The 72089-nt window shown below is 40.5% G+C and overlaps 1 long non-coding RNA gene across 1 annotated transcript; it reads right to left on the bottom strand.

Moving 5' to 3' along the window:
• Positions 1-20354: 20354 nt before the first annotated feature.
• On the bottom strand, positions 20355-57518 carry LOC107984402 (uncharacterized). The gene is made up of 3 exons (XR_007062925.1): positions 57373-57518; positions 45555-45623; positions 20355-20533 (listed from the first exon to the last, which is right to left on the bottom strand). It is a non-coding gene; the product is annotated as an uncharacterized LOC107984402 (long non-coding RNA).
• Between the last annotated feature and the right edge of the window lie 14571 nt (positions 57519-72089).

The following is a 72089-nucleotide window of genomic DNA, read 5'->3' as shown; positions in this document are numbered from 1 at the left end:
GAGGAAAGAATGCTACACAGAAAAACCAGGAAGAATCTGAACACACAGTCCTGGCGGCTGGCCTTCTCCACTCGGTCTCTTACCATTAGAACACAGTTTTTTGGTCACATTTCTACATGGCCGTTTGTTCTTCACTGAACCTAAGCATAAAAATAGTTTTCCCAGGTCTTGGGTCTTCATCCTAAAGGCTCCTGTGTCATGTACAACTTCAATTAAATAAAATTGTTATGCTTTTCTCTGGTTAACCTGTCTTTTGTTATAAAAATGTCAGTCGTGACCCTTATGATGGGTGAGGAAAGGCATCACATAGTTCTCCTCCTACAAAGCAATTCTTAGCACCCAGAGGCATAACCCAGTGGACATTTGAAGGGAAGACAGGACAAAGAATGGAGTCAGGAGCTTAGTCTGTTCAACACAAATGTTCAGCACACAGGAACTACCCCAGAGAAAAGAATGCTGTTGGGGGGTGAGACAAGCAGCTGAGCCCTGTTCCTGCTGGGCTTTGGGGGCAAAAGCCAGTCCTCAGGGAAAATGGAACTGCTGCTAGAATAGGTGTGTGGAAAGACTGAGGAACAGGCCCCAAACTGCAGCCCCGCCTTAGAAGCAGTCCTCATCTGCTTCCTCACCTTAGAAAAGACTCATAATAGTACTAACCCATAAGGCTATTGTAAGGACTGAAAGATTTGATAGCTAGATCTAGATGTGGATGGTGGCAGAGGGGTGGGGGCAATAGATCCTACCTGGAACGCTGGAAGCCACTGTGTAAGTTACTATTGTTTGGCACTATCAAGGCTCCCAGGGCCATCTCAGGTATACCAGATTCCAGATTCAGTGGCCAAGAAGAGCTTCTTTATCTTTTTTAAATTAAAGAATAAAGCAAACATTTATTAAGACTATCATGCATGATGCAAGACACTTCCATATGTTATTTACTTCATTCATTCTCACAACACTCATTGAATCATCACAGAACCCTGAGGTTGGGGGTGGAGGATTACCTCTCCTTTTTAAGTTGAGGAACTAGAAGATTAGGGAGGTTGTATAAATTCTTCCAGGAAAGACACCACCTAATAGTGGTAAAAATATTGAAATTCATGTTCCAAAGTTTAACTCTAAATGACTTACTCGTCATAAATAGTATGAGAGCTTGAAAAATCTATTCCCAGCAGTGGCCTTTTTAAAACTGAGTCTCAAAACATTCTGAATACAAATCTAATTAGAAAGAATCATCAACAGTATGCCACCATAGTCAACTCTAGCTATGAATTAATTCATTTGGAGAATAATAACTAATATTAATAACTAGCATCACTTGAACATGTATTAAGTGCCATACAGTATTCCAAGTAAATGCATGTATGAATACATTATCCTTATACCAATCCTATAAAATATGTTCTATTATTCTTCTCATTTTAAAGACAGGAAAACCTAGACACAAATATGTTAAGTCACTTCTCCAAACGAACATATTCAGTACATGGCAGGGTCAGGATTTGAACCCAGGCAAATCTAGACTTCAAATTACACCTTGTTTTGCCACCATGCTATGCTATCCTGGAGAAGAACACAGCACAATTTCTTATCATTATTCTAGTTTCATAAGGAGTTTTAAGGAAGGCAAATTGGAGCCCTTCAGCTAGCTATATTTGAGCCAGAAGACTCTCAATGCAAAAATTATAAATTTAATTATAAGGCCTCCTTTTGTGAGGTTTAGGCCACTAATATACTTCCTACCTCTGTTAGAACTTTCACAGAACTCAAGAAGAACTTGTCCTGTAAGCTTTGGGAAGGTGGGAAAAATAAGGAGAAATAAGGTGGCAGCAGGCCCTTCTATCAAATACCAACTGTGCAACTTTGGAGTAGAGGCGTTGTGCTGTTGGAGCACGGGACAAAAGAACAATTAATTCTTACTGTGGGGAGGAGTGGTAAAGATGAGAAAAGAAATGCTCTTGGGCTGGCTTTTAAGCTTTGGGAAGGATATCCACAGGCAGAAAGTAGGGTGAAGTACATGCAGAGAGGAAGGAGAAGCATGAACAAAAGCAGAGAAACAATGAACTAGAAGATGGCCTTCTCAAATGGCTTAGCTCATGGTACCTTCTTTAGTGCTTATGTATTCCTGGATCATAGTAGGTATGCAGTAAATGTTGAATGAATTGAATGGATAATGCTTTCAGCATGCATGGATGAGTGAAATCATAGTGCATGTATGTCTAAATCATAGCAAGCAATCCAATGCAACTGAAGGTAATCTCCCAATGCATATATATATATAGATCATGGAGAGTGGTTTAAACAATGAGCAAATCTGGTTCCTGGTGGTCTCTGTCTCCTGTCTCTCGCCATGCCATGGCATAGTTGCGATGTGTGAGAGATTTGTTTGGAGTGGGGGAAGCATATTTTTGTTTGCATTTGCTTAGCACATTGCTGTCGCACATTTTGCTATGAGATGTAAAGTCATCTGCATACACCGGTTGTGCAGTTAGAGAAAAGTCAAAACAAGCGTCAGGAGGGTTGTCAGCCACATGGCCTAGGCAGATTGTCATACTCCTTTGCCCATGAGTGGTGGCACCTTCTCCATCTTCCTCCCCCACTCTCCTCCTTGTCCCTGAATCCATACACCTACGTATGTAACCTTACATTCCAAGGGTCTAATTGTCAATTGCTGAATTATGTAGAAGACATCTATGCAGACCTCAGATCCAATCCTCTAGAATAGCAATGCCTAAACCACTCATACCTGTAATCTCATGGAACAAACTTTGCATCAGCTTCGACTACAAGTAGGTTTGTGTCAAAAACCCTCAGGAAGCCATCCCATCCTGCCTCATAGCATTTCCTGAAAAATGAATTTCACAGTGTGCACAGGCCAAATGACAATATTTTCTTTTTTTATCATCTAGAAATATTTCTCTTCTTTCAAATCCATCTCCATCCCAAGTTACAAAGGAGACAAGCATAATCAGAGCATCAACACCAAGATTATTAATGTCCCAAGGAACATAGGCACATGTTACCGGTAGAAACAGCTGTGATACAGAGAGGATACAGAGGGGGGAAAGCTAATAATCTGCAGTCAGAAAACTGTATTTTGAGTATCCAATCTGTAAACCTTTGGGAAAACCACTTAATTTTTCTGAACTTATCTGTAAAATATCAATAAGGTTGAAGAAAAGAGCATCAATACTCAGACGTTTATTCAACAAATCTTTAGGCAGTGCCTATTTTGTGCCAGAAACTGTATCAGGCTTCACAGCACAGCAGATAACAAAGCAGACTTAGTTCCAACCTTCTTGGAACTTAAAGCCTACAGGAAGAACAGATAAACAACAAGTGTAATGATTGCTATGCAAAAGAAGTATAGATGCTTGGAAGGGTGCATTAGCCAACAGGGAAAAGAACCCATAGGCTCTGTGGCTACCAAAAGCATGGACATTCATGGAAATGAAAACAGCCAAGGATGGCTTGGGTAACACAGATAATGCATGTGAGAGAATGTAGTAAACAGAAAAGAACTGAACAAATGCATTGCAATACAGGTAATATCTTTTGTAAGAGCTCATCTCTGATAGATGCTCCTAGAAGATTAGCAAAGGAGATATAGCATATGCCACATAACAAACTTTTGTTCAACAATGGTGAACAAAAGCCTATATGATGGTGATCCCATAAGACAACAATATCTTATTTCAATGTACCTTTTCTATATTTGGATCTGTTCAGATACACAAATACCACTGTGTTATGATTGCCTGCAATACTCAGTACAAAAACATGCTGCACATGTTTGTGGCTTAGGAGCACAACAGGCTATACTCCAGGTGTGTAGTAGGCTGTACCATCTAGGTTTGCATAAGTACACTCTGATGTTCACGCTGATAAAATCACCTAAAGATGCATTTTTCAGAATATATCCCCATTGTTACATAACATATGACTGTATTTAGAGGCAAGAGGAGCCATTTCTACTTTCCGAGTCTCATCCTATAGGCACTCATCTGTTTTACCAACATTTGAGGCTGGCTCCACAGAAGAATATAGAACAGGAGTGTCCAGCCAACCTACAGAAGTGATAAAGAAGAAAGCTTGCTCAAATGCCCAGTGCCTTCTGTATGCTCCTCGGCAATATTCAGCCCATCTACACCCAAGTTCATGGGTTGGAAGATTCCATTACACACAGATTTTAACCATTACCACATGAAGGTCACGCCATCAAGCACTCATACACGTCCATTTATTTTGCCTTTGTTTTGAAATACTAGACCTGATGAGAATAGCTTTGCTCAAATACTACACACAAGGATGCATCAAAAGCCACACACCAGTAAGTGGTTCAGAAGTTCCCCCTGCCCCAGCACTCTCACAGCCTGCGAAATATAGGCATTGTAGTATTTGACTATCTCTGGGTATTATTGGAAGGAATCATGCCTGGATAGTTATCTAAGTATTTAGCAGTGTTCTTTTCTACTTCCAGAGATTCACAGAAAAGACCTTCAAGGTCTCCTAGCCCATTCAGGAATCTCACCTGCATCAGCCCTAACAGTCAATTTCTACTTGAACACTTCTAATGACTGGGGAGCTTCCCACCTTGTCAAACCACCCACTACACAGTTGAGCTGTTCCACCTGTTAGCTCTTTACACTAATCACCCCACTCGTGAATCTTAGTTCTTCCTTCTGCTAACCCAGAGAATAAATCTGTTTCTTTATTCACCAAGTATTTATTAAGCATTTCTTATGTTCCTGACAAGATTTCATACAAAGACATGTAGGATGTGACTTCTTCAAAAAGTCTACCTTCTAATGGAAAGCACAAAAGCAAGGAGCAGCAAAGATGATGTCATAAAGACCCTAATGATACAAATACTTCCTGATGTGATGGTTCTGAGTAATACTTTGCTCAATTAACTACTAGATGTTGGTACCTGGCATTTGAATGGCCCTTTACATTTACGGTTCACACACTGCATTTACACCTGTTACTTTCAACAACTCTCTAAGCATCTTTAGATTGTCCCAATTTATAAATGAGGAAATAGAAGCTCAATGAAAATAAGTAATAAATCTAAAGTCTCATGGTATGTGGGATACAAAGGAAGTTAACTTTCCACTTCTTTAAACATCAATTCCATTGTTCTTTGAAATAAGGAAATTCCTGAGTGTATCAGTGAAATGCCAGAAAAGTAAACCTGTTTCATAATATTCCCAAAGGCAGATGATGAGATGGGGAATAGCCCAAGAGGACAGGCTGTAGATAGTCCGTAACTGGATAGTGAAGAAAGAACTGCATGCGCCCTTTTCTTTTAAAAACAATTTGAGGACAGACATATCCCAATAATAGTTCCAGAAGTAAGAAGTATCTCTGCCTTTATTTTACAGGTTAAAAAATTGAGGCATTAAAAGGAAAAATGAGTTGTCCAAAGATATTTTCCAGGTTGGAGACAAAGCTCTATCTGCTTCCTGTCAGATCGGAGTGCAACTCAAGTGCAACCTCTTCATTCAGGTGCCCCCAGCACCCACCTACTGGCTATGGCTCACTGGATGGATGTCCTCTCCCACCCAGAGCTGAGTACTCAGTGGAAGCAAAGACACTTATTTAAAATAAAATGAGGCAGTTATCCTTCACACCATGTCACTTTTGATAGCAAGGAAGAACCAGAATGAGTGTGCCTGTCCCTGGCATCCCAGTCACAATCAATTTTTTATATCTTATCTCTGAGATCCAAGACAGAGAACACACAATAGAGTGAGTTAATGCAATCCTTCTCAGACTCTGGCCTACCCCATCTGCCTCCTCCTCCCCTCCTCTGTGTTGCAGCCATGATTCTTTCTCAACAATTCTCGCAAGCACCTTCCTGCTCATTATTTTATTCCAAGTGCCTAGATAAATCCCCAGATGGCTCACTTGCTCTAAACCTATCTACTCCGACATGTCAGGGGATTCCTACCAGAAACAGTTAAGCATTTGCCTAAGAGACTTAGTGGACTATATTTCTTCTGCTCTGCAAAAATGAAGGAAGGAGCTTAATACATACCAGGTCCCTGAGAATCTCACTCAAAGACTATGAATCATAGAGCTTTCCAAAGACTCCTCTGGAGGATCTCTTCCATCCTACCGTATAGTTCTTTAATCAACCAACCGGTTGATAATACATAACTATCTCATGTATAATTGATCTGGGTTTATCCTTTCATTCAACCTCTTGAACACCGTCTATGAGACCGATTATTATCAAAATCCATGGCAACAAATACAGAGCCCCTTCCTTTCATTAAAGGACAAGAGGAAGTATATAGGAAGAGCTTGTACAATTGCTGTATTTTTCTTAGTACATAACATTTGTGGACAGTTGCTCAGAGAGGTCCATAGAAAATGTTGCTTGAGTGATATGGCCAGAACATCCTCCAAGGAAAAGTGAAACTGAAAGAGCATCTAGTTTTCTTCTTCTTAATTATGGTCAACTCTACTTTGGCCCCACAAGTTACTAAACTTAGAAAATCATGACTTTTGTGGACAGCTAGCCCTTGGAGAGCTAAATAGATTGGGTACAGTTGCCCCAGAAAAACACGTGTAATCCTATAAAGCAGTATTTCTTCAACTTGAATAGTATATAGATGTCTTTTTAGAGAAAAACAATTCTAATGAAGCCCCCTGTTGACTTCAATTTTTTTTAGTTTTAATGTTTCTTAAATATATGTAACCATCAAGATAGGTATAAACTCCTTATGCAGATAGCCCTTATGCAGTACAGTCAAAACTAATTTGCAATTTATACACAAACAAAACTAAAAACTTAATATTGTAATTATCACCATTAAAAAATGACCTGTGAGGCCGGGCGCGGTGGCGGGCGCCTGTAGTCCCAGCAACTTGGGAGCTGAGGCAGGAGAATGGTGTGAACCCGGGAGGTGGAGCTTACAGTGAGCCGAGATCATGCCACTGCACTCCAGCCTGGGTGACAGAGTGAGACTCCGTCTCAAAAAAAAACCAAACACACACAAAAAAACAACAAAAAAAAATGAACTGTGAAAGTTCGATAAAAAAGTTATCTCGGCTGGGCGTGGTGGCTCATGCCTGTAATCCCAGCACTTTGGGAGGCTGAGGTGGGCAGATCACGAGGTCAGGAGTTCAAGACCAGCGTGACTAATATGGTGAAACCCTGTCTCCACTAAAAATACAAAAATTAGCCGGGTACAGTGGCGCTTGCCTGTAATCCCAGCTACTCAGGCAGCTGAGGCAGGAGAATCACTTGAACTCGAGAGGCGGAGGTTGCAGTGAGCCGAGATCACGCCACTGCACTCCAGCCTGGGCGACAGAGTGAGATTCCATCTCAAAAAAAAAAAAAAAAAAAAAAAAAAAAAAAAAATGGTAATCTCTTCAATACTCCAAATGCACATATTATTCCCAGGGTTGTTATGCACTTACTTTTGTGTTGAGGTGGCCTCTGCTATCATTGCTGTGCCAATGACTCCCTCCCCTCAGTGCATCTCTTTATGGAAATTATGACAACCCACCATTTCTGCAGCACACTTTGATGTTCTTTGGTCTTCACTGAGGAGCAAATGAATTCTAATTCAGCCCTTTTGCATTAGTGAGACCATTAAAGTGGTACCAGTCGGCCCTAAAGCAAATGCATCTGGGGCATTGAAATCACATGGCAGTATTTTTATGAGAAGGTCTTCCAGTTGCTCCAGAATATTCTCATACATGTCTTAAAGATTATCAAAATGAAAATATAACTTTGCAAATTTCTCATAAAGAGCTTTTGACTTCCCAAGAATAAGTCTCCAGCACCAACCCTTCCCACTCCACTGTAAGATCCCACATAGTCCTGCTTGACAAACACTGCTCCAACATGACCAGGGAACCACCATGGCTTCCATCACCCTACAATAACAGGGTTCCTATACCACTGCCCAAGCAGAGCTGGCTGGCTATGCTGGCATCACAGAAGTATGGAAGATGAAGCAGAAGGCACGGCCGCTCAAACTGAGCAATGTCAAAAGTCTTCCAGATGGGAATCAAGCAGAAACTTACCTGATTTGGAATAGTTTGCACTTGCCACAAATGGCCAAGAGATTATTACAGTCCAACCCTGTGTAGGATGCTTTTATGGGATGTTATAAAAGAGAAAATACACATACACTGGTTAGCCAGAGAGCCTCGATGACATAACGACCTATTTCATCTGTAATTTCAGTGATTATATAAATGATGAATAAAATCCAACTGCAAGTGCTTTTTTATTATCTTCTCAATGGGGCAAGACCTGAAAGCTTGACCCCTGGAACATAATAGGCTTCTTTAGATGTATCCAGAGCTGGGAATCTGGACTTTGACCTGAAGCTCTTAAAGAGAATATTGCTTATCACTCCCCTGGGGATAGAAAGGTTTCCACAATAAGATCATCTTACACTGGAGGTGTCATATAGATAACTCTTAAAATAAAAGGAACCTACCCAATGTTTCTTCTACCAGGGGCAGTTAGGATATCTGATTGGCAGTACTCAGCTATTCACCAAAGGCCTCCTACCTTGAGTAGGATAGAGAAGGAGTGCAGAGGTCAAGCTGTTGATGTTCATGACAAGGTAGCAAGTGATCCTCTCTATATTGAGATCACTGGATGGGACCAGCCCTGAATCATTCTCCCCAAAAATGCTTGAACTCAGATCAAGTTCTTAAAAGCCAGCAAACCAACTTCTGGGCAAGCCACCTAACTATACATTGAATTAGATATCCTCCAGCCCAGATGGCCACAACCTGGGTTCTTCCAAATAGAGTAAGATCTCTGGGTTACACTCTTGATGGTCTAGCATCCTGGGAAAGTACTTTGTCATGCTTGGGTGAGGTGGCTTATGACTCTTGCCTGTTAGGCATTTGTACTTGAAATCAACCTCACTTCTAAAGTTATTTGATTGAACCAAGAAGCTTCTCCTCATTACTTCTGCCCATCTCAGGGCTTGATCTGGGTATAGTAACTCACCAGCCATCCAGATAATTTTGGAGACTATTTCCTATCATTAGATTCAGCTATTCACTGGAGGAGACAGGCAGATCTAAGCAACCCTGTTTGGTAAAAATACGCAGCTGAAAGGAGGAATTTACAGATCTTTAACACCTCTGATGGTAATATACAGTGTCCATTAGAGAGACACCTAATCATCTGCAGCTGTCAAATCCAAACTGCCCTCTTTTAAGAGCCAATTTGTTTTCTTGCCAGATCAATGCTCTTATCTGTAATTGTGTGCACACCAGCATCAGCCAATAACCAGTTAACATGCAATTCAATTTCAGAAGAAAAGAAATGTCTTAATTCAAACATTGTACAACTGTGAAAATGCCCTAAGTGAAATTAATTGAGGCTCAGAGGCTATAACTTATAAATCAGTTTGTCCAACTAGAGCAAAGTGATAGAAGAAAATAATATTGGTTTTGGAATAGAGAGTCAACTTTGCTTGGTCTTTCAATTTTTAACCCTGGTGGTGCTATCATTATTATACTACAATGATGATGGTTGTCAACATTACTGGATCTTAGCTGGCACAGCAACTGGAGCAAGGTTTCAAGTTTACAGTGCTCCTGCAGGTCTTCTGGGCGGAATGATGCTCCTCTTCTTACTCACTACATTCTCCTGTTCTTTTTAGCTGGGTAGCTTTAATCCCAGGATAGATATATCCAGATGCTGATTGTTACATCATTAGAGAATCTATCATTAGATTCTAGCCTTTTATTTGAATGGATGCAAAAAAGATTTCTACTTATTGAGATACTTTTGTGTTGTACAGAGCTTTTGTCCCGATTCACACTTTTCTAATTAGATGAATCTTGTTCCCTATCATACTCCAATGTATTTGCTCATAAAGCAAAATAACCTTGGAAAGTGCTAAGCAAGTGAAACTTTTAAGTTGAGACAACATAGAAAAAAAAAGTAGAAAGCACTTTCTACCACATTCTGACTATTGAACATGTGTGTGGTAGAGAATGACCAGCTGTTCGCCAAGCCTGATTCCTCTTTATCCTGGTCACATAGCTAGACTACACGTATCCCCACCTTCCTTTTTAGTTGGGCATGGCTGTGTGACTGAGCTCTAGCCAGTGGAATCTAAACATAAGTGATGGGCTTCACTCCAATGCTTGTACTTCCAATATCCCTCACGTACCATTCTTCATGTTCTTTCTTCTTCTGTTAGCTCAGTGTAGATGAATAATGACTGTTTGGGAAGCCAAGTGTTGATGATGAAAGAAATCTGGGCCCTGAATCACCCTGTGGAAGACAGCTTTCCATCAATCAGGAACACCTATTTTATGCTTTACCTAAGAAAAAAGTAAATTTCACATATGAGCCATTAATGTAATTTTGGGTTTGTCTGTTATAGCAGCAAGCATGAACAGAAATAATACAATGTGTTCAACTGAGTACAAACAGAATGGAAGATGATATCCTGAGATTCCCAACAGCTTTAGGATATCTTCTGGACAAAATGTATTTGAAAAAGAATATAGCATTTTCTTTTGCTTTGAGATTCAGGTTCCTTATCTGAAAAGAGAAAGAGAATTTTAGACTTTCATAAACCCATATAGTGCTACTATTTTTTTGCTCATGCAACTCAAAGTCATTCTTTTTTTTGAGAGAGAGAGAGAAAATTTAAAACATAGGACCATACAATAAAAAAATTCTTTTTTCTAAATATCATAGAGAAAAATCAGGAGACCAAGTCAATATAGAAAGTAAAATAAATAGGAAATCTATTAGCATAAAACCAACTAGTTACCCATGTGGCTTTAGCATTGCTTTTGAGTTTTTTATTTATGCTATATATACATATAGCATATATATGTATATATGTATATAGCATATATATGTATATATATACATATGCTATATATACATATAGCATAAATAAGCTTGAGTGTGTGTATGTGTATATATAAATAATATATATTATATAACAACACAGTAGATTATGAAGGGAGGAAGAAAGGGAGGGAGGAAGGGAGGAAAAGAGAGAAGAAGAAGGGCAGCTATGATGCTGAAACTCAAGTTGAAACCAAAGCACGGACTTAGTGTTCACTCCATAACTTTCTGTACCCAGTCAACTCTGATAGAATGTGACCCCACCTGTTAATGGGAAGAGCTATTACTGTTTGGTTTATGCTTGCCGCAACAACAAATGAATCTCACATGTACATAGACACATGTGCAGTCTCACACAAGCACACTTACAGACAACAGGTCATAATTCCCCTTCAGCATTAATTCCAAGAATTGCTACACTGTTAAATTCTGTCTTCCAAAGAAACTTAACTTTCATATGTAAATAATTCAGCATTACCTCTCTTCCTATGAGGGTGAAAAAAAATTTCTATAACACAGCTTCTAATTAATCCTCAGTATGAAATGTAACTTTACATTAAATGTTTAAAACATTCCTGGACATACCTTAATCCTTTCTCTAACCGAGAAAGGTCTTATAAAATTGACTGCCATTTATCAACCCGATAGAGCTGAAACCCACAATTTAACAAAATTGTTATCAGAAGCGGCTCCCCTGGTTGGCACGACACCACAAAGGTGCATGAAATTCCACACACCCAACACTTTGAGTTAAAAGCACAGTAATTCCATGAAGTTTTTTGTTCCGAGTTGAGAGAATGATTCTGTAATGACTAACACTTCTTCAGATTTATCAGTGTAACATTATGTTAAGTATTTCATAAATGGATCCTTTTTAAAAAAAATTCTCGTGAGAAAATTTTAAGGGAAGTTTAAGGTTGTTTTGTGGATCTCTTCTTGAAATTTTTATTACTAAAATTCAATTTTAATATATTAAAATTAAAAAGATTTAAAGAAAACTTTATGGAGAAATGACCTCCCTAAAGATGGCTCTGTAGCCAAAGGAGTTTCAGGGAATAAAAGGCTCTCCTACTTAGCCCATTAGACATTAAGCATATTCAGATTTCAAGCACGGTCTGGTCATGGAAGTGGAGAATGAAGATGTAGTAGGATTTGCCACACCTACTCTGACTCTCAAATGTCAGTTCTTTTCTCCTGGCACTCTTATATGGATGAGAATGGCTGTAGCTCCCAGGAGGTTGGCCAGTCACTGGCTCCCAGGCACTCTCTGTTGAGCAGTTTAATCAGACACATCAGAACAAGTCTAACCTCAGAGGGAAAGGGGCCAAGTCTGCATTCTGGACATGGTCTGGGCTCAAATCAAAGAGAACCGAGTGTGGATAACCTTTGTGACATTTCTTCCCATTTGTCTCTGTTTCATCTCTGCATATTTCAGAAAGTATTGAAACAAATCCTGTTGGGGGTGGAGAGGGTATCAGCTAAAAATTATAAAATAAGAATTGAAAAGCAGAATGAAAGGCCACACAAATAAGCTAGCCATAACATGGAGGCTATGACAGTCATGTTTGATCCTGGGAAAAATAAAACAATCACGAATATTGTTCTTTTCATTCATGCTTTTTGCCCAACTGAGGTTCTTGCAACTTTAGAAAATGAAGAAAAGTGTAAAGATAATTTCAAAATATTTTGTAATCTCATGACAGAGATTTACAACTGTTAATATTTCAGTGTGTTTCCTCCTAGCTTTTCTCTTTGTCTCACTGCAAATAGATTATATAATGAACATTCTCCCATGTCATTACTCTATGCAAACACTATTTGTCCTGTTCTTATGTGGAAATATCACAATTTTTTCATCCCACCTGCTTATTGTAGGACATTTTGTTTGCTTCTAATATTTTGCTATTATAAATAAATTAATGATGAATAGTTTATCCAAAATATTCTTAAGTGATTCTTATAATTTTCTGAGGACATGTTCTTACAAGTGGAATTATCAGGCCAAGTGGCAGAAACTTCTCTATTGTTCTTGATAACTATTGACAAATCTCTTTCTAGAAAGTCAGTACCTTTCCATTGTAACAAATAATGCATGAAAGTAATTTTCTAAAATTCTTTTCAAAATGAAGTGTGAGTATTTTGAACACTTTCACAGGTGTAAATAGTATTTCATTATTTGATTTTCTTTTAATTCTAATAAAATGGAATAAGCATTTGATTTCCTCTTTGGAGAACACCCTATTTACATGTTTTCCCAGTTTATGTTTAGATTTTCATATGTTTAATTTTTTTATATTTTATTGATTGGTTTTTCTGTTTGAACATAGGCTTTTCATGTTTTTTAAATATTTATTTGTTTGTTTGTTTGTTTGTTTATTTATTGAGACAGAGTTTCGCTCCTGTTGCCCAGGCTGGAGTGCAATGGTACGATCTCGGCTCACTGCCACCCCCGACTCCCAGGTTGAAGCGATTCTCCTGCCTCAGCCTCCCAAGTAGCTGGGATTACAGGTGCGGGCCACCATGCCCAGCTAAGTTTTGTATTTTTAGTAGAGGCGGAGTTTCTCCATGTTGGTCAGGCTGGTCTCAAACTCTCGACCTCAGGTGATCTGCCCACCTTGGCCTCCCAAAGTGCTCGGATTACAGGCATGAGCCACCACGCCTGGCCTATTTTCATTATATTCTTATGTTTATTATATTCTTATGTTCTTATAAATCTATTACATTTTTATCTATCTTAGTTTTATCCATTATATTTTCTAAATATTTACAGTAGAAAAGTAATTGAATATCATATATGTACTTTGTAATCCACCACTTGATTTAACACTAATTCATTCTGATATTTTTTTCAGTTCACTATTATTGTCTACTAGAGATTCTGAAAATAAAGTATCAAGCATTCTGAAAATTGTGAATATTTAGTTTATCCCTTGCAAATAATTTAACTTCTTGATTCCGTTTCATATGTAAGCATCTTTTCTCCCACCTCCACCAGTTTTATTAATGAGCTTGATAATTATAATTCATTTAAGATATAAACTTTTGTTCATATTAAGAAAGAATATTGCTTGTCCTACTTCACTGTAATTTACTTTTTCAATACTAGATACTAAATTCTATCACAACTATTGACATAATCATGTGGCCTTTCTTCATTTTGACTTACTGAGAGACACAGTACTTTAATAAATGTGAATTATTTTATTCAAGAATATATTCTTCTATGTCAAAAGGGGTTTGCTTTTGTTTTTCTTTTTACCATGCCTTTATGAGTGTCTTATTTTAACTTTTTGTATCCACATTCTTAAATAAGGCTATTCCACAGTATTGTTGTGTGCATTATAGAAAAGGTTTTCTTATCAGTCTTATATTATCTTAGTAAATGAGTTCAGACATGTTGAATATTTTTCTCTATTATGGAAATGTTTACATTTTACATTACTTTCAATGTTTAAAAAACTCATCAGTGAAACTGTCTAATTTTTTATCCGATAAAATAATTCTATAATGATTCTTTGAAAATGTTGGTCATATTATTTCTTTGGCTCAAAATTTCCAATTCTTTTTTTTTTTTTTTCCTTTTCAACTTTTATTTTAGGTTCAAGGGGTACATGTTCAGGTTTGTTACACAGGTAAATTCTGTGTCATGTAAGTTTGGTGTACAGATTATTTCATCACCCAAGTAATCAGCATAGCCCCAATAGGCAGTTTTTCAAGCCTTACACTCTCCCTACCCTTCACCCTCAAATATGCCCCAGTGTTTATTATTTCCTTCTTTGTGTCCATGTGTTCTCAATGTTTAGCTTCTACTTACAAGTGAGAACATGCAGTGTTTGTTTTCTGTTCCTGCATTCATTAATTAATTATCTTAAGATAATGGCCTCCAACTCCATCCATGTTGCTGCAAAGGCCAGGATCTCTTTTTTTTTTTTTGAGTCAGGATCTCATTTTTTTTTTTTTTTTTTTTTTTTTTTGAGTCGGAGTCTTGCTCTGTTGCCCAGGCTGGAGTGCAGTGGCATGATCTCGGCTCACTGCAAGCTCCGCCTCCCGGGTTCACGCCATTCTCCTGCCTCAGCCTCGCAAGTAGCTGGGACTACAGGCACCTGCCACCACGCCCAGCTAATTTTTTGTACTTTTAGTAGAGACGGGGTTTCACTGTGTGACCTCATTTTCTATAGCTGTGTGGTAGTCCATGGTGTATATGGACCACATTTTCTTTATCCACTCCACTGTTAATGAGTATCTAGGTTGATTTTGTCTTTGCTATTATCCAAATTGCTGCAATGAACATACGTGTGCATGTGTCTTTATGGTAGAATAATCTATATTCCTTTGGGTATATATCCAGTAATGGGATTACCAGGTCAAATGGTAATTCTATTTTAAGTTCTTTGAGAACTCTCCAGACTACTTTCCACAATGGCTGTATCCATTTCTTCTTGAATCAACTTTGGTAATTTGTAAATTCCCTAGAGATTTATCTTTTTATTATGTTTTACAAAGTAGCAGGAAGTTTCATATAACATTTTCATTAACATTATGTACATTAACACTTTGTTATTCATTTGTTTTAAATATGATGTGTTTTTTCTTTATTTTCTTGTTAAAATTTCTCTTAATTTTCTATGTTAGAGGATTTACATATTACTCCTACTGATTTTTTTTTTCTGTTTCAAATTCATTTATTTCTGTTGCTATCTTTACTATTTTCTTTGCTATTTTATTCCTCTGCCTTCCTTGGGTTAATTTCATTTTTCTAACTATTTGACATGAATAATTATCTATTCTTAACAACTAAATGATGTTAGGCTATCAATTTGTTTCTAATTAGAACTTTGGCTATATTCTACAAGTTTTGGTCAACAATTTTCATTGTGATCACATTATAAATATACTGTGACTATAATTTTGACTTTTTTCTTTGATATACTCATTCAAGAATGGTTTAGCATGCTTTTGTGAACCATCTTCCTCTAAGCACACATACCTTCTTCCTCTAAGCACACATACATTGCTCACACACCTTCTTCCTCTAAGCACACATACATTGCTCACACACCTTCTTCCTCTAAGCACACATACATTGCTCACACACCTTCTTCCTCTAAGCACACATACATTGCTCACACACCTTCTTCCTCTAAGCACACATACATTGCTCACACACCTTCTGCCTCTAAACACACATACATTGCTCACACTTCTTAGTTTTTGTTAATATGATCTAAAAGTTAAAAATGTTTTTCAAGGACTATTTAAAAAATAATTCTTACCATCTGTCTTCAATTTTATATCCAAATTTATCACAAATGACCATATTAAACTCTGTGTTTTACCAGCTAAACACTTAAACACAAACAACAGTGGTTTTAGTTTTTGAAACTATTCTAGATCCCATCACATTTTATAAATTAATCTTTTATAAATTAATTTTTAATAATTTTTAAAATTATTAAATTTTATCTCAGTGCTATTTGGTACTGTGAGCTAAACCATCAGATTTGATAGCATTAAATTAATGTGTCCAGGAGACAAACCTGAAGTGATATCCTCTAGAAATTCTCCCTATAAGCACAAAGGCTATTAAATTGGCATGGTGTTTGCAAATACAAGTTTACCATCCTCCACACAGTTTCTCCTTCCTCAAGTTAATGCCTACTTTTCCTTCAAAACTTAGCAAGACAATAGACTCCACTGGAGTTTATCCTCCATAAAGTCATCCTGAATTTCCAGTTGTCTTTAACTTTCCCTCAGGACTTCCAAGACCATCCTGTACATATCATAATTCCACTGTGTGTGCTGTTGACTTTATATGACTTCTCCTTTCCTAAACATTTTGAGGGCAGTGCCTAGCTTATTGCAGGACAATTTGTAAATGGTTAATGCACGTTTTGTTAAATGAGTGGAACTAATCAAAGGGTGACTTGTTCAATCAATCAATCATCTTGAATGGGCAGTAACTTCGATCTATTCATCCCTCTGCTTTGATTGGCTCTTCAGTCCTACAGCTGCAAAGAGGAAAAGTTGGAATGAGCTTCCCCTGTGAAGTGAAAATGAAACCTTCTTATGAAGTCAGGATGAGATCTCTTTATGAAGTTAGAGAAGAAAGCTGGGCTCCAAGGGAGTGGACCCATACTATATTAGCAGATGATTCACTCTTTCACTATAGGGACAACGGGCATAAGAATATTGTGGCTTTCTGGGAGCTTCCTCACTTGGCCCCATCTGTTATTGGTTTGCTCTTTCCCATTATTTCCCACAGTGGCAGTTTCCTGCAACATACTCAGATAGGAAGAGCCACCTCATCTTCAAGACTGGTCTCACGTTCCAGCTCCTCCTTATAGCCTGCCCTGGCTGCAGAGGGAGTGAATCCCTCCACCTCTGAACTTCTTTGCTACATGATGATCATAGCAGCCATTTGGCTTCTAACACTCACTGCTTTCTGCTAATTTTTTTGTCATTAATAGAGTTGGAGATCTTTGAGGGTGAATGGAAAACTACATTTGCACTTCCCGAAGTTTCTAGCAAAATACCTCGCACATTGCATGTACTGAATGAGCATGCTAATGCATATATGTGTATACAGTCACATGAGAGTGTGTGTGTAAAATTATACACTGCACAAATACCCATTTCAATACCTTCCTTCCAAAACAAAATCAGAAAAAGGGGAATGTGAGAAATTTGTGTAGGGAGGGTGAGGTGATCCCAACTCAAAACTTTCTCAGAATATCTTCAATCTCACTTTTTTTCCTCTTTGCTCTAATTTCCAGAAATAACTTTCTGAAAATTTTGCCCCTCCTCTTTCAGAAAAGATAAAATAGTTATTATTTACTATTCCTGTGTTTCTTCACATTAAGATGGAAATACTTCTGGATCCTCAAGAAATCTTAAAACATCCACCAGGTTCATTCCAAAATCATCACCAATAATCAAGAAATGCCCTCAGATATGAGCATGAATCCACACCCACATACACAATCTCCAAGTACGTATACACATATATATGCAAAGCTGTGCCTGGAACCAAGAGATAAATGCATAAAGCCAAGTACACACAGGTACCCACACACACAGATGCGCATTCTCCTCACTGGCTTGGGAGGACCCTCGCTGAGAGGGTGAGGATGGAACTTGGGGGCTCTTGGAGCACAGTCAGTTTCCAATGGCAGCTGTCATCAAGCACTGGTCCAGGCAGGCAGAGGGACCATGTGGCTGAATTTCAAGGTAATTAATAATGTAAAAGGGAACCCTGGGTGCCACTGGGCACTTAGCAGCATGTGCACAATTCTCCCAGCAGATATCCAAGTGGGCATGAGGCCAACCATCTTCCCACCCCTGCTTCCTTTGGCAAGTGAGGCTCAACCTGCTCTGGGGAACGGGAATGTAGGAGCAGTGGTGGCGAGGAAGACTCACATTAGGCGGCCAACACATTTTGCTCTCCATGCAGTAGTATCAGTTACATGCTGTTCCATCCCCTTAAACTGTCAGCTCTTCTTAACAGCCTATTGGGATAGTTCACTCCCTACCCAGCCAGATTGTCTGCATCAACAGTTGTAAGGGAGATATTACCAGCAGCAGTAGCCTCCTGACTTCTCACGTCATGGGGGAGTCAGCTTGCTCTTCCAATGAAGGCTTTTCCTCCTCATCTTCACCCATCTTCTATTATTTTGGCTCCTCAATTTTTGGTTGGGTTTCATTGTCACATGGCTATTCACCAGCGTCAGCGAACAGCAACATTTGGAAGTAAAGGATTTTACCTCCTCTTAATGTCCCCTGTTTCTCATCTTAACTCAATAATACCTTTAATAAGAATTAATAAATATATCACTGATGGTAGAATGTTAGGTCTTATGATAACAGGATAGGAAAAAAGTTGTTTAAAGAGGTCCTTTTGGAACTACTTGATTATTTATAGGGTTGACTGTAATGTGTTTATTTCTTCTTCCAGCACTGCCTCCTTAGCACCGCCTTGGTCCTGTTTTCCTCTGAATATGCACCAGTGGTTATAAGGTTATTTCAACATCAGTGCTTATACAGGTGAATCAATGGCAAAGATATTCCCCTCTTCTTGTTTTTCTTTGGAACGAATGTTCCAAGGCGGGCATGTGAAAGTTAAGATCCTTAGCTTAGCAAAAGAGACCTTTCAGTATTAGCTCCTGTCTACCTCTTTAGCTTCAATCTCAATCACTTACATTATACTTCAGCTATGCCAAGTTCCTTGCAATTCACTGAATGTGCCAGTCTCTGTCATGCCTCTATGGCTTTCTACTTGCCATTTCTATCACCCAGCATGGCCTTTGTTGAGTCTCCCATGGCACCCTGTGCACTAATTTCTCATAGCACTGGGCTACAGGAACACAAAGAGGACAACCAGCTGGCTGGGGGAATGTTTTAAGACTTCTCTGTGGGCAAGACAAGGAGTTCACTATGACTTGAGTGTGAAAAAAAGTTTCACAGAAACAGAGAAGGAAGTGGGAAGTGGCAGGAAATGGGTGGGCTAACACTTACCTTGTTGTCTGCTCTCTCCGTTAGGATTATATTGACGGCAAGTGGGAAAACAAATTGCAGTGGCTTATGTACAGTAGTTTATTTCTCTCTCAAATGCAAATTAGCCCAGGCAGGAAGTCCAGGGTTAATAGGGTGGTTCTATTCCAACAAAGCTCCTGGCTCCTTTCAGTTCATAACGCCACTCTTGTCTTCATGTCTTATGGTCCCAGATGACAGCATCCTCATTCCAGGACTGCATCCTTCATATGGACTTCTAACTTGTCTCCCTACGTTTTATAAACCACCACAGTCATCAATTCTACCTCTTTTCATGTATTTTCACCAACACTGTCATCATACCATTCCAAGCAACCACCATGTCTGACTTGACTCTTGTCACTGCTCTGATCTTTTCTTTGAGGACTGGTGCAATTTTACAGGAGAAATAAAAATATAATGTGATGGTTGCTTTATTAGAAGTAAGGGAAAATTACAAAAGAAATGTAGAAGAGGGAGAAATTACTTTTTTTTTTTTTTTTTTTTTTTTGAGACGGAGTCCCGCTCTTTAGCCTAGGCCAGATTGCAGTGGCACAATCTCGGCTCACTGCAAGCTCCGCCTCCCAGGTTCACGCCATTCTCCTGCCTCAGCCTCCCAAGTAGCTGGGATTACAGGCACCCGCCACCACGCCCAGCTAACTTTTGTATTTTTTAGTAGAGAAGGGGTTTCGCCATGTTAGCCAGGCTGATCTCAAACTCCTGGCCTCAAGTGATTTACTCACCTCAGCCTGCCAAAGTGTTGGAATTACAGGTGTGAGCCACTGTGCCAGGCCTAAAATATCTTTAAATATAAATATCTACTAGCAAGGGACACTAAGCAAAAGAAACTGCATAAGCAAAAGTAGCAAAAGTATAATATGTTCCAAAATAAAAGTAGTCAAACTGAGTAGTATATGATATAGGCTGTATATTAGTTTGCTAGAACTGCCATAACAAAATGCCATAGACTGTGTGGCTTAAACAACGGAAATTTATTTTCCTGTAAATCTGGAAGCTGGAAGTCCAAGATCAAGGTGTCATCAGGGTTGGTTTCTTGTACAGCCTCTCTCCTTGGTATGTAGGTGGCTGTCTTCTCCCTGTGACTTCACATGGTCTTCTCTCTGTATGTGTCTATGTCCACAACTCTTCTTCCTATAAGGACACCAGTCATATTAGATTGGGACCACACTGATGACCTCGTTTTAACTGAATTACCTCTTTGAAGACCCTGTCTCCAAATACAGTGACATTCTGAAGTATCGGAGGTTAGGATTTCAACGTGTGTATTTTGGGAAGACACAATTCAGCCCCAAATAGGCCATTATATTTCAGGATCTTGGAAGAAATAGGTTAGAAAGATAGGTACAAATCAGATCGTAAAGAGCCTTGAAGGTTGGAGTAAGGAGTATGGACTTTTTCCTAAACTAATGGACAACAGAAGGGTTTTCAGCAAGAGTGGGCTTTGATCAATAAACATACGTGTGCATGTCTTTATAGCAGCATGATTTATAGTCCTTTGGGTATATACCCAGTAACGGGATGGCTGGGTCAAATGGTATTTCTAGTTCTAGATCCCTGAGGAATCGCCACACTGACTTCCACAAGGGTTGAACTAGTTTACAGTCCCACCAACAGTGTAAAAGTGTTCCTATTTCTCCACATCCTCTCCAGCACCTGTTGTTTCCTGACTTTTTAACGATCGCCATTCTAACTGGTGTGAGATGGTATCTCATTGTGGTTTTGATTTGCATTTCTCTGATGGACAGTGATGGTGAGCATTTTTTCATGTGTTTTTTGGCTGCATAAATGTCTTCTTTTGAGAAGTGTCTGTTCATGTCCTTCGCCCACTTTTTGATGGGGTTGTTTGTTTTTTTCTTGTAAATTTGTTTGAGTTCATTGTAGATTCTGGATATTAGCCCTTTGTCAGATGAGTAGGTTGCGAAAATTTTCTCCCATTTTGTAGGTTGCCTGTTCACTCTGATGGAAGTTTCTTTTGCTGTGCAGAAGCTCTTGAGTTTAATTAGATTCCATTTGTCAATTTTGGCTTTTGTTGCCATTGATCAGATGCATGTCTAAGAGGACTGTGTGAGGTCCATAGCCAGGACCAAGCAGAGCCTGGAGGTATTAAGGTCATTCAGGAGTCTATTGCAGTGAGACAAGAGAAAGACAAGGAAGGTCAGAGATCACAAATTTGAGAGACATTTTGTTCATAGAATTGAGAGGATGTGGATAGGAAACCTGCAGACTATCAGGTTTCTGGCCTGGTTGGCTGAGGAAGGTGTCAGAAATGAAAATCAAGAACACATGTTGAATTTGAGGTATTTAATAGTACAGAATATCTAGGTGAATCATTCAGGAAACATGCATCTACAATCGAGGAGCTGGGTGCAGTGGCTCATGCCTGTAATCCCAGCACTTTGGGAGGCTGAGGCAGGTGGATCATCTGAGGTCAGGAGTTTGAGACCAGCATGGCCAATATGGTAAAACCACGACTCTACTAAAAATACAAAAATTAGCCAGGTGTGATGGCATGTGCCTGTAACCCCAGCTACCTGGGAGGCTGAGGCAGAGAATCACTTGACTCCAGGAGGCAGAGGTTGCCGTGAGCCGAGATCGTGCCACTGCATTCCAGCCTGGGTGACACAGTGAAACTGTCTCAAAAAAAAAAAAAAAAAAAAAAAAATCCAGGAGGGAAAACTAAGTTGAAAATATAGCACACAAATGATAGTTGAGGTCAGAGTTGAGGCCAGCCTGGGAGCATAGGCCAAGAAAAAAAAGATATGCAAAAGAGCGTCCAGGTGTGTTGGCTCATGCCTGTAATCCCAGTACTTTAGGAGGCTGAGGAGGGCAGATCACGAGGTCAGGAGTTCAAGGCCACCATGGCCAACATAGTGAAACCCCCATATCTACTAAAAATACAAAAATTAGACTGACATGGTGGCACGTGCCTGTAGTCCCAGCTACTCAGGAGGCTGACGCAGAAGAATCACTTGTACCAGGGAGGCGAGGTTGTGGTGAGCTGAGATTGTGCCACTGCACTCTAGCCTGGGCAACAGAGCAAGACTCCGCCTCAAAAAAAAAAAAAAAGGTATTCAAAAGAGGAACCGGAGAGAAGTGCAGCACTTAAGGGGTGGGTGGAAGGGAAGACAAGTCAGAGACAGAGGGGGAAAAACAGAAAAGAGCCGTGCCACAAAAAGAACAGAAATCAGCTTCAAAAAAGAGGAAGGCACAAGGTCAATCAAAAAAGCAGAGTAAGAATTTAAGAGAGACTGCTGAAGTTGGCCTCCAAAAGAGAAGTTTTAGTGGAAGAGTAGAGACAGGAGCCTGACTGCAGCAGGTCTGGGAGTGAGGGGAGGTTTCATGGTGGGAAGATGAAATGTAGACCATTTCTGGAAGCCTGGCTGTAAAAAGAGGAAGGAGCTAGGAGGTGTTGAGGGGAAGTTTTTGGTTACTGTCCCAGTCTGGTTTTCATACCCACAGATTTCCAGATGAAAATCTCCATTCTACACCTTGTACCAGAATGACAAGCTGTGCAGAACATTTCACTATTTTGCTCCATAGCTCTGCTTCATGCCCCTACAGTGGAGTGTTCATACTTCTGTCTCAGGATCTACATGTTATTTGTTTGTTTGTTTGTTTGTTTTTGAGACAGAGTTTCTCTCTTGTTGCCCAGGCTGGAGTGCAATGGTACAATCTCGGCTCACTGCAACCTCCGCCTCTTGGGTTCAAGCGATTCTTCTGCCTCGGCCTCCCAAGTAGCTGGGATTACAGATGTGTGCCACCACACCCAGCTAATTTTTTGTATTTAGTAGAGATGGGGTTTCACCGTGTTGGTCAGGCTGGTCTCAAACTCCTGACTTCAGGTGATCCACCCACCTCAGCCTCCCAAAGTGCTAGGATTACAGGTGTGAGCCACTGTGCCCAGCCTGAATCTATACACACGGTTCTTGTTCACAGCCTTGTCCTTCAGTGTTATATCATAAACCCCTCAAGGGCAGGAATCACATCTCATTCATCTTTATACTTCCTACATTGTATGTTTAAAAGTGTATAGAGAAGGAAAGAATAAAGGGAGGGAGGAATAAAAGAGTTACTACTGAGAATTTATCCTGGGCAAAGTGTTATGCTAAGTATTTTTCTTAATCTAATCTTTATACCAAACCTGTGATAGAGTAACTATTATTATCTCCATTTCACAGCTGAAGAAACTGAGGCCCTGATATAATAAAGTGACCTGCCTGAGGCCATGTAGTTAGTAAACAGCTGAGTGTGCATCTGAACTCAGGCATTCAGAATCAAAAGTCCATAGTCTTAGCTGTGTAAAAATCAACTCCATTATTGTAACAATTTTATGTGTCAATCTGATTGGGCCTCAAGGTGCTCAGTTGGATATTTGGTCAAACATTATTCTGGATGTGTCTGTGCAGATGTTTTTGGATGAAGTTAACACTTGATTCCCTAGAATAAGTAAAGCAGATAGTCCTCCCTAAAGCAGATGTGTCTCATTCAATCAGTTGAGGCCTGGATTGATCAAAAGGCTGACTCTCTCATGAGTAAGATGCAATTGCCCCTGCATGAGCTTTGAGCTGGGGCATTAGTCTTCCCTGACCTTCAGGCTCAAACTGAAATATTGACTTTTATGGGGTCTTGAGCCCACGGCTTTTAGGATGCAGCTTATACCATTAGCTATCCTGGGTCTCAGGACTTGGGACTAAGACTGGACTACACATTGTCTCTCCTGGGTCTCCAGCTTACCAACTGCAGATCTGAGGACTTGTCAGCCTGCATAATCATGTGAGTCAATTTTGTATAATAAATCTATTTCTCTATATACATCCTGCTCTCTAGGGAACCCTTACTAATGCAAGTATTTTGAAAATTTGACCTATATGACAGGATATACTGGAAATAGTTTGAAATATTTATTTCCTAAAAGAAAAAGAGCAAAAGCCAAGAAGAGTTACATTTGATCTGCTGAATTGCACTTCAACTGCCTTACATGGTGCAAAACAGAACATATGATCATCCCATCACTCCTGTGCCGTCGGGTTATGTTCAGCTGTCAGGTTTGTTGGTTTCCTAAATCAACCAGTCATAGACCATCACCTAAAATATTTTTCACTGTCAAGTTCTAGAGCATAAAATTAGTCTTTATTGCTTTGACCATTACTGATTTTGAAGGCTGAGGAATGATCACATAGAAAAGGCAACAGAGCCTGGACCAGAAGGGCTCCCAGATGAAATGCATTTTGGCTGATGGCTTTCATTGGAACACTGACATGAAGGAGCTGTCAGGGCTCTGGGCGGTTTCCCTAGGGTGTGAAGGCCAGGCAGGTCATGTGGTTACTTTTCATCCTCTGCACTACTTCCTGAGAGCTGGACAGTGTCATTGAGTTTGGGCCCATGGACAACGCATACAAGGGAAATCTTGGAACTGCCTGACCGTTGTTCAGGGCCTCTGGTGCTGAAATCCTGCAAATCTCCAGGACAGAAGTCAAGATGTTTTCTGAGAAGTCTCCAAAGTCTCTCCAATGAATAAGAAAATAAAGTCAAGCTAGTGGCTTCTCCTTCGAATGATACCTGGTTTTATTTTTTTTAATTTCTTTTTTTCATCAACGTTTATTTTAAGTTCTGGGGTACACGTGCAGGATGTGCAGGTTTTGTTACATAGGTAAACATGTGCCATGGCTGTTTGCTGCACAGATCAACCCATCACCTATGTATTAAACCCACCATCCATTAGCTATTCTTCCTGATGCTCTCCCTCCCCCGACCCTCTCGACTGGCCCAGCATGTGTTGCTCCACATGTGTCCATGTGTTCTCATTGTTCAGCTTCCACTTACAAGTGAGAACATGTGGTGTTTGGTTTCCTGTTCCTGTGTTCAACCATGGTGGAAGACAGTGTGGCAATTCCTCAAAGATCTAGAAGCAGAAATACCATTTGACTCAGCAATCCCATTACTGGGCATATATGCAAAGGAATATAAAGGTACCTGGTTTTAGGATAAGGAGAGCTGCCAACTTAATTCATAAAATCAAACTTGGATCAGTCACAGTTTGAGATGTGAAAGAGGCAGACCATGCCTCAGTTTTCTCTTCTTTAAAAGTCACTTTCCCTTTGGTAAACTTTTTCTAATGATTACTGTCCCCACTACCCAGATCTTAGAGGAGTTTCTGTACATATAGTGTTTCAGTGGGTTTAGCGGGAAATCTCAAGATGATGATAGGTTTTGGAGGATGGGAGTTGAGAATACAAAGCTGAATTGCCTCTCCACCCAGTGGATGTTTTCTTTAATAAAGCCACCTTTTATTGAGGGCTATTTGCCAAGCATCCAGTCTAATACTTCAGATGTGCTATTTAATTGAATCCCCACAATATCTCTTTGACTTTGCTACTATTATAACCCTCCACTTTTCAGATAAGGAAACTAAAGCTTAGAAAGATTAACTTCTATTATGGGTTGAATTGTGTCTCCTCAAAAGATGTGTTCAAGCTCTAGCCCCTGGTACCTGTGAAGTGACCTTATTTGGAAATAGAATCTTTGCAGATGTCATCAAGTTCAGATGAGGTCATTAGGGTGGGCCCTAATGCAGTGTGACTGGCGTCCTGATAGAGGGGACCAATCTGGACACAAGAGACAGACATGCACAAAGGGAAGATAATGTAGAGACACAAAAGAAGAGGACAACTAAGCCAAGGTGGAGACAGGGCAGAGATTGGTGTGGTGCCTCTCCAAGCCAAAGAAAGCCAAGAATTGTGGGCAAACACCAGAAGGTAGAGGAAACAAGGAAAAGTCCTCCCCTTATATCTTTCAGAGCGAACATGGATGTGCCAATGCCTTTACTTCAGCCCTTGAGATTCTAGATCTGTGAAATAATAAATTTCTATTGTTTTAAGCCACCCTACCTCCTCGTACTTTATTACAGCAACTCTAGGAACCTAATACAACTATCTTGCCCCAAATCACAGAATTAGCAATCTTGCTAATCAGGATTTGAATCCATGTCTGTCTGACCCTTAAATCTATATTCATGTTTCATATTGTCTATACTTTACTACCAACTAACTAAGGCAGCATCTAGTAGAAACAATCAATTCTACCTAGGGAAGCTTTTACAGAGAAGGTGCCATTGAAGTCTGCATCTGAGGATGAGGATGAGTTTCCTAGGGGAGGAAGGGAGGAAAGAGAAATCCAGATGGAAATAAGAGGGCAAGCACATGAAAATGTACCCTGTGCTTCAGGAATAAATGTGGCTCATGCCTGGGGTTGCATGGGACTGTATGATAAGGAAATGTGATCATGCAAAATGGCTACAGTTTCTGAGAAAATCCTGGGAGCATGCCTGCAGGTATGTTTCTATAGTCGAGGAACATCCAAAATTCCGAAATGATAGGATGGCCAGTCTGTACCCATATCATGAGGCTCCTGCCCTGCACTTGAATGATGGAGCATTCCTGGCAGTGAATCCTTTTGGCACAGTCAACCTACTTACCCAGGGTGGGCTGGAAGATTCCATTAGCGAAGGAATTTACAAGATAAGGAACATTTTCTTTCCTTGTCATTAAATGCTGTCTCTTAATTAAGTTGTCTTCTTGCTCCTGATCAGAAAAGAATACCAAGAAGTCCTTTTCCAGGAAAAAGCTGATTTCTCCTCTCATCTCCTCTACACACACCCTGCTTCCCTACCCCCAATACGTCACTCAGTGATGGGCTAGTGCAGACAGCTGAGTAAGCCAAGCCACTGTGGAGGGAGTCCCCTTCATCTCAATGTGTGTGCGCCAGGGGAGAAGCATGGCCCAAGCACTCTGGCAGGTGCAAAGGGGGTGCTCAGAGCATGCATCTCAGACACAGCCATGCTGAGCTGCGTGATATCAGCAGCTGATCCTTTAATCTCACATAGAGAAGGTCACATGCTAGTTATTAGACGGTATCACTATTGTACCTCTAGATGCCCGGGTCTGCCTACTTTCTACCAATAAAGAAATTTTTACTGAACACTGTAGATTTTGATTAAATTCAGGTAAAGTTAATTTAAATGAGGCAAAAGAGGTTACATAGGCAGTGGCCACTGGTACTAGAATATCTCTACATGAATAAGAGGAAGAGAGTAAACACCTCGTAGCCATTTATAGCTTGTCTCTTTCTTTGTTCCGTGCCCCATAGTGAAGCAGTTTCAAAACGCTGCCAATTCTTTCTTTTTTCTCCTGCCTTTATCCGTCTCTTTCTCTCCATTTGCAGTATGTAGTTGACATGCACCTACTCATGCTTAAAGTTGCAGCTCATACTTCACCTCTCCTCTAAACACTTCCCTGACCTAACCACCTTCCCTCCCACATTACGCCGGCAGAATCAGGCACTTTCTTCTCTACGATTCAATTGCACAATGTCAGCACAGCTATTATGAGACTTATCACATCATGCTTTATTTATTTACACTTCTCTATGGCTGCAAAACAAGCCACCCCAAAACCGAGTGTCTTAAAACAACATTTATTACGATTGTTATGTCTCATGGTTCTGGAGTTTAATGGGCTCAGCCAGTTCAGCCAGTTCTCACTCAGGGTCTCCCAGTAACGACCATCAGACCAGGGCTCAGCTGGAATCATTGCCGACACTTCATCACTCACATATCTGTGATGGGAAAACTCAAACAGCTGGGGCATTTTGGGCCACCTCTTCACCCCTGTGTAGTTTCTCCTTATAGTTTGTCCCTCACAGTAGTTTCAGAGTGGCCACACATGCTACGTGGCCCCCCAGGGCTCCAAAGGCAAGTGTCCCAAGAGAGTGAACCAGGCAGAAACTGTATTGCCTTCTACCACTGAGTCCAATCACCCAGTGCCACTTTGACACAGTCCCAGGCCCACCCAGAGTCAATGGGGAGGGAGGGTAACACATCTCTCAACCCCACAGGGGAAGGTCAGCAACCTGTTGTAAGGAGAGCATGTGGGATGGGAAATACTCATGCAGCCATCTTTCTTTGGAAAATACAATGTGCCACAGCTATAAATCCAGTGTTTGGCAAAATGCCTGGCACTTAATGGTCTTTACAAATATAAGTGGTTGAATGAATGAATGACCCTTATCCCCCTGTATAGACCTTCTTATCTTATGCCCAGCTATTGAAAATGCTTCTATGCTTGCCTCTTTCTCTTTAGACTTTCTTATATCCAATTTATCATTTACCCTACTTTCTGAAGATCCATTTTCTAAAGCCCCTGCTTTTCTCATGTCTCCTTTTCAAAAACCTTCAGCGGTTCATAATTCCTTACCACAGTGTGAGGATGTTGTCCCAGCTTGTGATGCTGTGGAGTTCTGGTGAGTATAACACAAGTACACAGGTTCATATATGTACACCTCAACTTAACTATGGACTGAAAGAAGAGCATGCCTGGCACATGGATGTGCTGCTGTCTTTCAGATGAGCAGCTTCTTTTATTGATAGAAGTTGTCCTGAGTTCTGGTTCTAAGTGATGGAATAAAACATTATGTTTACTTCTGTTCCCTCTTGAAGTTACACACACACACACACACACACACACACACACCAGCAGAAGGATAGAAAGGAAACAGATCTTTAAAAGACTAGAAATAGAGACACAACCTCAAAAATGTAGAAGCTGGAAAGCCAATGGGGAGCAGCTATTGACTTCGTTGAAGTGATTTTTTATCAAAGAACTTCATTGTGGCTTAGGAATTGGAAACACCAAATGCCTCTAAAATCAGGAGAGAAGTTAGGTTGTAAAATGAAAATGAGTTAAAAGGGTGTATGAGAAGCAGTAGCTGCCCCTTCCCCACACTGGCAGAAGACGGGAGTTTTATTCTCTCGGACAAGATGAACCAGGAGGACTCTAGACATGGATCAGCAGGCACACTGATGATGGGAATGTGTTACTGAAAACAAAGAGAAGTAAATAAAAATCTACGCACGGAGCAGTGATATCTCGGGGTCCCTTTTCCTATTCATGAACTCTGATAGATCTGGCCTGTGCCCCTTCCCCACACCAATTAAGAAATTGCTGAATTTCCCTCTGACAGAGGAAAAAAACCAACTTACCCATGGAACAAAAGCCCATGAAAAAAAGACTTAAAGATTTTTACCACTGTGTTTCCCACATGTATTAACCTACAGTGAGGCTCACCCTTAGACAAGCCTCTCCTATGTACAAGGAATTGCCAATATGATTTTTCAGTGCTGATCTCCTAAATAGGAAGAGATAAGGGTCACTATATGGCCGGGCGCGGTGGCTCACGCCTGTAATCCCAGCACTTTGGGAGGCCGAGGCGGGCGGATCACGAGGTCAGGAGATCGAGACCATGGTGAAACCCCGTCTCTACTAAAAATACAAAAAAATTAGCCGGGCGCAGTGGCGGGCGCCTGTAGTCCCAGCTACTCGGGAGGCTGAGGCAGGAGAATGGCGTGAACCCGGAAGGCGGAGCTTGCAGTGAGCCGAGATCGCGCCACAGCACTCCCGCCTGGGCGACAGAACGAGACTCCGTCTCAAAAAAAAAAAAAAAAAAAAAAAAAAAAGGTCACCATATACTGAAGAGAAGCCACATCTGAAAAGTCAGGGACCAAAACAAATCAGTGGGACCAAAAAACTCAGAGGAAAGAAGAGCAATCCTAGGAGTAGTAAAAGGAGGGGTGGGAAAAGGAAGAGGAGGAGGAGGAGAAAGAAAACTGTAAGTATGACCTTCAGAAAGATTAAAGAAGATAGCAGAGACAAAATATTCAATATACAAATTGGAAAACAAAGGTGAAGTATATTGCAAGGTGGGACAAAAGATAAAGATGGAAACTAGAAAACCTAAGAAAATTAAAGGATTCATGATCATCTAGCATGTGAATCAGAGGAGTTCTAGAAAGAGAGAATGGAAAAGATGAAGGCAAAAATTATCAAAGAATTCGTGCAAGAAAAACTTCCAGAACAAAAAGACCCAAGTCTCCAGACAGGAATGGCTGTAAATGTCCAACAAAATTGTAAGAGAACATCCTACAAGCTTCCACAGAAACAGAATGAGGAAGCTATAAAGGATGGTGGGTCTAAATAGCATAGGACTTTTCACAGCAACACTGGAAGTTAAAAGACATCAGAAACATATCTTCAAATTTCCAAGGAAAAGTAATTTACAATAAAAAATTCTACACTTGCTATCAATAAAAGGTCAAAATAGAGCAAAGATATTTTTTCAGACAACTAAGGTCTCAAAAATGCAGTTTCTCTGCACTCATTCTTAAAATACTGGAGGGTGTGCCCCACCAAAATGAACACATAAATAAGAAATGCAAGATCCAAGAAACAGGAAATCCAACCCAGGGGTGGGGTGAAAGGAATTTCCAGAAGACTCAGGGAAAATGTTAGAAAGACACTATGTAATAGGTCCATGAGAATCCAGCTAAGATTGGAGCAGAGACCTAGAGGGCTCCAGAAGTCCTCCAGGAAAACATGAAACAGAGTCCCCGAGGTGTTTGAATGAACAAAAGTACTAAGAGGAGATTTAGCCACTAAGCAAAGTCTGGGGGTAAATTAGTGGTGACTACATCAAAAGTGAATTTTAAGTAGTATAATTATTAATTCCAGGGAAAACAACATATTGTAAAAGGAAAATGTAATCCCAGTACACCACATGGCTCAACTGTGAAGGACATGTACATAATCCTAATTGTGTACAATATAAAAATTAAATCTAGAAATGTAAAAAGAAGGAAGGAAAGAAAGGGAGGAAGAGGGGAAACAAGGAAGAAAAAATATTTTAAAGTGTTACTTACATTAAACCTTTTATTTTTCTTTTTACTTTTTTTTTTGAGACAAGGACATACTCTGTTGCCCAGGCTTGAGTGCAGTGGCACAATCTCAGCTCACTGCAACCTCCACCTCCTGAGCTCAAGTGATCCTCCCACCTCAGCCTCCCAAGTAGCTGGAACCACAAGCATGCACCACCATGCCCGGCTATTTTTTTGTATTTTTTGTAGAGATGATGTCTCACCACGTTGCCCAGTCTGGTCTCAAACTCCTGACTCAAAGGATCCTCCCGCCTTAACCTCCCAAAGTACTGGGATTACAGGCATGAGCCTGTAATAAAAAGTTTTAAAAGCTGCTGTCTAAAAGATGAAATCTAAACCCTTTTACACGACATTTAGGTCTTTCATAATAGCTTCATGTTAACTCATGATAGATCAGTAACACCTGATAACTTTCTTATTCTACAACTGTACTCCATCTTTTCCCTCCAAACTTGGAATTCTCCTACCACCTATCTCCACCCAATTTTACTCATGTTCTAAATTCACTCAGATTCTCACTACTTCCATAATGCATTTCTTGTCCCCATAGATCTTTCCCTTCTCTAAATTCCCACAGCAGTTACTGTCTGTACGTAGTTAGCTAATTGGGTTCTTTGCACTTCAGCTTTCAAAGTCTTATGGCTTATGTAAGGGGCTTACAAGTTCCTTGAGGACAGATTCTCCCACAGTGGCTCATGCCGTGCTGCAGAGCTATCTACATGGTAAGGACATTAACATTTTTTGAACAAATTAGCTAATTAATAATTAAGTTACTCCACCTTATGTCTCTCTCATGCTAGGCTTTTTTTGTTTCTTCTACTGAGCAACAGGGGTTTGTTGTAACTTTCCACTGATCTCTGCCTGTGGTTGCTGGGCTGTGCTGATGATTCAGTCATTACTTGGGTACCCTGCCCCCTTCATGCTCAGACCTAGGAACCCAGAAGGTGAGGGAGGTTTGGATCCAGATTGAGTAACCACGTTATGATACCTTGTTAGTGTCGATTTTGTTTTGGAAGATCTTGTTCCTACTGAACCCAAGGGCAAGAAGTTGCTAGTGGAGACTACAACCAAATTAATTCTTAGCACCATATAATGAAAAGACAACAGAACCATCAACTCTTAAAAGTGATTCCTGGCCCTGGCATGGTGGCTCAAGCCTGTAATCCCAGCTCTTTGGGAGGCCAAGGTGGGCCAATCACCTGAGGTCAGGAGTTCAAGACCAGCCTGGCCAACATGGCAAAACTCCATCTCTATTAAAAATACAAAAAAAAAAAAAAAATCAACCGGGCATGGTGGCATGGCCTGTAGTCCCAGCTACTCGGGAGGTTGAGGCATGAGAATCGCTTGAACCTGGGTGTTGGAGGTTGCAGTGAGACCAGATCACGCCTCTGTACTCCAGCCTGGGCGACAGAGGGAGATTCCGTCTCAATAAAAATTAAACTTAAAATATTAAAAGTGATTCCTGATGATGCTAAAAAAGAAAAGTCATGTATGGCCTTTCCAAACACAATTAGATCACAGGCAATTTCCTGCCCACAGGTGTCCCATGAGCATCACCTGAACTTTCAAAGGCCATTTGCTTGGCCTTGGGCACCCTGTCTAACCATCCACTTCCGACATCCCCTGACCCAAACACCCCCAGGTAAAAGGCGTCTGTAGCCAAAACACTCCATTCTTACTCTGCTCGTCAGATTCAGTCTCCTGAAGACCAGAAAGGCATGAGAACTACATATTCCCTTAAAAGAAAAGCAAAAATAAAATGCCCATTATGTGATCCAAAGCTCCATTTCTGGGTCACAGTTTACTGGACCTACCTAGGACCTCAGAGTGAAGAGATCCAGAGATCATCTAGACTAGCATCTCTCTATGTCTGCTGCTTCTGATGACAAATCCCCGTGGCTTGCCTGATGTGTAATGCTACTGCCTCTGCTTAGATATTACCATAAAGAAGAAGGACCTCCTTCAGCAAATCAATGGTGGGAGATCTATGTGCCATGTGCCAGGGACTCTTTGTTGGTAGAGGAGTAACTGAAGGGCATTTGCCTTGAATGCAGTAGTTGTTTACATTCTAAAATTACTAACCCAACCATCACCACCTGCCCATCAAGAGAATATAAAGAAAGCTTTAGACCATCTTCTCCAGAAACAAGCACATAAACATATTTTCAATGTAATTTTAATAGGTTCAAAAACTCCTGAAACTGACCCATAGATCTCAAGCTAAGAATCTTTACTTTAATGCTGTTTTTGAGGACCATGCAAATGGTGCTGGTCCACGTACTAAAACAACAATTAAATTATTCTGTTTTTGTGGTGAAAAATTCAAGCCTTGGAAAGTGAGAATTTTATCTCAAATTGTAAGAAGTATCCACCTGGAGCAACTGTGTCTCAGGGACACTGAGAAGGTTAGGAACACTGAAAAGAAGTGGGACAGCCTTGCAAGCTCGTTTATGTGGCTGAATATTTCCTTGACGTGCTCATTGACATTGTGCAATGGAAACACCACACTCCTCAGCATTGTGTTGGCAACTCCTAGGTTTCTGAAGGTTAATGATTTTATGGGTCCAGGCCTCACACATGTTGCACCTTTCAAAAGCTTCATTTCTCTTTTGTTTGGAGGAATTCCCAATGACTTTTAATTAAGTGTTTTCTCTGTTGGCAGGAAGGAGACAATAAAGGGAAAGGGTTTGTGCATTCTTGCTCACAAAGCCAATGCTATGTATTTGTGGTCGATGATTGATGGGTGGAGCACTTAAGGTTGCAATTGCAAAGTAAAACCCACAGGTAGATGTTGCCTATAAAAACAGTCTTGGGAAGGTATCTTCTGCCGCACTTGCATGGTGCATTCCATGGTCTATTTGGACTCTTGAAGCTTTCTTAGGCATTGGGCTCTTGCTCCTAGGGGCATGTACTTCCTGAAGAACTTATGGACAAGAAGTCAGCCCACTTGAATGAACTGATGTCAACAGAGAGCTGGACCAGATGTTTGGGGAAGGGAAGAGGTGTGGAGATAATTACTAGAGTAGGGGATACATGTGTCACTTCTTACAAGGATTGAAAAGAAGTTTCCTATTATGCCAAGTGAGATGACACAAGAAGCAGATCTTATTTCTCAATATTGATGCCTTAGTCCAAAAGGAATGAATCCATTCTTCTGCCTCCAGGCAATGCAACATTCAAAGAGATTGGGTTTTTGTTCTTTTTTCAGCATTCTCAAAGAAGGGCATTCCGGCCTTCTTTAACCTTGCATTCCAGAGCCTCACAGTGCCTATACTCAGGAAATAACTTCCTCAGGTTTAACTTCAATCCCTCTCCCTGCAATGTGAGACCATTGCTATCCTCCAAGGATTGGAAGAACAGCTGCCTGGCACCTTGCCAGTCACATCATTCCACTTTCCCATTGTTCAGCAAAGGAAATGGCTCTGGGAATCTGTTGCTTGGCTCCTCGTCCGTCACCCAGCAGGAACCCAGGCCAGATCTTCAGGCTCCTTTGAACAGTCACTTTGCTGCTGCACCAGGTATCTACTTGGAGCACTATTTTCCCAAGCTTCTAAAATTACCACAAGTGACTTATCACCCTCTGAAAACAAAACTCTCTCTAAGGGGCTTTGAGAGATGATATAAAAGAATGTTCTACATTTTTGCAGTGCTTTACCTAACATTTGTGCCCACAGAATTTCCAAGATAGGCCTTATAGCCATCATTTTAAAGATAAGGAAATGGGTCCAGCAAGATTGGCTCAACCAAAGTTCACGCAGATAAGAAGAACAGAAGCCAAGAGTTGGCCTTCAAATTATGATACTTTTAAGTTCAGCACTCTTTCCACTACACCAGAGTAAAGTTCTGGACCATGGATGTCTTGCCTTTGTGATTCTTAGTCTAACAAACTAGAGAGGCAGATACACAAGGAAATGAGTGTTAAACTCTTCAGTCACAAGAACTGTGGAATCAGTTGGGGTTGGTTAGGAGAACAGCAAGAAAGCCTCGTGGGATAGGTAGCATTTTAGGATAGTTAAGGGAGGTTCTAGAGACAGAGCGACCTGACTTACAGTCCTGGCTCTAACACAGGCTGTGTGACACCAGACAGATTCACTAACCTCTGAGCTTCAGTTTCCTCATGTATGAAACGAAAATAATATCTTTTTCACAGGGTTATTTTGAGAAGTAAATGAGATAATTAATATAAAGTGCTTAGCACAGGATCTGACAGATAGAAGAGCTAAATAAATTTTTAAATAATAACTATTCATGTTAGGGAGTGAATAGAGCAATGAAACTGAATGGAGTTAAATTGGGAAAGGTTTCATTGAGGAAGTGAAAGTGCAATAGGAATTTGAAAGCAAGATTGGGGCTTAGGGGAGAGGACAAGAAGCGGATTATTTCTTTGCCCTCAGTCTCGCGTAGGGAGGCTAGTTTAATCTCTGCATGGGGGTTCCCAACACTGCCTGTCTGCAGATTTTCAGATTTTTAAGTCACTTTCTGGAACAGTGTAAAAGCAGTACATCATAGGCGAGGCTGTGGACGGCTGGCTTACAGGATATATGGGGAGATGCCAACGTTAAAGCAAATTCTATCCTAGAATGAGGAACAGCTTCAGTATAACTCCATTAAAAAGGGAGTGTGCTGTAATGTTGAGCTATTCTTAGTGTGGATAACTCCTTAAAAGGTTAAGTCTAATGAGCTGGCTTGCTTGCCATAGATGTGCTGCTTCTGATACAGATGAGAGGGATGACCTCTTTAAGATTCTACAAATTATTGGAAATAGGGATATTGCAATTCTTGGAACTTTCCCATTGATTGATTAAGTAAATCATCTACTAAATGCAAATCTAATTTGAAAGGTATACATTTAACAGAATTAATAAGTGAATTGAGTAGGCAAAACGTTAGAAGTAGCCAAAAAATGCCCTAACTGATTGGAGACTTCTAAACAGGCTCCAAAGAGTGAGGAACTCAAGAAGGAAATTACTGGAGGCTCTTAGGGATTGTGGCAACACTGCTTTGGACATCTGCCCAATCCAGTGTGGATTTGTGGAACATGAACCACAATGCCACAACTATTTCCAAAGGCATGTAAATCAGGAATCAGTTTCTGTTGGTGTATGACAAGCCATTTAAGGCGCCCAGGCTGAAGGACTGTGGGATGTCCATCCTGTGCCTTGGTGCTGCCAACTCACAATGTGGGTTTCTGTGACTAGTGGAATGGAGCCAGGTAGTTCCACAGGCTACGCTGCCCTGAATGTTCCTCCTGCCTGGATTGCTGGCAATGCAGAGGGAAACACTGGTCTGGGAGACCCAGTTCATAACCTGCTTTGGAAGGACACTCCTCAAAAACAGGTGCTGAAATTAGATAAGCAAAGGGAAAATGGAAAGGGAGAAAGAAAATCATATTTATTTAAAATCTACTCTATGCTAGTCACTTTACATACATTGTTTTATTTAATCCTCACAGCAATCCCCAAGATAAGTATTATTAAACTCACTTTACAAAGGTTTAGTAGCAGTACTTGGATTGGAAACCAGGTCTGACTCACTCCAAAGTCTACAAGTCCACAGTTTTTTTACTTCACAAGGTTGCCTCAGGGAAATGAACTATAGTCTAATTCCTCTGAGACATTAGGATCTGTGTGTTAGACTAGAATGAGCTAGGGTTGCAGAGTTGGTTTCAGATAATGAAGACATGGAATCACTGAGTATCACGTCAAGAGATTTGAAGGTCATTCCATAGGCAATGGGCAGTCAAAGAAGGTTTTAGAATGGGGATGGGAGCAGAGAAATAATCAGAATTGTCCTTCCTGCTCAGAGTGGAATTCAGTGTGGAAGGGAATAAGAGAAGACTGAATGGAAAAGCAAATAAAAAGGAAGAATAGGTCCTAACCCTGGCAAGTTTGTAATAAAGGTTTGAACTAGATGGCAATCAAAAGACCAGAAAAAAAAAGGTACAGAAGATTGTATTTTCCTAAAACGGCCACAGTGATATTTCTCATCACACGTGCTCTTCCAGACGCTTGTCAGTCCCCTTCAAGAGGTGGAGCCTATGTCCCCTCTCATTGACCTGGGCAGGCCTTTGTGAATACCTCAGCTAACAGAGTATGACAGAAGTGATGCTATATGATTGTCGTAAACTGGGATACAGCTTCCACCTGGTTCTCTCTGTCTCAGGATGCTTGCCCTTGTAAGCCATTATGCTGTGAGAAAGACCAGGCCACCTAGGGAGACCAACATGAAAAGAAATGGGAGCGCATAGCCACTGGCCCCTGCTAAGCTGCCTGCCAACATGGCGCACTAGCTTACCAGATGTGAGTGAGTCATCCTGAAGTGAATCCTCCAACACTTAGGGAACTTCTCCACGTGATGCAACATGGAACAGGGATAAGCCTTCCAGATAGAGCCCTGCCCAAATTGCAAATTTGTGAACAAAATAAATGATCGTTGTTTTACGTGCCTAGGTTTTAGGGTGGTTTTTAATGCAGCAAGAGATAACCTGAACAAAAAGGCCCAATGGGAGAAGATTCACTGGGTGCTTCAACCAACACACATACAGAAGAATCCTGGCCAAATAGTAACAAAAGTCAATTTTATTTACTTGATTGTGTCTCTATTGCTCTGAGGAGTAAAAATTTTAGAGTTGGAAAATATTTGTGCATCTATTTACAACCACATAACAAAGTACTAATCACTGCGTTTCTATAGTATCCACTCTAATCGGGGGAGATGGTGATGCAGATGGTCCCCCTTAATGACAAATGATCTGATGGAGACCAAACCTGCATTGAAAGTCTACTATGTGGCCAGGCATGGTGGCTCACACCTGTAATCCCAGCACTTTGGGAGGCCGAGGCAGATGGATCACCTGAGGTCAGGAGTTTGAGACCAGCCTGGCCAATATGGTGAAACCCCGTCTCTACTAAAAATGCAAAAAAGTAGCTGAGCATGGTGGTGTGTGCCTGTAATTCCCGCTACTTGGGAGGCTGAGGCAGGAGAATCGCTTTAACCCAGGAGGCGGAGGTTGCAGTGAGCCGAGAGTGAACCACTGCACTCCAGCCCGGGCAACAGAGCGAGACTCCGTCTCAAAGAAAAAAAAGAAAAAAGAAAGAAAGTCTACTATGTTTTAGGCATGATGTTAGGAACTTTCACATTCCCTTTCTCATGTAATCTTCATAAAACTCCCACACAGTCTTGCTTCTATTTTACAGTGTCCAGGAGAAGGTCTAGAAAATTGATAAAAACCTCAAACCGAACCAATGAGTGGTAGGGACAAGATTCATATTCAAGTCTGATTCCAATGCTTAGTCTCTTTCCACTACGTCATTCTCCATATTTGCCAAAAAATGATTTCCTTTGGTTTTGGTGCACATGTATATTAACAATGTTTTTTGAGTTGTTTGGAGAGGATTCTTTTTTCCTTCCGCAGCAGCATATTTACCTTTCCTAGCTACTGTTTTTTAAAAAGAGAGTTTGCATTCCTGAAGCATATACAACCCAGTGGTGTTGAAAGCAGATGGTCCAAAAGTATGCTGTGAGACATGGGGACTGAAAATTAAAAGAAATTTTTTTGGTCACAGTTATAGAGTGCTATGGTGCTATGTATATAAATATGTATAATACCGAATGTGTCACAAATAGAAGTGAATTTTTCTTTTTTATTAAGTTGGCCATCACCCTTAATAAAGATGTTTTTGCAATATAAGCTAAGATATTTTGCTCCAATGCATGAGTGTCTTATAAATTAAAGTGCAGAACACACAGTTAATTGTGCAAAACATACAGATGTCTGCTCTGATCAGTCTGCTTTAGAATTCTGTCAGGGGTTTGTGATTGTTTGAAAGGGAAGTGTTCCCTGAGAAGGAGAAGTCAATGTGGAGGGCAAGAGGTGAGAGTCTCTCCCTCTGAGTGTCAGAGGGTTCAGTGATTGGCGGAAGTAAGCGTCCAGCCTCCTCCATTCTGTCCTGGCACTGTTACTGCACACTGTGACCTTGCTCAAGCATTAACCCCTTGTCTTTTCTTGTTGGTTTCTTGGAGAACAATCACACTGCACCAGCCTTACTGACTGCAAGTTATTTCTTCAAAAAAGTCATCCGCCTTTGTGCAAATCCAAATGCTTTTTATTATAAACAACCCTCTCTTTTTCCTTTTTTCCCCCTGACAATAATGCATGTCTTCCTCAGCATGCCATTTTCAAAACCTTTGACATTTCACTGCACCTCATCATTGCCTTCATTGTGGATCGTGCCAATTTGTCAGTTTTAATCTGTCTAAAAACCTGCATCTGCCAGCATAAACCTTTTTATTTCTTATATGTTGATACAAAGATTTCACACATTGATTTTTGTGTAGCTCTGATTTCATGCAAGCTAAGCAAACAGTGACAGGTTGGTACTTGGGGTAATGAATGCTCAATCAGATTAATACAAATCAATGGCATTGGCAAGTTTTGGATGAGGCGCAGGGAGTAGGGTCTGGACAGCATGTGCTGCCAGAACAAAACAGATGGTCAGAAGCTGACACTCTTACCTCTTTATCTTGATGGACTCATTAGCGGATTTCTCTCCTTTGGGTCTCATTTGAGTTTCTTGGCTTTAAATGGCACCCCATAGATTGCCTACCATCCTGGAAAACTACTGACATACCCTTCTTGTGACCTGGCACAGAGAATATTCTAGTGCCCAGGGTCTGTTTAGCAGCCTGGAAGGCCAGGACTTAGGTAAATGGGTGCTGGAGCCACTGTTATCCAATAGGACTACAGGATCCAAAGAGTTAATGTTCCTTTTAAGAACCTACTTTTCTAAAAACTACCATTTTTTGAGTGCTGAGTCCTGAACCCGGCAAATTATTTTATTTAATCCTCACAAGAAGTCTGAAAGGTAGATTCTATTATTATTGTTGCTCTTGTTTTTATTATTGTTATTTTATAGGTGAGAAACTCAGGATTAAGCAATTTGTCCAAGAGGGCACAGCGGGTGAGTGGAAAAGGCACAGTTTGGCTCTGGGTCTGTAGGACTCTGAAGCCTTGTGGTTAGCTACTGGTGTAACCCGGCATCGACTTTTCCCCGGGTCTCATATGCAAGGGCAGATGGCTACGCCTTCAGGCAGCTTTTTCAGTCCTGGACTGATTCCTACACATGGTTCCTTCTTTTCTTCCTGCAGGCCTCAGAGGCTGTCAGCTGTCTCTTTCCTCCCTTTTTAAAACATACCTCTATCCAAGGCTGGCAGAGGGCCAGGGCATCGTCTCCTTGGCTCGGCCTCTGCTACTCTTGCTCCAAAGGGAGCACCATCCCAGGAAAAAGATAACGAGAGCCAAGAGGTTTCAGTCTCCCTCAGATTTTTATAGCCATTGATCTAGCAAATAGAGATCCTGACTTCCTATTTTTAAATTTTTATTGTTTTTAGTGATTTCCTTTCTAGATGGTGTCTTGAGCTCTCTGTTAATTGACTTGGCTGCTTATACTGCATGAGAGCTGAGAGTGATACAGCTTGAAAGAATTGCTAAGATGTGAGATTCTTAGGCCTGGCCTAAACCTCCTTTATAATCTTTGCCCCAAGAATGAGTTACTTCTGCATTTCTTCATTTCTTTGCATCTGTTCAGCTTCTCCAAGAACACTTCTATTCCAGGCATGGGGCTTCAAACTTCAGCTTTGCAGATGCTTTCCCATACTCAGAGCAATCTCCTCGGCCCCAGATGCCAATGTCCTGTATTCTGCTGGTTTGCCAGCAGATGCCAACCCTGCCTCTACCTGCCTTTACTGTCCGCGATTAATTAGGAAACATCCTTTTCCACAAACTCAGCCTCTGAGCTTTGCCACCTTGTTTCACAGTCACCCTTCAAACTTCTTTAAAAAAAAATATTTCTCTATCTAGAATTCTTCGACATTGTTTTCCTGGTTTCCCAAACTCTGTGGTTTCTCCTCTAACTTATTTTTCCACCACTGCTGAAAGTGTAAACCCCTGCTCAGTCCTTTCTTTCTGCTCTTCAGCTTTTACATTACCTGCCCTCAAGAGTTTATCCAGGCTCATGGTTTCAACTACCATTGCAATAATGATTCACACATTTCCAAACCTAGGAACTCTCTGCTCTCTTCTTAATTCCAAATAGCTTCCTATGGGAAATTTCTATGCAAAGATTCTACCATTATCTCAACTTACTGTGCCTAAACTTCCCATTTCTCTCCTTCCCATTCTTCCAGGCTCACTGGTTTCAGCTTAAACGTGTTCTCTCCCATTAAATTTACTCATTTATCCATTTATTCATCCATCCACTCAGTTATTCATTCACTCATTCAGTAAACATTTATGAAGCTCCTATTCTGTCATGTTCTGGGCAAAGCACTGAAGATACAAAAGTAAATGGCATATCCTGAATTTCTAATGTTGAAGATCCTCCATCAATCAACGTCATTCCCTATACAACCTTTCTTCTTATGGTTTCCAACCACACTAAGGGCTTCAGTCAAACTGGTCTCCTATCCTTCACACAAACATGTCCTTTCCTTACCTTTACGCCTTTGTTGTTGTTTTTCCCACCTAGAATAACTTTCTCCAATCTTTTGCCATCTAAAATCAACATCTCATAGGATTTTGTCATTCAATGGTTCCTTTCTTCTGTTGTGATCACAGGCAGTAGGAGGGCATGGTAGAGAATGTTTTAGTAACAGAAGTCTTAGAATCCTTTACCAAAGTTGTCATAAGCAAGCGTGTATTTTGTCAGTAAGAATAATATTGATTCTTTCATTTACTCATTCATCTAATCATTCACTTCTGAGCTCTGTGGAAAAAGGCATGAGCTTCCCGAGTATATAAGGCCAGTGCCTGGGTGACTGTCCATGCCACTGCTCACCATGGACCCTGGGTATGACTCAGGGTCTTAAGCCAACCACACACAACTCCCACTTCACAGCCAACTGCAGAGAAGTGGGACAGGCAAAGGATGTGTTACAGACTTTGGCCCAAGCCAAGATGTTTGTAAACTAAGTGCTGGGAAAGAAAGTTGGGAGGCACAAAAGAAATATAGTTATTCTCCCAGCTTTGAAAAACTCTTACATGGCCTTTGAGAGATTGAATGAGTGCAGAAGCCTCAATCCGTTCGTTTTTTAAAAAATTTGATGCATACTGAGTGCCTACTAAGTGCCATTCACTCTGCTAAGTTCTAGGGATACCATGGTGAGTAATAACTGCAGAAAAGCTACAACACAAGCAGAACTCAGCTCTTTCCCAAACAGATCCCTCTTCCCAGAGCCTTCTCTCTAGGCCTTTTAACATTCTGATGTAAAGGCAATCCCATTCTACACAGATGGATATGCTGAGACCTAGTATAACTGACTTTTCAAGTTCACATTGGGAGTTAAACACTATCAGAATAAGAATCTTGAGCTGTAGGATTTTTCATGGGTATTGCCTCCCTCCTTCTCATTCTGTCCCATGTCACATCCTCAGGTGAGTGGAGCTGGGTGCTGGGGTATGGTCACAAGGGTCTTTGGTGTTGACCTATGCCCTAGAGCAGGAGTGTCCAATCTTTTGTCTTCCCTGGGCCACACTGGAAGAAGAATTGTCTTGGGCCATACATAAAATACACTAACAATAGCTGATGAGAAAAAAAATCACAAAAGAAACACATAATGTTTTAAGAAAGTTTATGAATTGGTGTTGGGCTGCATTCAAAGCCATCCTGGGCTGCATGTGGTCCATGGGCTGTGGGTTGGACAAGCTTGTCCTAAAGGATAAAGCAATTAATCTTGCCACTATTGACCTGATAGCCTTGAAATTGGATATCCCCCATTTGTGTAGCAAATGTCCTTGGAATACTATGTAGAACAGACACTTCTGACCATCACACCTTCTTTCAAGCTGTGACTCCATAGCTTTTCCTGTGTTGGATGGATGCGTGAATAGATTTTCATTCATCTGCTAGTTCCCTGCAGATTAATGTTTAGGTCACATTCTTTTTAAAATTTTCAAAGAAATGGTTTCTTCATGATGTCATATATGTAGAGATTTGTTATCAGGAGTCACTAATTTCTTAAGTTCGCTTCACTTAAATCTAAATCTAAATCATGCTGTACATCCACAATGGGCCATAGCAGAGGACATTATCTTTTGCTACCACTTGGTAACACAGGCAGAACTTAAGGACAAGATAAGAGCTCTGGTTCTGGTTTAATTAGAGCCCTGGCAGTCTCACCTAGAACTCAGGTGGGACCGCCAAAGGGAGGGATAGTAACTATCAAAATGACCTTTTTCTTCCAGACCCAGCCTCAGCTGCATAGGGAAAGCAGTTGCCCTGTCACTTGGACCTGCATAGATGGGACCCAGGTCTCTGTCCTTTATAGTAGACTAAGGCATAGGAAGGCTGGTGAAAGGCGCATGGCACTAGAAAGCTGGAGAATCTAGCTCCAGTTAACATCCTTAGATCTCTTCCACCTACTCTGTCCCTCCCTCCACCCCATCCTCCTCTCTAGGACTGGCCCCAGGAGAGAAAGCCCACACCTGGACTTGGGCTAGGCAGAGAGCTCTCAGATGAGACTAGCAGGCTCCAACCAGTTTTTAACTCCAGCTTCTAAATCTTCCTCCTCTTCCACTCTGATCCATAACCCATGTCTCAGAGTGGGAATGATGTTAAGAGTCTTCATTTCACTTCTTTCAATTGGGTAAATAGATTTGTTAACACAGTGAATAATTACTCACCAGTAAATGAATTAGCTTAATTTGTTTAAGTGCAGATCATAGATGAAACATCACGTACCCATCATTTTAAGGTATTGATATAAACAAGAGATCAAGTCAGACAAAGGCCATGAATTCAGTGCTGCATGAAGGACAAGTTAATTGAAAAGCGAAGCAATCAATTCAGCACAGTGCCAGCTGCCATGAGGGATAATGAAAGCACAGTTCCCTGTCTTCAAGGAGCTTTGAATCAAATGCAGGAGTCCAGAAATTCATGGCAATTAGGAAAAAAACAAAGATACTACAGATACAAAACAAAATATATGGAATAAACCAGACTTTTCAGGTAGAAAAATTTCTTTTCAAATGATAGATTTTGATTTGGGTATATTAATATGTAAAATCACCAAAGCCATTTATTAAATCAGAAAACTACATACAGCCAAAATTTTTAAAAATTTTAATATCTAAATTATAAATCGTAAGTTATTCAATATCTCAGAGATAAGGACTGTTACTATTTTGGTATATGTCTATTTAGAATCATTTTTGTTCAAATAATTGTCATTTTAAATAAACAAGTTCACACCATAATACAGTTTTTAACTTATTTACATTTAACAATATATTATGAACAAAAATCAAAATATGGTTACAAACTGTAGATGATACAAAGCCAGGGAGGATAGCTGGTGGGAAAGAATCACAGTCTAGAAGAATCTAGAAAGATCTTGGCAACACAGTAGGAGGGCCAAGCTAAAAAGATTAAATTTAAACAGGGATACTTTTAAAGTCCTGAACTTAAATTGAAGAACTTTAGGTCTTAGTTACCTGTGAATATTTCTTAGCTTTCAGAGTATTGATGGAAACTAGGCTGTCTCAACAAAAGCCTGGTGTCCGTAAGAGGAGGGGAACATCTCTCTTTAGGTTGTGCTGGTCTGACCATATGCTGAGTTCTACACTCAGTTTTATGACCAATGTTGGTCAAGAGGACAATAAACAAGATGAAAACTATGTCAAATGAGTCATAATTGCAACAACTAGAAGTGCTTAGCTGGAGAAGAGGAGACTTTAGGCTGTGTGTGTGTGTGTGTGTGTGAATTCTTATTTACACATGCGAAGAGCTATCCTGTAAAAGAAAGATTTGATGTATTCTACGTAACTTTAGAGGGCAAAAATAGTTGGACGACTCTGAGATAATCCTCACAGCATCGTAGGAGAAATAATTATATAAACATCTGAGCTGTCCAACAATGGACCAGACTGCCTTTGTGGTAAGGAGTTCCCCTTTCTTGAAAATACTTAAGCATAGGTAGAGAGTGTACCAGAGGTTCATGACACTGGACTTGAAGAATCCTGTGGTCCCTCCCAACTCTAAAGATTGTAAGACAAGATGAAATAATATCACCAAACCAAATAAATAACTTACACTTGATTTGTGGATTTGTGCATGTGTGTATGTTTGAGTACAGTTGACCCTTGAACAATATGGGAATTAGTGTGGCTCACTAACACTAATGCTCCGTCGAAAATCCAACATGTAATTTTGACTCCCTCAAAACTCAACTACTAATAGCCTGCTGCTGAATGGAAGCCTTACTAATCACATAAATAGCCGATTAACACGTATTTTGTATGTTATATGTATTATATACTGTATTCTTACAATTAAAGTAAGCTAAGGAAAAATGTTATTAAGAAAGTCATAAGGAAGAAAAAAATGTACTTACTCTTCATTGATCCAAGTGGAGGTAGGTCATCATAAAGGTTTTTATACTCATAGTTTCATGCTGAGTAGGCTGAGGAGGAAGAGGAAGAGTTGGGGTTGGTCTTGCTGTCTTAAGAGTGGCCGAAGCACAGGAGGTGGAGGACATGGAAGGAAGGGCAGGAGAGGCAAGCACACTGAATATAACTTACATTGAAAAAAGTCCACATGTAAGTGAACTTGTGCAGTTCAAAAGTGTGCTGTTAAAATACGAAGTGTATATGGATGTTTAAATTATCTACACGTTCAAATACTTGCATCTAGGGAACTTTCTTTTAAAAATATATCTTGAGCTTAAATCTAAAATCAGTTGCCTGCCTACTTCTCCAAGATGTAGAGGAGAAAAACAGACTGAGCTTGAATTCCAGTTGCCCTTTATCCCAGCAGTACGACCTTGAGAAATAAGGGTAAACTTTGAGTCTTATCACACTTATTTCAAAAATAAGGAAAAAACAGAGAATCAAAGGAGCATTGTGAAGATTAAGTGACTTATGCTATCACACTGCATGATGCATATCAGGTACTTAATACATAGTAATTATTATTATTATTATCATACTGGCCTTTGTCATCCTCTTTCTCCCCAGTGTCTCTTCTCACTCTCCAACTTTATCTTTCAAGTCACTGTTGGCTTATGTCTGTGTCAATATTCATCTGTCTCATCTCTCCTATAATTCTGCAAGTGGTGTTTAATGAAGATTAGAATGACAAGGGTGTGTGGAGTATAAACTATAAACACGATGGTATAAGAGAAAAAAGTGAAGGAAGAGAGTGCCAGAGAAGCAGAACAGGCCAGCTCTTTCCCCACCTCCAATCCCTATGTCCTTTCCCCACCCCCCCAAAAAAGAGAAACAGGAAAGAAAGCCAGTGGAGGAAAAGATACTGTCAAAAGAACAGAAGTGGAAACATTGGATCAAGGCAGGATCTCACACTGGAAGGGGCCAGAAGGAAGTGAGAAGCAACAGACAAATCGCCAGGTCCAGAGTGAGTGGAATGAAAAAGATAGATGGTCTTAAAAAGAGATAACTAACGAGTCTCCGATAACTTTAATTTTCTGGGCCTTGGTGAGCTCTGCCTAATCTTCAATTAAATGGAAATATAAGTAGCTGAGAAAGAAGCCAGTGGATGGGAACTGACATAATGGACTATATTGACTCTCTGAGAGATATAAGGAACCTTCTAAAAGCATAGTATTTTACACGATCATTTGTCAGGCTTCCTCTGGGTGAATGATCTCCTTCGGGGGAGGTAAGTGGATTGGCTAATCTTAGTGTTTTGTTTAAAGTGAACCCTGCATTGTGCTAGAAATCTGTTCACTTTACTGAGCAGACAGGGAGAGGGAAGGAACACAAACACGCCCACCGCTCTTTCTTTCTCCTGAGGGGCCTGATTAGCCAATTGCCCAACTGAAGATCCAACATCCACTTTTCTCCACCTGCCATTTTGCTCTTTAACTCATCACCTTCTCCATCAGGGCCCTTGTTTGAATGTAATCGTTCTTATCTTCCTGCTCTCACAGGATGGAAATAATCTACAGACCATCTAAGCATGTACCCCATGGATACCACCTCCTCCCTCCACCCCATTTGTCTACCCATAGAAATACCCTTAGCTCCATGACTTGCCTCTTCTATCTCTGTACTTAGTGCTGGGAGAGTCCCTGACTCCCAGCCTACAGTAATCCTCCTGTCTCTCTCATTATTGTCTTCACTAACAGTTCTCCAGCTTGTCAAAAAACCCAAACGCAAAGGTCCAGGCAGAATTTCCAGGAACAGGGCCTGAGGATCTGTACTTTCACAAGTTCATGGTTGATTTTAATGCACAAAACAGTTTGAGAACCACAGGGTTTCGTGTGATTTGTTTAGGACTTAATCTACATTGCCATGTCTTGTATGTTAATTTTTCACAAGTTGGGTCTAGCCTCCAAAAGTGAACTATGATTTCCTTCTTGATATTCCCCTTCCCTTGCACATTGAGAGGTGCTCAGAAAATGTCTGCTGGAGACAATGCTAGGATAATTTGGGTTTTGGTGTTAATTTTAATAGCAGCAGGTTGAGGACATGCTGGTTTTGCACAACTCTATCTTACTAACATCACGAAGCCTACCGATCTCTAAGCACTCAGCCCTTGAAGATTTGTCCTAGGGATTGGGATTTTTAGAAACTTCCCATCCAGCATTCCCTCCCAGCTTGTCCATCCTCCCCACATCTAATACAATAACGCTAATGCGCTCTCACTACCAACAGCAACTTACTCCCTGAGGAGAAAAAAAAATCACCAGGTGACCATTGAACAGACCCTGGAGACAAAAACTCCTTATCTGAGGAATTTAGAAGGAAGCAAAGACCACCTGGTGACCCTCAAAACAGGCCATCAGAGGAGGCAGAGGCAAAACTCCTTATCTGGGGAAAATTAGCAATAATTAGACTTCCCTATTATCCAAAGCAAGCATCTCACTCCAGATTTCTTCCCACTCCCTCCACCAAAACAATTTATAAGTAACTAAAATTTCTATATGTCTCTGGAATGCCATGCAGAAACTCATTTTACAACCCTAAGTTCCCACTTTAAGGTCCATAAATACCCCTAAGGAAAACTCCAGGTCAACGCTGGGTCCTCTGGCTGAGGCACCCCACTGCACTCTTCCACAGCACATTCTTCCTTTCTGATAAACTTTCCTTTTTCAAACCTATACTGTTGTCGGTAGATTCTTTTAACCAACCTGTGAGTCAACCACTTTCCAATGCCAGGGCTCTGACACCTCGCCTGGCACTCCCAGTGCTTGTGATACTACCTCAGTGAAATGATTTTTGGGGGTCACAATTACCATATGACAAAAGTTTTCATCTAAGTTCTTCATTCTCTCCTATCACTTCATCTCCCAAGAGAAGAGAAATCTAGACAGAGAGGACAGAGACAAAGGTCCTGAAGCAGATAAAAAGCTGTCTTTGGTTAGAAACTGTGAGGATCCATTTTATTTCAACTTGACTGATCTAAGAAGTGCCCAGGCAGTGGGTAAAACATTACTTCTGGGTGTGTCTGTGAGGCTGTTTCCAGACAATATTAGCATTTGAATCAGTGGACCAAGTGAGGAAGATCTGCCCTTACCAATGTGGGTGGGCATTCTCCAATCCATCGGAGGCCTGAACGGAACAAAAAGATGGAGGAGTGGATTTTCTCTCACTCTTCTTAAGCTGAACCATCCATCTCCTCCCCTCAGATAGCAGAGATCCTGTTTCTCAGGCCTTTGGACTCCACAGCTTATGCCATCGGCTCTTGTGGTTCTCCAGCTTGTAGACAGCATATTGTGGGACTTCTCACCCATCATAACGGTGTGAGCTAATTCCTGTAATAAATCTTCTCTTTATCTATCAATCAATCAATCTGTCTATCTATCTTCTATCTAATTTATCATCTTCTGTCTATCTAATCTATTTTCTATCTCATTTATCTATCTTCTATCTTTCTATTTATTTGTCTATCTATCTATCTATCTACTATCTATTGATATCTATCTATCTATATCTATCTACCTATCTCCCATTGGTTATTTCTCTGGAGAACTCTAACTAATACAAGAACATATCAGATATCTCCAGTAAAGTGACTAAAATGGTGGATCATGTAAACCCACGAAGAAAGGGGACACACTGTGTTGGAAAATAATTAATTCTTAGGTCATATTCATATACATTTTCACTTTATGAATGGGGGTTAAATAATTTCAAGGTAATTCGAGATGTATAAAAGCAGTCTCAAAGTCTGAACTGAAAATATTAAACGTGTCTCAGTGAGAACATAAGATGTTTGCTTGTGTACAAGGTGTTTTCTGCCTGACTCACACTTTCACTGAGACTGTAGCTCCCCTGTAAATAAGAACACTTCCCTACAAGTCCTTCTGGACCCAAGCGAGGGCAAAGTTACAAAATGCAAGAGTCGATTTTCTCTTTCACTTTCTTGTCACTTAATTCCTATTTTCAGTAGACAGAAAGGCCGGTGGCTATTTACAATTAATATAGTTTCAATATAAAAATTCTTACCAGTTGATCCAAGAGTTTACTTCTAGGATCCGGGTGAACCACCATCTATGAAAGTTTACCAGCTCTAAATCCTACCCATGCTGAATTGAGTCCAGTGCCAATCTTAACAAATAGGAGTGCACACTCCCTGTTCATTCTTTGCTTCTAAACCCTCAGATAAAGGCATGCCAGTTTTTTTCTCTTTCCTGCCCTCAATTTGCCATTTCTACTTCCAGTTCTGAAGATGCTCTTTTCCCCACCACTGTTCCTCTTTAAATTCCACCTGTATTTCAAAGCTTGGTTCCGGTAATATCTTTTTTACAGGACTTTCTCCAACAACTTATCCTCACACTGATCACCCGGTGTTCCTTTAAATAGAACATCATTGAGTCAACTACACAGGTTAACTCTCTGGTCTTTATTTCTGGTGTTTGTGCTTTGTCTCTTCAAGTAGATGCAAATGTGTCTGGATTTTGATATCAGACAGGCACACCTTCCCACAGACTAGTCTTGTGACCTTGAGCAAGTCACTTCTAAATGTCTCAGTTTTCTCTCTGTAAAATGGGGAGAATGTAACACCCCATAGAGAGTTATAGTGAGGACTGGTCAAAGTAATTGTTCATTATATGTTAGATATTATTGATGTTAAACAGTCCCTTACAGAGGTGTCCAGCTCAATGTCACAGTAACATGGCCTCGCAGTCCACATGTAAGCCTCTAACTGGCATGACCTTTTTCTCCAGCACCTGATCTAGTCTGTAAGCCTTCTAGAAAATTCTTAAAGCTCATGGTAGAAGAAAGTTTTTTCTTACATACATGATATACAATATACACACACACTTACAAAATAGATGTCCATATACATCTTCCTACTTTCTAAAATTAAATATTTAAAATGGAAACTTAAGTTGTCAAATAAAATGAAACTGGCCCCCAAGGAATACAGGCACATTACTTTGGTAACTCCCTGGACCTACCGAAAGTGCCACCCGGGCTGCTTCAGGAGTTATAATCCTGGAAATTTTATTACGTACTTAACCATCCATGTAGACTTGGAACAAAAATCTTCAGTTGTTCATATCTAGCTTTATTTGTAGGCAGCCTAACAGATGTGAATTAAGGAGTAGCAGCCTCTGTCCAAAACACCTCCCTCATTTGCTGTGGAAGTGCTAATGGAGAGTTACTCCTCTGTGATAAGACTGCAGATATGTTTATTAGAGAAAAACCATCTATGGTGGTGTTAAGGACTGAATTATGCCCCCCTCCAATTCATATCTTGAAGCCCTAATCCCCAATATAACTGTGTTTGAAGACATGGCCTTTAAGGAGGTGATTAAGGTTAAATGAGGTCATATGAGTGGGGCCCTAATCCAATATGACCCATGTCCTTATTATAAGACAGACATCAGGAATGCGTATGCACAGAGAAAAGGCCATGTAAGGACACAGCAAAAAGGTGGCTGTTTGCACACCAAGAAGAGACGCCTCAGGAGAACTGTGCTGGAAGTTCAAGAGCTGGCACCTTGATCTTGAACTTCCAGCACCCAGAACTGTAAGAATATTAATTTCTGTTGTTTAAGCCAACGAGTCTGAAATGCCAAAAGACATGCATTCTCCATGTTAACGAAAGTGTCCTCAAATAGACTAATGAGTGAGACTCCTGACCATCACCACAGAAAGCAGCTGACAGCACTGAAACTCAAAACAGGGCAGTTTAGCTGGAAGAAGGGGCACTAAGAGTAGATGGGAAAGACTATTTCAGCATACGGACTGTTGTCAAGGGAAGACAGATGAGAACAAGGTGCTAGAGTGGGCGGCCCTGGGCAGTTCTTTCTTCGAGGCAGTGGGGCTTCTGCAAATGAGAAGGATGGAGGCTGCAGGTTCAAGACAACCCTTCTCTTGTAATGCACTCTGACCATGGCAACATGGTACCAGGGGAATGATCACTACCATAACCAGAAGGGCTGTGTCAGAATATCTATTCAGCAGTCTATCTCAACAGACCCTGAGCCATGATGTCTGCAGTCTCTTAAAATGTTTAAGAAAAATACAGCCAGCAGAATTCCTGGGGATGGTGAGGTCAGGGCTTGAAGGGGTTCAGGACTCAGAGTATGGTGCTTGGAGAATATTTGAATGGTTTTCTTTCCACCACTGCTTTTCCAAGCACATCTAAACACCACCCACATGCCACTCCCATAAGATGATTCTGGTTTGGTAGTCCAGAGACCTGAGTTCAAGACCTTTCTAAGGGCCGGGTGCAACGGCTAATGCCTATAATCACAGCACATTGGGAGGCCAAGGTGGGAGTATTTCTTGGACCCAGGAGTTCAAGACCATCCTGGGCAACATCACAAGACCTCGTCTCTACAAATAAAAATAAAAATTAACCAGGCAGGGTGGCACGCACCTGTCGTCCCAGCTACTCAGGAGGCTGAAGTGGGAGGATCGCTTGAGCCTGGGTGGTCTAGGTTGCAGTGAGCTATGATCACACCACTGCCCTCCAACCTGGACAACACAGTGAGACTCAACAAAAAAAAAAAGAAAAAAAAAAAGAAATATATCTGTGAAACTCTTCTAAATTCATTGCTTTTAAAATACAACACTACAAGTTATCAATCTTGCAAGTCCAGGTTTCCTCCTTTTTAAAAGTGTGGTAATTTTAGGTGGTGAAGTATACAGAGAACCCTAGGCCACAGCATGAATCTGTACTCTAATCTCTGCACCCCCTGCTCGCTCTGTGGCATTTGGCATACATGCCTCTTTCCTGTCTAGGTCTCAATTTCCTTGTCTATAAAGAATGGGGATAAATTTTATCATTTATAAAGTCCCTGCCAATTCCAGAGCTCTGGTGTGCTATTAAAAAAAAATCCTTGAGGGCAAAGAACAGAGCGTGTGTTTGCGTGTGTGTGTGCACGCGTGCACGCACTGCATCCTCTTAGCTCTGCAAGAGGTAGAATGGACAAAGCAATTTGTTCACTAAAATGGCACAATCATTCTTGCTTTGATTTGTCTGACTATAGGAAGCACTCATCGCCACAGCACTTCTACCCACACATTAAATATTACCAATCAGCAAAATGTGAAAATATACATGTGGAGTGCAGAAAAACCCACTCAGGGAGGATACTTAGAGAAGGTAGGTCCTAAATTGCAAATGCCAGGAAAAAAAAAAGAAATCCACCCCAGCTGCCCCTCTGGCTGCAGTGAAATGCCAGGGCACTGCACAGGCATCTTGAGAACTTGGAGCCACACAACAGGGTGCATTCAGTGCTCCAGAGCCATCCGCTGCCCCACATGCTCTGGCACCAAGATACAACGTACATGCCAGTCCCTGAATTACAGTCAACCTGAAGCAGCGTCCGCCAAAGATTAAATCAAAATTTACCAGGTAAAACCCAAATGTGGTAAAGGTTCCAACAGGACAATTGGGAAAAGTGTATTAAAATGAAAAAAGAAGAGAAAAGTTTAGGGGAAAAAAAGATGCAGCCAAAACAAGGCAGCCATTGGAATTTGCCAAGTGGCTCCTTTAATTAAGGATGGTCTCCTTAAATTACATTCATTTCTCTTACCCTTTTCAGGGCAGTCCAGGGTGAATAATATGTTTGTTTCTGGCTGAAGAGGTGCCAAGTTGAAGGCAGTTTTTGGTTAATAAAACTAGTTCATGCTATCAGCCAGAAGTCCTGTCTACTTTTAGAAATCAAGAGAAACTAGTTTGATCTTAATCTTCAAGAATGACAGAACCTATTAATCCATAGCATTTTTATTTTAAAGCATATTCAGGACAAGTGAGAAGAGTAAATAATATTTCACCCTACTTTTCTGTTCCTGGAGACTCCTTCTACCTGGCTTAACACATACTAATACTTATGTTTAGCACAGCCTGCACACAGATGCCAGGCAAATCATTCCAGAAACTCTTTTAATTACTTTTTTCCCAACTCAAAAACTAGCAATCATTTTCCATTATCTATAAGACAAAAAAAATCCCCATTATTTATTTTTTAAAGATGGAATCTTACTGTATTTGCTCAAGCTGATCTCAAACCCCTAGATTCAAGCGATCCTCCCATCTCAGCCTCCCAAAGTGCTGGGATTACAGGTATGACCCACTGTATCAGGCCGGAAATTCCCATTCTTGATTCTGACAGTTAGAAATCTGAGCAGTCAATTGCTTTATCTCCTCTACCCTCATCACCCACCTCTAAAGCTTAGCCCTATTTATTCTCAACACAGCCCTTGGCGCCAACCAGACTGTCTTCTTCAATATCACCCACAATCACAGACTTACCCATCACTGTGCCCTTGTGGATACTGGTTTCTATTTTATTTGTCCAATTCACTGCTTTACCCTCAACTCCTAGCAGAGGACCAGGCATGTAGGAGGTACATAACAAGTATATGCTGAAAAAAAGAAAGAATGCAAAAGGGATAGACAATGGACTTAAAACCATTCCATTGCTTCCACCAGGCTGTATCTTAATTATCCCTATAAGGGCCACTTCAAGTGCAGCCTGCTCCATGAATCCTTCGGCTGTCTATCACACACTAACCTCTTGTGTCCTTTGAAGTTATGTAGACCTTACTAACCTGTTGAGGATGAATTTGACTGCTTCTTGTTTTTCTCACAGTGCCTAGCCTACAGCGAGTCTCTCAGTGGGTTCCTCTAATTTTCCATTTGAAGAAAGAAAAGGAAGTCAGTATTTAAAAGACTTGGATGCTGTATTTCCCTTTCAGTGCTGTCCAAGATGTTTTACTTAAATGATTTTCCTCTTCTTTTTCTTTTTTTTTTTTTTTTTTTGAGATGATAGAGTCTCGCTCTTTCCCCCAGGCCGGACTGCAGTGGTGCTATCTCAGCTCACTGCAAGCTCCGCCTCCCAGGTTCATGCCATTCTCCTGCCTCAGCCTCCCGAGTAGCTGGGACTACAGGCGCCCACCACCAAGCCCAGCTAATTTTTTGTATTTTTAGTAGAGACAGGGTTTCACCGTGTTAGCCAGGATGGTCTCGATCTCCTGACCTCGTGATCCGCCTGCCTCGGCCTCCCAAAGTGCTGGGATTACAGGCGTGAGCCACTGCGCCCGGCCTCCTCTTCTTTTTCTGATTTGTGTGATGTGGTCCTCATCTGCTGTCCTTTTGCTCTCTCTGCAGTTCAGTGCTGCATTCAGAGGACAGGGTTGGAACTAGATTGTCTTGGCTCACAGCCCAGATGTGGAATTTCCTAGCTCTGTGACCTTGGGCAAGTTACTTAACTTCTCTGAGTTCTCAGTTTTCTCATCATAGACTTGTTATGAAGGTTAACTAAATTAAACTGCTTTGAACATTGCCAGGTACATAAAATGCCAAATTCATATGACCTTTGATTATGCTCTAGCCACACTGGTCTTCTATTTCTTGAAACACGCCATACACCTTTCTACTCCAGAACTTTCACATATGTTATTCCTCAGTACCTGAAATCATTTCCTTGCTCATTCTTTCCCTTCAGGTCTCATGTTAAATGGCACTTTGTTAGGGATGCCTTTCTTGATTCATATGCAGTCTAGGTTAGGTCTCTTCTAATTTGTTCCTAAAGCTCCCTAAATATCAGCATGACACTAGTCACATTCACAATTTTTTGTTCAAAGATCATTTCCCAGGTTAGACAAGACACTCCAAAGGCAAGAAGGGGATGTATCTGTCTTATTCATTCTTTTTTTTTTTTTTTTTTTTTTTTTTTTGAGAAAAAGTCTCACTCTTGTCCCCCAGGCTGGAGTGTGATGGTGCGAACTCAGCTGACGGCAACCTCCACCTCCCAGGTTCAAGTGATTCTCCTGCCTCAGCCTCCTGAGTAGCTGGGATTACAGGCATGCGTGACCACACCCAGCTAATTTTTGTATTTTTAGTAGAGACGGGGTTTCACCATGTTGGCCAGGCTAGTCTCGAACTCCTGACCTCAGGAGATCCACCCACCTCGGCCTCCCAAAGTGCTGGGATTACAGATGTGAGCCACCACACCCAGCCTGTCTTATTCATTCTCGAACACAGAACACCTCACATGGAAATTACAAATACATATTTATTGGGTAAATGAATCAATGAACTATCGTGGGGAAACTGGAAAAGATTCATAGGACAGTCCCAGACTTCAGAACAAGGTTGCATCTGACAATAAAATTATGAGATGCAAAATAAAGTAGATTAGATTGGCCACCTAGAGAGTAAACAGAACATGGGTAGCTGAGGAGATGAAGAAACACCCAAGCCCAGGCTAGGTTGATTGGAATGTGCTGGCCTTTAGCATTACTGCAAAACAGGGATGCAGAAATGTCAGCGGTGTGTTATATAACAAGTATTTTTGCCACCTGTAATAAATCATCATGGCACATATCCCAAAAGCTTTCCTCTCCAAAGGGAGCCTGGGATCCAAGTTGCCTAGATAATTTTAGCGGTGCCCCCTTTTGGTACATGTCTGAAGAACAATGGTTCTCCCATGTTGTTGCTTTATTCACTTCTTATTTGGCTGAAGGGGAGGGAAACAGGGTAGGGAGTTGAGGCAAGTAGGTCAGCAACACATGCCAAAAAGGACTAGAGATTAAAACACATGTTTATGGCTGGCAAAGGGCCCCTTCCCACAATCTATCTGGAGAGTAGAAAATAGCTCACCATGAAATATTAAATAAGTGAACTTGCTACAAGCACCCACAGTACAGTTTCTAAAATATACTCACACATTTCTGAGCCTCCTAATTAATCAGAGGAAGTTGGAACCTCACGGCATTGTAGACAGCTCTAACAAGCTGGTTTTAAAGGAGTTAAAGAAATGTGTTGATTGGAGCAAGTCAGCATTCACAATAAGGACAGAATGTTCTCAAACGCATCGAGGCAGTTCTGTAGTGGAGAAGGAAGTGAACTTGGGCCTACCGGGAGATGAATGCCTTTCTCCAGAATCCCAGCCTCAAAACTTCCCTTTTTGAACTGTCTTCACAGCCTCTTATTGGGATACCAATACCTGCATTTTAGTTTGTGTTCCTCAGACTGCCAGGTGGAACGAGTACAAAGGAGTAGCAAGTGGCAGAGGAAGCCTGCAGGGAGAAAGGAGTGGGGTCCCCTGACGGCCTGCAGAGCCACAAACAGAGGAAAAAAAGTCATCCTTCTCATTTCTGCAGAAAGTGAAAGAGGGGCAAAAGATCCGCAAATTAGTTCATTATGAACGCCTTTGTGAATAACCTCCACGTTTGCTCTCGAGTAGATTTCATAATTCTTTCAATAGCTTTGAGAATAAAATGGGTAAAAAGTTAACTTCCTTTTGGTCCTCTTATCAAGAGTAAATAAAGTTCAACTTTGCATTTTCTCAGTTTAGCCAGCCCCCCTTCCTGGGACCCAGTGATCAAGTATGTGATTGAGAGAATTCAATAAACATGAGGAAATGGGACCTGTTTGGGAACAAAGATCCCAACGGGCTCTTCTCCAAAGAGAACCTGACTCTTCCCTGACACCATTCACAAGCCTCGGCTGGAGAGGCTTTCTTACCTTTGCAGGCAGGTGCTGAGCCACCAGGCGGGCCTGGCCTGACCCTAGAACTGCAGTGTGCTTCCCTTTTAAATAAACTAAGCTGAGCAGGAAGACAAGAAGAAAGATAATGTCCGTGATGAATGGGCAGTCAGGCTAGCTGGCTTTCCAAACTCGGTTCCTCCAGCATCCCTCTAGGTGACCTTGTCTAAATTATCTCCTGTTTCGAGGCCTTGGCTTCGCATTCTGTACAATGCAGATGACAATTTCACCCTTACCTTGTTTGCTGGTTCAGCATCAAACTGCCATCCGACCTCATGGTTGCATGGAGGGCATCTGACCTTCATGTAATATCAGACAGAATAACCAATATTTCCAGTCAATGCTTATGTTAAAAAAGAAATAAGCATTTCATCCAAATAACCTGAAAAAAAAGACAAAATCGGTATTTCCAACAAAAGTATTAAAAAATCTTTTAAATTTTATAAGCTGTGCATCTGTTACCTACCGAAAAATAACTATTTTGAAAATCGAGTCAACAATTTCAGAGCTTTTCCACTAATTCTTAATGTATTATTTTACATCAAGACTTAACACCATGGGTTGATTTTGATTAGATGAATGCTTTGTAATTTATCAGTGTTCTCTACTTTACCATCAATCACCTTCCCTAAAACAGCACAACTCAGGGGCTTCAACTGCCCCAGGTGGTGGGATGCTCCTTCCACTCTCTTTCAGCAGGGGGTCTTTACCGGGAGTGATCTCAGAATATATGAAACACCCTTTAGGGACTTGTTTAAAAACCTTGGCTGGGCGCGCTGGCTCACGCCTGTAATCCCAGCACTTTGGGAGGCCGAGGCGGGCGGATCACGAGGCCAAGAGATCGAGACCATCCTGGCTAACACAGTGAAACCCCGTCTCTACTAAAAATAAAAAATAAAATAAAAAGATAAAAAATTAGCCCGGCATGGTGGTGGGCGCCTGTAGTCCCAGCTACTTGGGAGGCTGAGGCAGGAGAATGGCGTGAATCTAGGAGGCGGAGCTTGCAGTGAGCCAAGATCGCAGCACTGCACTCCAGCCTGAGTGACAGAGCAAGACTCCATCTCAATAATGATAATAATAATAATAAATAAAATAAAAACCTTTTGTATACAAAAATTCAGAGCAAAGAATAGCCTATTCCATAAGGGTCATGAGGCCTCAGAGATTATCACATCCAATTACAGATGAGACAACAAAGGCTCACAGAGGTTACATACATTGCCAAAATGTATACAGCTAATTGATGACAAAACTAAGTCTGGAACTCAAGTTCCTTGAAACCCACTACAGTGCATTTTGCAATATATTTTATTTACAGTCAAATTAGGCTAATAAATATTTACTGAGTGCCTTGAAGGCGAAAAACACCATGCTAGGTGAGGTGAGGGATACAAAAATAAAAAAAAAATCACTTTCAGTCCTCCCAGGGCTTGATACTGGGAGAGGAAAGACATTGCTTTAATTTAAGGCAGCTTTGGAAAAACTACAGTATTCCAGATTAAATAGTAAAAGGTTGGGAAAGATGAAAAAAAGTAATTTTGGTTCTGAAGGAACCAAACCCATTGAAGTTTTCTTTTGAGCTCAGCCTTGAAGGATGCTACATTTGACAGGAAGCCATGCAGATAGAAAGCATTCTAGAAGCTCAGGGCACAGTTGTAAAAGTAGATGTGGTTATGAGCTCTCTGCTGATTTCACTAGTTCATTAGAGAAGGTGGTGTCTGAATCTGTAGCGACTGGATACGTGGCTCAGTACTCTGCTCTGGGTGTGCACGGCTAGCCTCTGATCTGTATTCAGTCATAGCATAGGCCATAGGGTTTACCCATTGATGAAAAGCCTAGAGTGTTTGGGTTCATTCCCATCACTTACCAGCAGTGTGATTTTGTGCAAGTTATTGAACCTCTCTCTGCCTCAGTTTCCTCATTTGTAAAGTGGGGATTATAACAATACGTCTCTCTTAAGATTGTCATAAGGGTTAAATTAGTTCATTTAAATAACCTTACACACATGGCTCACACCTGTAATCCCAGCACTTAGGAAGGCTGCGGTGGGTGGATCACTCGAGGTCAAGAGTTTGACACCAGCCTGACCAACATGGTGAAACCCTATCTCTGAAGCTACATCTCTACTAAAAATACAAAAATTAGCTGGACGTGGAGGCGGGCACCTGTAATTCCAGCTCCTCAGGAGGCTGAGGCACAAGAATCGCGTGAACCCAGGAGATGGAGGTTTCAGTGAGGTGAAATCATGCCACTGCACTCCAGCTTGGGCGACAGAGTGAGACTCTGTCTCAAAAAAAAAAAAAAAAAGAAAAGAAAAAAATAAGCTTAGAACAATGTCTGAAACATGGTGAGTGCCAGGTACGTATTTGTTCAAAACATCTAATCTGACTGAAGGCAGCAGATTCTTTCAAAAGATCCCCTAGAGAGGTAAGGAATAGCTGTGAAACATTCCTATTCTATTATTCCACTTAGAAGAAGAAGAGAAATACTCTAGTATTCATTCTGTGATGAATTCTTAAAAAAAAATTTTTTGAGGTAGAGTATCCTAGGTCATTGCCCTGATGCCCTTACTCACTTCTGCTAGCAGGTCCCAACTGTATGAGATGACCCCCCCTAGAATGCACCTCACCCTGAGATGATGGGTTTAGCCTTGCTTGGAATCATAGTTTGCTCTTGGTAATGTACCGAAGTCACATGGAGCTTGATTTTCCATGGCTCAGAATAGATCCTGACCTCGCTGTGGGCTGCTCCCCTGTGCTAATCGTTTCATGTACTCCAGATTGCATTACTACCAGGAATCGATTTTTCAGCTTTTTAAAAGCGTTCTATTTTGGTCAGCCTTCTTCCACTCTTAGAGATGTATTTATTTCCCAGAATGTGTAGCAACTCTTAGACAAAGTAAATTTGGATGACTGAAATGGAAGCAATCTGCTGTCCAGTTGTCGGGAAAGCTGGGAGGTTTTCCTTGGAAAATTCTTTTGTAGGTCAAAGCAAAGGAAATTCATTTATCTCATGTGGAGGATCAAAGTGAAACCATGTAAAATCTAACTGAGATTTGAGAACTTTAGTAAAGGCAGTCACATCTATAGAACTCATCAGTTCATACAGCAGCACTGCCCAATATGGAAGCTACAAGCCAGCTGTAGGAATTAAGCACCTGAAATGTAGCTGATGTGATTGAGGAACTGAATTTCTAATTCTATTACATTTTAATTAATTTAAATTTAAAAACTGATATTCGATTCAGCTACAGAAAACCTTTTTAGGCTTGCGGAGATTTAGGGATGTGAATCTATTTAATCAACTACATTATGCAATCTAAATACGTATCAAGTATTTCTGATGAGAAGTTAGCATCCAAATTGAGATATGCTGTAAGTGTAAAATATGCCAGATTTCATAAACTTAGTAAAGAAAAGAGAATGTAAAGTATCTCCTTAATATTTGAAATGATAATATTTTAGTTATGTTGGGTTAAATAAAATATATCATTAAAATTAAGTTCACTGGTTTCTTCACACTTTTATTGAATGTGGTTTAGAAAAATTTAAATTACATATGTGGCTCATTATATTTGTATTGGACAGTGCTATTAAAGAACAATTTCAAATACATCAATCCATTTGTTCTTTACAACAACCACATGATTTGGTCAAAATAGGTATTGTAATTTCTGTTTGAAAACAAAGGTTCAGGCAGTTGTGGCTCACCCACCCTTGGAATGAAAGACAGAGCCTGATTCCATAACTTCTGATGGAATCCAGGGCAGTGCAATTACTTGGCTTAAGATCAGAAACGAAACTTTGTAAAGACCTCTTAGACTCTCAGACTGAACCTGTTAATTCTGTGCATAAGTGGCTAAAGGGAGACTAACAAATCTCAAGCCTTAAACGAGCAACAATAACGCAAGCAAAGGTCACATGAGCATGCAAACACACAGACATCTGCAATGGGCACATTGCATTTATTTGACCTTCATGGTTATTTGGGGAATCCTTCGAAAAGCATTTCCATACCACAAACAGGGTATCCAATGTTTCATATAGCCATTCCTCTGAATCCTTGAAGGAATGTGGACAGTGAGGTTTGTGCAACAATCACAAGGCCAATAGCAAACTGACTAACCACAGGAAGTTAAAATGGAGGCTAAACACAACAGCAAGAGAAAAACCGTAAAGAACCAAAGAGTAAAACTAATAAATGTCCAATTCATTAATTGAGAAAACCCATAAAACTGTGCAGATAATAAAATTAGAACTTAAAAAATAAAGGGCAATATGTTCATGAATGGAAACATAAATTATTATAAATTGTTACTTCTCACTGGGCACAGTAGCTCACGCCTGTAATCCCAGTACTTTGGGAGGCTGAGGCAGGTGGATCACTTGAGGTCAGGAGTTTGACACCAGCCTGGCCAACGTGGTGAAACCCTGTCTCTACTAAAACTACAAAATTAGCCAGCCATGGTGGCAGGCGCCTGTAATCCCAGCTACTTGGGAAGCTGAGGCAGGAGAATCATTTGAACCCAGGAGACAGTGAGCCCAGATTGCACCACTGCACTCCAGCCTGGGTGACAGAGTGAGACTTGGTCTCCAAAAAAAAAAAAAAAAAAAAAAAAATTGTTACTTCTCGCTCCAATTATCAATTATCAATTTACAAGTAGCACTTAACAAAGGAACATGTTAAACTACTGACTTAGTTCATTTTGTGTTGCTATAACAGAAAACTTGAGACTGGATGATTTACAAAGAAAAGAGATGTATTTAGCTCATGGTTCTGCAGGGTATAAAGTTCAGGATTGGAGCCCACATCTGGTGGCCTCTGGTGGCAGCCTTGTGCTGCATCATAAAATAACAGAGAAGTGAAAGGGAAGGATGCATGTGCAAAATGACACACACAAGAGGCTGGCCTTGCTTTATAACAACCCGCTCAGGCAGGAACTAGTCCATTTCTAAGAGAGTGAGAACTCACTCCCAGGACATAGCAGTAATCAATTCATGAGGGTAGGCCCCTATGATTCAAAAACCTACCACCAGGCCCCATATTCCAACACCGTCAATTGGAAATCAAATTTCAATATGAGTTTTTGATGGGATACACTCAAGCCACAGCAACTATATCATGTAAGAGTGATAGAAATGCAATCAGCAAAATCCATACAGTGAGGAACACCCAGGACAAACAAGACAAACACCTAGATTCTGCAAAAACAATATATGTCAAAATAAAAACAAAAGAAATGGAAAGTTAACATGGATATTAAAAGAAGCTTAAAAGGCAAATCAACAATTATACTTTGTGAATCTTGTTTGAATTCTGAAATTTATGAAACTGTAAAAAAAAAGACACCTATGAAGCAATTGGAAATTTGAACATTAGATAGTTGATGGTATTAAGGAACTATTGTTGAAATTTTTAGCTATGATAGTAGAACTATGGTTATTTTTCAAGGGTCCTTTTAAAGGTATACAGTAAAATATGTGCAAATAAAATATGTCTGATATTAGCCTCAAAGTACTGCAAGAGAAATTTAAACTCTGGTACAATCATAAGTTAGTGTTAATTCTATACCGGTAAAAATAATTGAGGACATAGAAGAATATACACTAGTGGCCCTTGCCACAGACTAACTATTCTTCTAAAAATCTTGCTACCAGAGATTTCTGCTTTTGGCTATGATGAAGTAAATGGCATCAGATTAGCTTTCTCACTTTAAATAACAATAAAATTGGTCAAAATATAGGACACAAATATAGTGCACATATAGACTGCAACCTTATGAGAAGATATAAAATTAGGTAAGCCTAACAATTATCTTTTCTTTCTGCTTGGACACCCATTCCAGAGCATAAAACTGAGAGGTGGGTTTGTGAGCAGAGCAGTGTTCTTACAAAGTTAAAAAGACAGATATCCAAGTTTGGATAGGCTCGGATATCTGGAATAGGCAGGCTGGAGTACTTGGGAGAAGGTATTACGCTGAGAAACAAGTTCCACAAATCTGGAAAGGAGTCTCCTTAAGTTTTGTATGAATATTAAGCAGTGAATGAATAGGATAAGATCACACAAGGCTGGGTAAAGAATAACAACTAAAGAATAATCAATTAATCAATAAATTGAAGAATAGCTACCAGCGTTCACACAGAACTGGGAGACATTCAAATTCCCTCCAGACAAGTGAAAGTTCTCATTAAAACAGTTGGAGAATTCTACAGAGACCGCAGAAAGGGCATTATTTACTGTGGCACTGAAATCACCCTAGAATTAAGAGTCTAAAACCACCCTAACAACGTTTCAAAAACAAGCCTCAAAGGATCAAACTATTCTGGAATTAAAGTAACTCCCGGCCAGAATAAAGCCCAACACTGTTTACATAAACACAACAAAATCCAGACACTCAACAAGTAACATTCTAAATATCTCACGTATAATCAAGCATTACTAGTCATGTGGAAAAGCAGAAACATGTGGCTCATATCCTGGAGAAAAATCAGACATTTAAAACAAACACATAAATGATGTGTAGATAAAAGTAGCAGAAAATACTTCAAGATATTATAAATATGTACAAGGATTTAAAGGAAAACATGAACACAATGGACACTTCATGTTGTTTCTGAGCTAAATCAAGAAGACAAATCTAATGTATAGTGACAGAAGGCAGATCATCAGTTGCCTGGAGGTGGTGATATGAGATTGCCTGGAATGAGGCTGTAGCAATTATTTTAGAGTGATGCAAATGTTCTATAACTTGTTTGAGGTGATGATTATACTAAAAAATTATCAAAATGTACACATAAAATGGATGCATTTTATTAGTATGAATATACTTATATGATGTATTTTATTATATACATTATATTAGTATACTTAGTATGGTATATTTAGTATATAAATTATATATCAAAGTTGATTTGAAAAGCTCAAAAACTAGGTAAAAACAAAGGGAAGAAAGAGGATAGGTTGTGAACCTATGGAGATTGACCATAGATTGATCTGGAGGGCTGGATGATGGCTACATGGTGATTTGCTACATTATTCAATATACACTTTTAATCTTTGAAATTCCTTATATTTTTTAAAGAAGAAGACAACTAGGCTGCTGGTTTTGTCAGAGGGAATGTAAAATTGCAGATAATCTTTTTTTAACTTCCCATAACCTTTTATTTTTTTAAAAAAAAATATGTATTTTTCATTTACAACCTTGATTCTCATTTCTTTTTCACTACCCCTTCATAGACACCTAATCGGTAAATATCCTTGGATAATTGTGTCTTGGAAACTTTTAGCATTGCCATTTGTACTTTTTTGTATTTTAAATTTATTTATTGAACTGTGCAGTAGGTCTCATTCTCTTTCCTTTTTTTCACTCAATACTATTTAGATCTATCCATGACACTATACGTAACTGTTATTCATTCCTTCTATTTCAAGAGTTTTACTCATTCATTCCCCCTAGTGATGGCTGACTCAAGAACCTCCTATTCCTCACTCTTAAAAAAAAAACCCGAGGAAAACATTCTTGTGTATGTCTTACTATGTATCTATCTACTGAGGTTTCTGTCAAATTTGGCCAGGAGTGGAATTGCTATCTGTTAGACCATATACATATCTAATTTCTACAAGGATCCCTTCCACAAAACCACTGAATAACTTCCCATCCTATTCAGAGTGAAATACAAAGTTGTCAAAACACCTACAAGGCCCTTTTCTATCTCCTCCAATTTACCTCTCTTACTGCATCTTCTCTTATTCTCCTCTTCATTTCCTCAGATCAGGCCACACTAACCTTGCTTTCCTTAAATATCTTAAGCATGCTCTCCACTTATGTCCTTGTGCTTGCCATGAACTCTGCCTTAGGACTCTCTTCTCCAGGGTATACATGTGATTTATCTCTCACTGGGCTTTGCTCAAATGTCTCCTCCTCAATAGGGTCTTCCCTAACCACCAAATTTAAACTTGTAATTGTTTCCTTTTCTTTTGACCACCTACTTTACTCTCATCCTGTCTTTATTTTTTCTATGCCTCTTATTACCATCTAACATACCTTAGTTTAACATTTTGTTTGCTGTTTTCTCTGTCCACTAGATTATAAGCTTAAGGAAGGCAAATATTTCTATATGTTTTGTTCACTCACTGCTGATTTCCTAGCCCTTAAAATAGTTTAAATATTTGTTGATTAAAATACTTCCAGATTTATCTCTAGAATGGCTATACCAGTCTTTACTACTGTGAGCAGCATGAAGATTCTCGTTTCTCTCGTTCCAGCACAGTATTTGGTGTTATATGACTTTAGCTTTTACCATATAGAAAATGTTTTTGATATTTTGTTTTGATTTTCTTTTTCTTTTTTTATTTTATTTTATTATTATTATACTTTAAGTTTTAGGGTACATGTGCACAACGTGCAGGTTTGTTACATATGTATACATGTGCCATGTTGGTATGCTGCACCCATTAACTTGTCATTTAGCATTAGGTATATCTCCTAATGCTATCCCTCCCCGCTACCCCCACTCCACAATAGTCCCCAGTGTGTGATGTTCCCCTTCCTGTGTCCATGTGTTCTCATTGTTCAATTCCCACCTGTGAGTGAGAACATGCGGTGTTTCGTTTTTTTGTCCTTGTGATAGTTTCCTGAGAATGATGGTTTCTAGTTTCATCCATGTCCCTACAAAGGACATGAAGTCATCATTTTTTATGGCTGCATAGTATTCCATGGCGTATATGTGCCACATTTTCTTAATCCAATCTATCATTGTTGGACTTTTAGGTTGGTTCCAAGTCTTCGCTATTGTGAATAGTGCCGCTATAAACACACGTGTGCATGTGTCTTTATAGCAGCATGATTTATAATCCTTTGGGTATATACCTAGTAATAGGATGGCTGGGTCAAATGGTATTTCTAGTTCTAGATCCCTGAGGAATCGCCACACTGACTTCCACAAGGGTTGAACTAGTTTACAGTCCCACCAACAGTGTAAAAGTGTTCCTATTTCTCCACATCCTCTCCAGCACCTGTTGTTTCCTGACTTTTTAATGATTGCCATTCTAACTGGTGTGAGATGGTATCTCATTGTGGTTTTGATTTGCATTTCTCTGATGGCCAGTGATGGTGAGCATTTTTTCATGTGTTTTTTGGCTGCATAAATGTCTTCTTTTGAGAAGTGTCTGTTCATGTCCTTCACCCACTTTTTGATGAGGTTGTTTGTTTTTTTCTTGTAAATTTGTTTGAGTTCATTGTAGATTCTGAATATTAGCCCTTTGTCAGATGAGCAGGTTGCAAAAATTTTCTCCCATTCTGTAGGTTGCCTGTTCACTCTAATGGTAGTTTCTTTTGCGGTGCAGAAGCTCTTTAGTTTAATTAGATCCCATTTGTCAATTTTGGCTTTTGTTGCCATTGCTTTTGGTGTTTTAGACATGAAGTCCTTGCCTGTGCCTATGTCCAAAATGGTATTGCCTAGGTTTTCTTCTAGGGTTTTTCTGGTTTTAGGTCTAACATTTAAGTCTTTAATCCATCCTGAATTAATTTTTGTATAAGGTGTAAGGAAGGGATCCAGTTTCAGCTTTCTACATATGGCTAGCCAGTTTTGCCAGCACCATTTATTAAATAGGGAATCCTTTCCCCATTGCTTGTTTTTGTCAAATTTGTCAAAGATCAGATAGTTGTAGATATGCAGCATTATTTCTGAGGGCTCTGTTCTGTTCCATTGGTCTATATCTCTGTTTTGGTACCAATACCATGCTGTTTTGGTTACTGTAGCCTTGTGGTATAGTTTGAAGTCAGGTAGCGTGATGCCTCCAGCTTTGTTCTTTTGGCTTAGGATTGACTTGGTGATGCGGGCTCTTTTTTGGTTCCATATGAACTTTAAAGTAGTTTTTTCCAATTCTGTGAAGAAAGTCATTGGTAGCTTGATGGGGATGCCATTGAATCTATAAATTACCTTGGGCAGTATGGCCATTTTCATGATATTGATTCTTCCTACCCATGAGCATGGAATGTTCTTCCATTTGTTTGTATCCTCTTTTATTTCATTGAGCAGTGGTTTGTAGTTCTCCTTGAAGAGGTCCTTCACATCCCTTGTAAGTTGGATTCCTAGGTATTTTATTCTCTTTGAAGCAATTGTGAATGGGAGTTCACTCATGATTTGGCTGTTTGTCTGTTATTGGTGTATAAGAATGCTTGTGATTTTTGTACATTGATTTTGTATCCTGAGACTTTGCTGAAGTTGCTTATCAGCTTAAGGAGATTTTGGGCTGAGACAATGGGGTTTTCTAAATATACAATCATGTCATCTGCAAACAGGGACAATTTGACTTCCTCTTTTCCTAATTGAATACCCTTTATTTCCTTCTCCTGCCTGATTGCCCTGGCCAGAACTTCCAACACTATGTTGAATAGGAGTGGTGAGAGAGGGCATCCCTGTCTTGTGCCCGTTTTCAAAGGGAATGCTTCCAGTTTTTGCCCATTCAGTATGATATTGGCTGTGGGTTTGTCATAAATAGCTATTATTTTGAGATACATCCCATCAATACCTAATTTATTGAGAGTTTTTAGCATGAAGGGTTGTTGAATTTTGTCAAAGGCCTTTTCTGCATCTATTGAGATAATGTGTGGTTTTTGTCTTTGGTTCTGTTTATATGCTGGATTACATTTATTGATTTGCGTATGTTGAAGCAGCCTTGCATCCCAGGGATGAAGCCCACTTGATCATGGTGGATAAGCTTTTTGATGTGCTGCTGGATTTGGTTTGCCAGTATTTTCCTAAGGATTTTTGCATCGATGTTCATCAAGGATATTGGCCTAAAATTCTCTTTTTTGGTTGTGTCTCTGCCTGGCTTTGGTATCAGGATGATGCTGGCCTCATAAAATGAGTTAGGGAGGATTCCCTCTTTTTCTATTGATTGCAATAGTTTCAGAAGGATTGGTACCAGCTCCTCTTTGTACCTCTGGTAGAATTCGGCTGTGAATCTATCTGGTCCTGGACTTTTTTTAGTTGGTAAGCTATTGATTATTGCCTCAATTTCAGAGCCTGTTATTGGCCTAGTCAGAGATTCAACTTCTTCCTGATTTAGTCTTGGGAGGATGTATGTGTCGAGGAATTTATCCATTTCTTCTAGATTTTCTAGTTTATTTGCATAGAGGTGTTTATAGTATTCTCTGATGGTAGTTTGTATTTCTGTGGGATTGGTGGTGATATCCCCTTTATCATTTTTTATTGCATCTATTTGATTTTTCTCTCTTTTCTTTTTATTGGTCTTGCTAGCGATCTATCAATTTTGTTGATCTTTTCAAAAAACCAGCTCCTGGATTAATTTTTTTTTTTTTTTTTTGATACAGCGTCTGGCTCTGTCGCCCAGGCTGGAGTGCAGTGGCGCGATCTCGGCTCACTGCAAGCTCCGCCTCCTGGGTTCACGCCATTCTCCTGCCTCAGCCTCTCAAGTAGCTGGGACTACAGGAGCCCGCCACCGCTCCCGGCTAATTTTTTGTATTTTTAGTAGAGACGGGGTTTCACTGTGTTAGCCAGGATGGTCTCGATCTCCTGACTTCATGATCCACCCGCCTCAGCCTCCCAAAGTGCTGGGATTACAGGCGTGAGCCACCACGCCCGGCCGATTCATTAATTTTTTGAAGAGTTTTTTTGTGTCTCTATTTCCTTCAGTTCTGCTCTGATCTTAGTTATTTCTTGCCTTCTGCTAGCTTTTGAATGTGTTTGCTCTTGCTTTACTAGTTCTTTTAATTGTGATGTTAGGGTGTCAATTTTAGATCTTTCCTGCTTTCTCTTGTGGGCATTTAGTGCTATAAATTTCCCTCTACACACTGCTTTGAATGTGTCCCAGAGATTCTGGTATGTTGTGTCTTTGTTCTCATTGGTTTCAAAGAACATCTTTATTTCTGCCTTCATTTCATTATTTATCCAGTAGTCATTCAGGAGCAGGTTGTTCCGTTTCCATGTTGTTGAGCAGTTTTGAATGAGTTTCTTAATCCTGAGTTCTAGTTTGATTGCAGTGTGGTCTGAGAGACAGTTTGCTATAATTTCTGTTCTTTTACATTTGCTGAGGAGAGCTTTACTTCCAACTATATGGTAAATTTTGGAGTAGGTGTGGTGTGGTGCTGAAAAGAATGTATGTTCTGTTGATTTGGGGTGGAGAGTTCTGTAGATGTCTATTAGGTCCTCTTGGTGCAGAGCTGAGTTCAATTCCTGGATATCCTTATTAACTTTCTGTCTCGTTGATCAGTCTAATGTTGACAGTGGGGTGTTAAAGTCTCCCATTATTATTGTGTGGGAGTCTCAGTCTCTTTGTAGGTCACTAAGGACTTGCTTTATGAATCTGGATGCTCCTGTATTGGGTGCATATATATTTAGTATAGTTAGCTCTTCTTGTTGAATTGATCCCTTTACCATTATGTAATGGCCTTCTTTGTCTCTTTTGATCTTTGTTGGTTTAAAGTCTGTTTTATCAGAGACTAGGATTGCAACCCCTGCCTTTTTTTGTTTTCCATTTGCTTGGTAGATCTTCCTCCATCCCTTTATTTTGAGCCTATGTGTGTCTCTGCACGTGAGATGGGTTTCCTGAATATAGCACACTGATGGTCTTGACTCTTTATCCAATTTGCCAGTCTGTGTCTTTTAATTGGAGCATTTAGCCCATTTACATTTAAAGTTAATATTGTTATGTGTGAATTTCATCCTGTCATTATGATGTTAGCTGGTTATTTTGCTCGTTAGTTGATGCAGTTTCTTCCTAGCCTCGATGGTCTTTATAATTTGGCATGTTTTTGCAGTGGCTGGTACCGGTTGTTCCTTTCCATGTTTAGTGCTTCCTTCAGGAGCTCTTTTAGGGCAGGCCTGGTGGTGACAAAATCTCTCAGCATTTGCTTGTCTGTAAAGGATTTTATTTCTCCTTCACTTATGAAGCTTAGTTTGGCTGGATATGAAATTCTGGGTTGAAACTTCTTTTCTTTAAGAATGTTGAATATTGTTCTCCACTCTCTTCTGGCTTGTAGAGTTTCTGCTGAGAGATCAGCTGTTAGTCTCATGGGCTTCCCTTTGTGGGTAACCTGACCTTTCTCTCTGGCTGCCCTTAACATTTTTTCCTTCATTTCAACTTTGGTGAATCTCACAATTATGTGTCTTGGAATTGCTCTTCTGGAGGAGTATCTTTGTGGCGTTCTCTGTATTTCCTGAATTTGAATGTTGGCCTGCCTTGCTAGATTGGGGAAGTTCTCCTGGATTATATCCTGCAGAGTGTTTTCCAACTTGGTTCCATTCTCCCCATCACTTTCAGGTACACCAATCAGACCTAGATTTGGTCTTTTCACGCAGTCCCATATTTCTTGGAGGCTTTGTTCATTTCTTTTTATTCTTTTTTCTCTAAACTTCTCTTCTCGCTTCATTTCATTCATTTCATCTTCCATCACTGATACCCTTTCTTCCAGTTGATCACATCGGCTACTGAGGCTTCTGCATTCATCATGTAGCTCTCGTGCCTTGGTTTTCAGCTCCATCAGGTCCTTTAAGGACTTCTCTGCATTGGTTATTCTAGTTATCCATTCGTCTAATTTTTTTTCAAAGCTTTTAACTTCTTTGCCATTGGTTCGAATTTCCTCCTGTAGCTCGGAGTAGTTTGATCGTCTGAAGCCTTCTTCTCTCAACTCGTCAAAGTCATTCTCCGTCCAGCTTTGTTCCGTTGCTGGTGAGGAGCTGTGTTCCTTTGGAGGAGGAGAGGTGCTCTGATTTTTAGAGTTTCCAGTTTTTCTGCTTTGTTTTTTCCCATCTTTGTGGTTTTATCTACCTTTGGTCTTTGCTGATGGTGACGTACAGATGGGTTTTTGGTGTGGATGTCCTTTCGGTTTGTTAGTTTTCCTTCTAACAGACAGGACCCTCAGCTGCAGGCCTGTTGGAGTTTGCTAGAGGTCCACTCCAGACCCTGTTTGCCTGGGCATCAGCAGCGGTGGCTGCAGAACAGCAGATATTGGTGAAACGCAAATGCTGATGTCTGATCGTTCCTCTGGAAGTTTTGTCTCAGAGGAGTACCAGGCCATGTGAGGTGTCAGTCCACCCCTACTGGGGGATGCCTCCCAGTTAGGCTACTCGGGGGTCAGGAAGCCACTTGAGGAGGCAGTCTGCCCATTCTCAGATCTCAAGCTGCATGCTAGGAGAACCACTACTCTCTTCAGAGCTGTCAGAGAGGGACATTTAAGTCTGCAGAGGTTACTGCTATCTTTTTGTTTGTCTGTGCCCTGCCCCCAGAGGTGGAGCCTACAGAGGCGGGCAGGCCTCCTTGAGCTGTGGTGGGCTCCACCCAGTTCGAGCTTCCTAGCCGCTTTGTTTACCTAATCAAACAACTAACTGGGCAATGGCTGTCACCCCTCCCCCAGCCTCGCTGCTGCCTTGCAGTTTGATCTCGGACTGCTGTGCTAGCAATGAGCGAGACTCCGTGGGCTTAGGACCCTCCGAGCCAGGTGCGAGATATAATCTCCTGGTGTGCCGTTTTCTAAGCCCATTGGAAAAGCTCAGTATTAGGGTGGGAGTGACCTGATTTTCCAGGTGCCGTCTGTCACCCCTTTCTTTGACTAGGAAAGGGAATTCCCTGACCCCTTGCACTTCCCAGGTGAGGTGATGCCTCGCCCTGCTTCGGCTCGCTCACGGTGCGCTGCACCCAGTGTCCTGAACCTACTGTCTGGCACTCCCCAGTGAGATGAACCTGGTAGCTCAGTTGGAAATGCAGAAATCACCCATCTTCTGCATCGCTCACGCTGGGAGCTGTAGACCGGAGCTGTTCCTATTCGGCCATCTTGGCTCCTATCCTCTTGATTTTATTTTTCTAATTACTTGTGAAGTTGAGCATTTCCTTATTTATTTATAGATTACTTAAATTTCCCCTCTGTGAATTTCCAAGTTATTACCATTCCCTTTTTTTTCTATTGAGTTTCTCAGTTTTATTGTTGATT

Source organism: Homo sapiens, chromosome 11 (genome assembly GCF_000001405.40).
Source record: "Homo sapiens chromosome 11, GRCh38.p14 Primary Assembly".
Taxonomy (NCBI): Eukaryota; Metazoa; Chordata; class Mammalia; order Primates; family Hominidae; genus Homo; species Homo sapiens.
The sequence above is the reverse complement of the archived record's forward strand: the minus strand, read 5'-3'. Positions and strand labels throughout refer to the sequence as shown.